General features: G+C 35.4%; 1 long non-coding RNA gene across 2 annotated transcripts; it reads right to left on the bottom strand.

The window, feature by feature from the left end:
- Positions 1-19,878: 19,878 nt before the first annotated feature.
- On the bottom strand, positions 19,879-42,643 carry LOC105373285 (uncharacterized). 2 transcript variants are annotated; one of them, XR_007068281.1, is made up of 4 exons: positions 42,586-42,643; positions 40,597-40,757; positions 39,400-39,571; positions 19,879-20,255 (listed from the first exon to the last, which is right to left on the bottom strand). It is a non-coding gene; the product is annotated as an uncharacterized LOC105373285 (long non-coding RNA). The 2 variants fall into 2 exon arrangements; XR_001755907.1 differs by lacking the exon at positions 42,586-42,643 and adding an exon at positions 41,189-41,505 and having other exon boundaries at positions 39,400-40,757.
- Between the last annotated feature and the right edge of the window lie 29,446 nt (positions 42,644-72,089).

Genomic DNA, 72,089 nt, shown 5'->3' with positions numbered 1-72,089 from the left:
TCCTTGATATACTAATTTCCCTACTTCTGAGTATATCCCCAGTAGTGTGATTGCTGTATCATATGGTAGCTCTATTTTTAGTATTTTTGAGGAACTTCCAAACTGTTCTCCATAGTGGCTATACTAACTTACATTCCCACCAGCAGTGCATGATGGTTCCCTTTTCTTCACATCCTCCTCAGCTTTTGTTATTTCCTGACTTTCTGATACAAGCCTTTTTAACTGGTGTGAGATGATAGCTCATTGTAGTTTTGATTTGCATTTCTCTGATAATCAATAATGTTAACCTCCTTGTTATATGCCTGTTTGCCATTTGTATGTCTTCTTTTGAAAAATATCTATTCAAATATTTTGCCCATTTTTGATTGGATTATTAAATAGTTTCTGTAGAGTTGTTTGAGCTCCTTATATATTGTGGTAATTAATCCCTTGGTAGATGGTTAGTTTGAAGACGTTTTTTCCCATTATGTGGGTTGCATCTTCACTTTGTTGGTTATTTCCTTCACTGTGCAGAAACTTTTTAACTTGATGTAATCTTATTTGTACATTTTTGCGTTGGTTGCCTGTGCTTGTGGGGTATTACTTAAAAAATGTTTGCCCAGACTTATGTCCTGGAGATTTTCCCAGATGTTTTCTTGTGGTAGTTTATTAACCAGGGTCTTAGAGTTAAATTTTGGATTCATTTTGATTTGATTTTTATATGCTGAGCGATAGGGGTCTAGTTTCATTCTTCTGCATATGGATATCCAGTTTTTCCAGGAACATTTATTGAAGAGACTGTCTTTTCCCCAATGCATGTTCTTGGCACCTTTGTCATAAATGAATTTGCTGTAAATGTGTGAACTTGTTTCTGGGTTCTCTATTCTTTTCCATTGGTCGTGTGTCTGTTTTTATGTCAGTACCTTCCAGCTTTGGTTACTATAGCTTTGTAGTATAATTTGAAGTCAGGTAATATGATTTTTCCAGTTTTAGCCTTTTTGTTCAGGATGGCTTTGGCTATTCTGGGTCTTTATGGTTCAATATAAATTGTAGAGTTGTTTTTTTCTATTTCTGTGAAGAATGTTATTTCTATTTTGATAGGGATTTCATTTAATCTGTAGATTGAGTAGTATGGGCATTTTTAAAATATTGATTCTTTCAATCCATAAATGTGGAATATTTTTTTCATTTTTTTCCTCTTCAATTTCTTTCACCAGTGCTTTAAAATTTTAATTATAGAGAACTTTCACTTCTTGTGTTTAGTTAATTGCTAGGTATTTAATTTTATGTGTGGCTACTGTAAATGGAATTACTTTTTTGATTTCCATTTCAGATTGTTCACTGTTGGCATATAGAAATCCCACTTTTTATGTTGATTTTGTATCCTGCAACTTTACTGAATTTATCAATTCTAGTAGTTTTTTTGTGGAGTCTTTTGTTTATTCCAAATAAAAGATTATATAATCTGCAAACAAGGTGTATTAGTCCATTTACACACTGCTGATAAAGACATACCTGAGACTGAGAATGGACAATTTACAAAAAAAAAAAAAAGAGATTTAATTGGACTTCAGTTCCACATGGCTAGGGAGGCCTCATAATCATGGCAGAAGGCAAGGAGGAGCAAGTCACATCTTACATGGATGGTGGCAGGCAAAAAAAAAAAAGAGCTTGTACAGCAAAGTTCCCGTTTTTAAAACCATCAGATCTTGTGAGGCCCACTCACTATCCTGAGAACAGCATGGGAAAGACCCACCCCTATGATTCAATCATCTCCCACCGGGTCCCTCCCACAACGTGTAGGAATTATGGGAGCTACAAGGTGAGATTTGGGTGGAGACACAGAGCCAAACCTTATCATTCCACCCATGGCACCTCCCAAATCTCGTATCTTCACATTTCAAAACCAATCATGCCTTCCCAACAATCCCCCAAAATCTCAACTCATTTCAGCATTAACTCAAAAGTCCAAAGTCCAAAGTCTCATCCAAGACAAGGCAAGTTACTTCTGCCTATGAGCCTGTAAAATTAAAAGCGATTTAGTTACTTCCTAGATACAATGGAGGTACAGGCATTGGGTAAATACAAGCATTCCAAATGGAAGAAATTGGCCAAAACAAAAGGACTACAGGCCCCATGCAAGTCTGAAATCCAGTGTGGCAGTCAAATTTTAAAGCACCAAAATAATCTCCTTTGACTCCATGTCTCCCATCCAGGCCATGCTGATGCAAGAGGTAGATTCCCATAGTATTGGGCAGCTCTGTCCCTGTGGCTTTGCAGGGTACAGCCTCCCTCCTGGCTTCCTTCACAGGCTGGTGTTGATTGTCTGTGGCTTTTCCAGGAATACAGCGCAAGCTGTAAGTGGATCTATCTTTCTGGGGTCTGGAGGACGCAGTACCACAGTAAGGCAGTACCCCAGTACCTCTGTATGGGGTTCCCACCCCATATTTCCCTTCTGCACTGCCCTAGCAGAAGTTCTCCATAAGGACCCTGCCCTACAGCAAATTTCTGCCTGGACATCCAAGCATTTTCATACGTCTTCTGAAATCTAGGTGGAGGTTCCCAAACCTCAGTTCTTGACTTCTGCGCATTCACAGGCTCAACACCACGTGGAAGCTGCCAAAGCCTGAGGCTTCCACCCTCTGAAGTCATGGCCCAAGCTCTACTTTGGCCACTTTCAGCCAAGGCTGGAGCAGCTGGGACACAGGGTATCAAGTCCCTAGGCTGCACACAGCACAGGGACCCTGGGCCTGGCCCACAAAACTACTTTTTTCTCGTAGGCCTCTGGGCCTGTGATGGGAGGGGCTGCCATGAATATTTTTGACATGCCCTGGAGATATTTTCCACATTGTCTTGAGAATTAACTTTCACCTCTTTGTTACTTATGCAAATTTCTGCAGCCAGCTTGAATTTATCCTCGAAAATTGAATTTTCTTTTCTATTGCATTGTCAGGCTGCAAATTTTTCAAACTTTTATGCTGTTTCCCTTTTAAAACTGAATGACTTTAACAGCACCCAAGTCACTTCTTGAATGCTGTGCTGCTTAGAAATTTCTTCTGCCAGATACCCTAAATCATCTCTCTCACTATCAAAGTTCCTCAAATCTCTAGGGCAGGAACAAAATGCTAGGAGTCTCTTTGCTAAAACATAACAAAAATCACCTTTGCTCCAGTTCCCAACAAGTTTCTCACTTCCATCTGAGACCACCTCAGCCTGGACTTTATTGTCCGTGTCGCTATCAGCATTTTGGGCAAAGCCATTCAACAAGTCTCTTATAATTCATTAATTTAAGCTGATAAAAACTTTATACTTTTTGAATAAGCAAACAAGCAAAAAGAAAACTAATGAAGACTGTAACCCTTAACTTCTCCCTGCTTTTTAACTTTTTGTCCTTTCTCTATATATCTTATTGTACTATGTATTGAAAAGTTACTGTAGTTACAATTTTTAGATGATTTATTGTCTTTCTGCTTAAGATAGGAGTAGTTTACACACCACAGTTACAGTGTTATATATTCTGTTTCTCTGTGTACTTACTATTACCGGTGAGTTTTGTACATTCAGGTGATTTCTCATTGTTCATTTATATCTTTTGCTTTGTTATCAAAGTACTCCCTTCAGCATTTCTTGTAGAACAGGTCTGATGTTGATGAAATCCCTCAGTTTTTGGTTGTATAGGAAAATCTTTATTTTTTCTTCATGTTTGAAGATTTTTGCCAGATATATTATCCTATGGTAGAAGTTTTTTTTTTCTTTTTTTTCTTTCAGCAAATAAACATGTTGTGCCACTTTCCCCTGGCTTGTAAGATTTCCAGTGAAAAATCTACTGCCAGACATATTGGAGCTCCATTGTTTGTTATTTTGTTTCTGTTCTCTCACTGCTTTTAGGATCCTTTCTTTATCCTTGTTCTTTATGAGTTTAATCATTAAAGGCATTTAGGTACTCTTCTTTGAGAAAAGTCTGCTTGGTGTTGTATAACCTTCTTGTACTTAGATATTGATATCTTTCTCTAGGTTTGGGAATTTCTCTTTTATTGTCCCCTTTAATAAACTTTCTTCCCCTATCTCTTTCTCTACTTCCTCTTTAAGCTAAAAAACTCTCTGGTTTGTCCTTTTGAGGCTATTTTCTACATTCAGTAGATGTACTTCATTGTTCTTTATTATTTTTTATTTTGTCTCTTCTGACCATGTATATTCAAATAGCCTGTCTTCAAGCTCACTAACTCTATTCTGCTTCTCAGTTCTGCTATTAAGAGACTGATGCATTCTTCAGTATGCCAATTGTATTTTTCAACTCCAGGATTTCTGCTTAGTTCTTTATGGTTATTTCTATCTCTTTGTTAAATTTATCTGATATCCCTTCTCTGTGTCATCTTGAATTTCTTTGAGTTTCCTCAATACAACTATTCTGAATTCTCTGTCTGAAAGGTCACACATTTCTGTTTCTCCAGTATTGGTCCCTGCTGCTTATTTACTTTATTTGATAAGATCATGTTTTTCTGAATGATTTTGATACTGTAGATGTTCATCTGTGTCTGGGCACGGAAGAGTTAGGTATATATTTTAGTCTTCTCAGCCTAGACTTCTTTGTACTGTTCTTCTTTGGAAGGCTTTCCAGATATTTGAAAGGACTTCAGTGCTGTAGTCTAAGCTCTATTTGCTTATAAGGCACCCCAATCCGAGTAACACTGTGGTTCTTGCAGACTCACTGAGGTGCCACCTTGATGGTCTTGGACAAGATCTGGAAGAATTCTCTGGATTACCAGGCAGAGATACTTTTTCTCTTCCCTTACTTTCTATGAAATGAACAGTCTGTCTCTGTTCTCAGCCACCTGGAGCTTGGGGTGGTATTTCACTATCACCTCTGTGGCTACCACCACTATGACAGTGCTCAGTCAGACCTGAAACATACAAAGTAGTGGGTCTCACCCAAGTTCTGCTAAATCACCCCCAGACTATGGCATATGTTCACTCAAGGCCTTAGGGCTCTACAATCTGCAGGTGGCTAAGCCAACAAGGTCTCTGTCCTTTCCTTCAAGATGGTGAGTTCTATTGCAGCTGAGCTGGCACGTAAGCCATAAGATGCAGTTCTTCCTACTTTTCCCTCCCCTTTCTAAAGGCAGAGAATCCTTGTCCCACAGCCACAGCCACCACAGGCCCATAGGAAGTACTACCAGTCTACCACCAATATTTCCTTAAGTCCCAAGGGCTCTTCATTCAGCTTATGGTGAATGCTGTCTGACTTGGAACTCACCTTTCAGGACTGTGGGCTCCCTTCTGGCCTAGAGCAGGTTCAGAAATGTCATCTAAGAGCCAACTCCTGCAGTCAGGGATGCCAAGAACACTCTTGGTGCTATATCCCCCTGTGGCTGAGCTAGTACCTAAGATGCAAGATGAAGATACCTTTGCTTTTCCCTAGGTTTTTCTTAAACGGAAGGACTCTTGCCCCATTGTCACCACAGCTGGGAATGTGTTGAGTGTTACCTAAAGCTAGCAAGTCTCAAGATCTCACCCAAGCCCCTCAGTGTAGTGCCTGGATATTGCTGCTCAAAAGGCTCTTCAGTTAGAAGGTAATGGACGCTTTCAAGACTGGGTTCTTCCCTTCAAGGAAACAGGTTCCTTTCTGGCCCAGGGTATGTCTAGAGATGTAGTTCAGGAGCTAGTGCCTGAAGAGTGGGCCTCAAGCCTCTGACCAGTGCCCAATTCTGCTCTGGCTAAACTGGTATCCAAGATGCAAGACAAAGTCCTTCCCACTCTTTCCTCTTCTCTTCTGGAGTGTAGAGTCGGGGTCTATTTTGGAGTCAAGAGTTGTACATCCTGGAGTTATGGGAGAGGTGAGGCCAGTACTCCTTTAGCTCCACGTGGCCCCTCCCAATCCACTGTCTCTAGGCTCAGTTCAGCACTAGGACATGGCTAGGATTTGCAATCCTTGTAGACTAGACTGCCTTTCAGGTTTATTTAAAGCCCCAGAGGACTTCAGCCAGTTGTGGCTAGGCTAGTGGGAACTCAAGTTCAGAACACTGGGATCTGTAATTCTCTTCTTGCTAGGGCTGGATTCAGTACTCCCTCCATGTATGGGCATCAGCTAAGTTTGGTCCAGTTTTTTTCCTGCTACAATAAGGCAGCACTGGGTTCAATGCCTCACAAATGCTGTGACCTCTCTCTTTCCCACAAACTTGCAGATGATGAGGTGTGAGGGATGATGGGAAGAGGCCACGTGTGTGATTCAAGACTGCTTTTTCTTCCTGTTCAGTGCCTTTCAGTTATATGAAGTTAAAATCACTTGCTGTGAGTGCTCACCTGATTTTTTGTTATTATGAAGGTGATTTTTGTGTGTGTGTAGATAGTTGTTAAAGTGGTGTCCTTCTGGTGGGGGGCAATCAGTGGAGCCTTCTCTTATGCCATCTTGTTTCACTGGAAAATCAGGACACAATTTTCAAGAAATGATGAGAGTGAAACTAAAAGATTCACGTGGCACTAAGCCTATGATTTTGATTCTGTTAATTTTACTGATTGAGCTAACCCAATAAGTAGATAAATTAGTTGAATATGGTATATTTCTCAACTACATTATAATGGACTGACACACACATGACAAAAACGATTAAGTTAAACATAAAAGAAAGAAAAGTAAAACCACTGATAGCAAGTCCAGTGCTCATTTATCATCACTAAAGCTGTAGAAAGTTAATGAATTTAATTGTCTTAGTCAAATCACTGTTGGGGGAAGCAACTTGCAGTTAACATTTTTATTATATAAATATGATGAAGTCCTGCTAAGTATCAGTAGAATTACTAAAACAAACAAAAACCAAAAACCACTGCTTCCATCTTACCTACAATACTGATATATGCATATATAAATTTACAAATGTGCCAAGAGAGATCTCTGAAAATTGACTTTTAATTTTTACATAAACCACCTTGAATCATTCCATTGTAAAAAAAAATGGCAATGAGACTTCATCAACTAATTTGGCATAGTACTTGTGAGGATTACATTATTAACAAAATGTTTAACTATTGAAGTAGCTTCCAGGAAGTATAAACATGCCCTAAAACATACCACATATAATATGTGATAAAAATAAGTAGTCATTGTTGTCGTGGTAAAAACACTGGAGAAAAACAGTATCTGTAGTTATAGTATTACAAACTTACCAGTTAATGATAGGTACTACTTAGCCTTTATTTCAGAATGACCATGTGCTGTTGATAATTTACTAAGACAAATATGTATTTCACTGACATTTGTCATTTCGTATTTATGAATTGCCAAGAAAGTACAAAACAAAAAAATATTACTTTTTCAAGAGTAGAAGATTTCTTCTAATTTTATTTTTCTTCGATTACCCCATTATTTTCTTTGGGGAATAGATGCTATCAAAAAAAGTAAAGCAAGCCATAGAAACATCTGTCTGGTGAATTTTATGTAGCCTTCACTGAGAAAAAATAATGATGCACCTGATATCCGACCACTTAAAATATTTGGAAAAAAGTAACTAGAGTCCCAGGGTAATAACCTATTGACATTTAATTAATTATGAAAATATTCTGTAGAATGGTATTTCACTTTTACATGAAAGTGATATATACAATGAGCACCTTTTTTTTCTTTCTTTTTTTCTTTTTGTTTCTTGAGACAGGGTCTCATATGTCAACCAGGCTAAAGTTCAGTGGTGTGATCATGGCTCACTCTTGAAATTTAGAACTCCTTATGAGTTAAAATTTGCCTTTATTTTGTTGGAATTAACTCTTAGAAAGATTATAAAAAGTTCTGGGTCAAATTTTACTAACCTGATATTTTGTCTCACAAAATTCAGAAAGACATGAATTCAGAATTTAAAAATTCACAACACTCCAATGTAAGCCTACAGGTAAACTTGCCTACAGTAGATTCAGAATTCACACCATTTTATTTATTCTTCATTTTTTTTTATTATACTTCCAGTTCTGGGATACATATGCAGAATGTGCAGATTTGTTACGTAGGTGTACACATGCCATGGTGGTTTGCTGCACCCATCAACCCGTGATCTACATTAGGTATTTCTCCTAATGCTGAACCTCCCCTAGTCCCCCACCCCCAATAGACCCCGGTGTGTGATGTTCCCCTCCCTGTGTCCATGTGTTCTCATTGTTCAACTCTCACTTATGAGTGAGAACATGAGGTGTTTGGTTTTCTGTTCCTGTGTTAGTTTGCTGAGAATGATGGTTTCCAGCTTCATCTATGTTCCTGCAAAGAACATGAACTCATCCTTTTTTATGGCTGCATAGTATTCCATGGTACATATGTGCCACATTTTCTTTATCCAGTCTATCACTGATGGACATTTGGGTTGGTTCCAAGTCTTTGCTATTGTGAATAATGCTGCAACATACATACGTGTGCATGTGTCTTTACAGTAGAATGATTTATAATCCTTTGGGTATATACCCAGTAATGGGATTGCTGGGTCAAATGGTAAAACGGTATTTCTAGTTTTAGATCTTTGAGGAATTGCCACACTGTCTTCCACAGTGGTTGAACTAATTTACACTCCCACCAACAGTGTAAAAGCATTCCTATTTCTCCACATCCTCTCCAGCGTCTGTTGTTTCCTGACTTTAATAATCACCATTCATTCTAACAGGTGTGAGATGGTATCTCAGTGTGCTTTTTTTTTTTTTTTTTTTTTTTGATGGAGTCTTGCTCTGTCGCCCAGGCTGGAGTGCAGTGGAATGATCTCGGCTCATTGCAAGCTCCGCCTCCCAGATTCAGGCCATTCTCCTGCCTCAGCCTCCCAAGTAGCTGGGACTACAGGTGCCCGCCACCATGCCCAGCTAATTTTTTTGTATTTTTAGTAGAGATGGGGTTTCATCGTGTTAGTCAGGATGGTCTCGATCTCCTGACCTTGTGATCCACCCACCTCGGCCTCCCAAAGTGCTGGGATTACAGGCGTGAGCCACTGCGCCCAGCCCTCATTGTGCTTTTGATTTGCATTTCTCTAATGACCAGTGATGAGCTTTTTTTCATGTTTGTTGACCACATAAATGTCTTCTTTTGAGAAGTGTCTATTCATAACCTTCACCCACATTTTGATGACGCTGTTTGTTTTTATCTTGTAAATTTGTTTAAGTTCTTTGTAAATTCTAGATATCAGCCCTTTGTCAGATGGGTAGATCGCAAATATTTTCTCCCATTCTGTAGGTTGCCTGTTCACTCTGATGGTAGTTTCTTTTGCTGTGCGAAGCTCTTTAGTTTAATTAGATCCCATTTGTCAATTTTGGCTTTTGTTGCCATTGCTTTTGGTGTTTAGTCATGAAGTCTTTGCTCATGCCTATGTCATGAATGGTATTTCCTAGGTTTTCTTCTACTGTTTTTATGGTTTTAGGTCTAACGTTTAAGTCTTTAATCCATCTTGAGTTAATTTTTGTATAAGGAGTAAGGAAGGGGTCCAGTTTCACCTTGAAACCAGAAAAATGTCTAGCCAGTTTTCCCAGCACCATTTATTAAATAGGGTATCCTTCCCCCAAACCCCATCGTCTCAGCCCAAAACCTCCTTAAGCTGATAAGCAACTTCAGCAAAGTCTCAGGATACAAAATCAATGTGTGAAAATCACAAGCATTCCTATACAGCAATAATAGACAAACTGAGAGCCAAATCATGAGTGAACTCCCATTCACAATTGCTTCAAAGAGAATAAAATACCTAGAAATACAACTTACAAGGGATGTGAAGGACCTCTTCAAGGAGAACTACAAACCACTGCTCAAGGAAATAAGAGAGAACACAAACAAATGGAGAAAGATTCCATGCCCATGGATAGGAAGAATCAATATCGTGAAAATGGCCATACTGCCCAAAGTAATTTATAAACTCAATGCTACCTCCATCAAACTACCATCGACTTTCTTCACAGAATTAGAAAAAATTACTTTGAATTTCATATGGAACAAAAAACAGACCGTATAGCCAAGACAATTGTAAGCAAAAAGAACAAAGCTGGAGCCATCACACTACCTGACTTCAAACTATACTACAAGGCTACAGTAACCAAAACAGCATGGTACTGGTACCAAAACAGATGTATATACCAATGGAACAGAACAGAGGCCTCAGAAATAACGCCACACATCTACAACCATCTGATCTTTGACTAACTTGATAGTTTTATTTTTAAATACCATGTGTGACTAACAAAACCATATTAATATGCTTGTCATTTATAACAGTCATGCTATAAAGAGTGCATAGAATAAAGTTTACCATCTTTAACATTTTTAATTGTTAGGTATACAGTTCATTCATGTTAACTATATTCATATCACTGTGCAGCCAATCTCTGGAAGTTTTTCATCTTGCAAAATTGAAACTTTATAATCATTTAACAAAAACTCCCAATTTTCCCCTATTTCCAACCCCTGGAAACCACCATTCTACTTTCTGTTTCTATGAAAATGATACTCTAGATACCTTATATAAGTTAAATAATACAGCATTTGTCTTTTTGTTACTGACTTATTTTACTTAGCTTAATGTCTTCAAGGTTCATCCATGTTGTAGTGTGTGTCTGAATTTGTATTATATTTAGGCAGAATGATATTACATTGCTTGTATATATATTACATTTTATTTATCCATTTATCCATTGATCACTTGGATTTCTTTTACTTTTGTCTATTTTGAATAATGCTTAGACATGAGTGTGCGATTATCTCTTCAATACCCTGCTTTGAATTATTTGCAAATATACCTAGAAATTAGATTGCTAGATGATATGGTAATACTATTTTTAACTTTTTGAAAAGCCACCAAACTATGTATGTACAAGAGTTCTGATTTCTTTACATTCTCTCACAACACTTTTTATTTTATCTTTCTTATACTAGACATTGTAATTGGTATGAGATGACACTCATTGTGGTTTTTATTTGCATTTCCCTAATGATTAGAGATTTTGAGCATCTTTTTATATGCTTGTTGGCTATTTGTATATCTTCTTTAGAGGAATGTTTATTCAAGTCTTTGTCCATTTTTTTAATTGAGTCATGTGGGTTTTCTTTTGTTGTTGAGTTGTAAGAGTTCTTTGTGTATTCTGGATATTGACCCCCATCAGACACATAATTTGCAAATATTTTCACCCATTTTTTGGTTTCCTTTTTATTATGTTGAGTGTGTTTTTCAATGCAGTCCATCTTGTTTGGTTTTGATTTTGTTTCCTGTGCTTTTAGTATCATATCAAAAATATCATTGCCAAACCCAATGTATAAACCTTTCCCTCTATGCTTTATTCTAAGAATTTTATAGTTTTTTTCTCTTATGTTTAAGTCTTTAATCCAATTTGAGTTAATATTTGCATATGGTATAAGTTAAAGGTCCAACTTTATTCTTTCACATGTGGATATCAAGTTTACACATGGTTATTTGTTGAAGAAACCATACTTTCCACATTCAGTAGACTTGGTTGACCCTATATGCAAGGGTTTAATATTGGGCTCTTTATTCTATTTCTAATTGCTTTTATTTCATTTTTTTCTTCTCCACCTCCTTTTTCCTTCTACTTGACAAAAATTTTATACATTTAAGTGTATAATATGTTTTGATATGTGTATACATGATGAAATGGCTAAACCAAGCTAATTAATATCATATGTATTGCCCAACAAAGTCACCATTTTGTGGGATGAGAATGCTTATACTCTCTTAGCAATGTTCAATTGTATAATTTATTGTTATTAACTATAGTCACTATGATGTAAAATAAGTCTCTTGAAATTATTATCTAACTGAAATTATATATTCTTTGACCAATAGCTCCCCAATCCCCCTCACTCCCAGGCTCTGATAACTGACATTCTACTCTCTGCTTCTATGAGTTCAATTGTTTTAGATTCTATATACATATGAGATCATGCAGTACTTGTGTTTCCATGCCTGGCATATTTCACTTATCATAATGTCTTCTAGGTTCATACATATCATCACAAATTACAGAATTTCCTCCTTTATAAAGACAGAATAGTATTCTGTTGTGTATAAAAACCACATTTCTTTATCTGTTCATTCATTGATGCCCAATTAGGTTGATTCCTTATGTTTGCTATTGTAAAAAATAATGTTGAAATGAACATGGGAGTATAAATATCTCATCAACATACTGATTTAATTTTCTTTGGATATATACCCACTAGTGAGATTGCTGGATCATATGGCAGTGTATTTTTTTTTTTAATTTTTTGAAAAACCTCCACAGTGGTTTTCATAATGACTCTAATAATTTGCACTCCCACCCATAGTACACACATGTTCCCTTTTCTTCATATTTTCACCAACGCTTATCTTTTGTCTTTTTGATAATAGCCAGTTGAACGGATGTGAAGTGATATTTTATTGTAGTCTTAATTTGCATTTTTCTGATGATTAGTAACATTTAGTATTTTAAAATATAAATGTTACGAATTTGTTTGACTGTTTTTGAAAAATGTTTGTTCAGATCCTATACCCATTGAAATGCATTATATATTTTCTTAATATTGAGTTGCTTGAGTTCCTTTTGTATCTTGGATATTAACCCATTATCAGATGTATGTCCTGGAAATACTCTCTCCCATTTCATAGGTTATCAATTCATTCTGTTTATTGTTTTCTTTTTTGTGTATATGCTTTTTAGTGTGATGTAATTCCATTTGTCTATTTTTGCTTCTAATGCTTGTGCTTTTGGTGTCATATATAAAAATTATTGCCCAGACCAATGTTGTGGAGGTTTTCCTTTATGTTTCTTCTAGTAGTTTCACAGTTGTAGGTTTTACACTTAACTCTTTAATTTATTTCGAGTTGATTTTTCATCTGATGTGAGATGAGGGTCTAATTTCTTTTTCTTCTGCATGTGGATATGCAGTTTTATCAACATCTTATTGAAAAGACTGTGTTTCCCCCATTGTGTGTTCTTGACATCTTTGTCAAAAATCAATTGACCATAGATATTTGGATTTATTTCTGGACTTTCTATTCTGTTCCCTTGGTCAATGTGTCAGTTTTTTATGCCAGTAATAGGCTGTTTTTACTGCTATCATCTGTAGGAGATTTTCAAATCACATAGTGTAACACCTTCAGCTTTGTTCTTTTTTGCTCAAGATTGCTTTAGCTATTTGGGTTCTTTTCTGGTTCCACATAAATGTCAAAATTATTTTTCTATTTCTGTAAAAAAATCCTTGAAATTTTGATAGGGATTGCACTGAATCTGTAGATTGCTTTGAGTATTATGGACATTTTAACAATATTAATCATTCAAATCCATGAACATAGAACATATTTCCATTTATTTGTGTCTTCTACAATTTCTTTTATCAGTATTGTGTGATTTTCAGTTTACAAATTTTTCATCTCCTTGGATAAATTTTTCCAAGTATTTTGGGTTTTTTTTGTAGCTTTTGTAAATGGTATTTTTGACTTATTTTTATATAGTTTTTCATTAGTGTACAGAAAAGTTACAGATTTTATATGTTCATTTTGTATCTTCCAACTTTACTGACATTTACTATTATTTTCAACAGTTATTTTGTGTAAGTCTTTTGAGGTTTTTCTCTTTTTTTACATGTAAGATCATACAATTTGCAAACAGAGACAATTTAGCTTTACCCTTTCCAATTCAGAAACATTTTATTTCTTCTTTTTGCCTAACTGCTCTGCTTAGGACTTCCAATATTATGATAAATACAAGTGGAGAAAATGAGCACCTTTTCTTGTTCCTAACATAGAGGGAAAAAAAATATTTCAACATTTCACTGTTGAGTATAACATTAGCTGTGGACCTCTCATATATGGCCTTTATGGTGTAGCAGTACATTCCTGAAAAACTCATTAGTAGAGAGTTTTTATAATGAAAGGATGTTGAATTATGTCAAATGTTTTTACTACAACTGTTGTGATAATCATATGGTTCTTGTCCTTCATTCTGTTAATGTGGTGTACCACATTTATTAATTTGCATATGTTTAACCATCCTTTCTTCTCAAGAATAAATTCTGCTTGATAGTCGTGAATGATAATTTTAATGTGCTGCTGATTTGGGCTTACTAATATTATTATTATTTTTTTAATGTTTTCATATGGAGTCTCCCTCTGTCGCCCAGGCTGGAGTGCAGTGGCGTGATCTCAGCTCACTGCAACATCTGGCTTCCAGGTTCAAGCAATTCTCCTGCCTCAGCCCCCCAAGTTGCTGAAATTAACAGGTGCACACCACCATGCCTGGCTAATTTTTGTATTTTTAGAGACAGGGTTTCACCATGTTGGCCAGGCTCATCTGAAACTCCTGACCTCAAATGATCTGCCTGCCTCAGCCTCCCAAGGTGCTGGAATTACAGGTGTGAGCCACCGCACATGGCCAGGGCTTACAATATTTTATTGAGTATTCTTGCATCTATGTTCCTCAGGGATATTGGCTTGTAATTTTCTTTTCTTGAAAAGTCCTTATCTGGCTTTAGTACCTGAGTAATGATAGACTTACAAAATTCATTTGGAAGTATTCTTTTATCTTCAGTTTTTTGGAATAATTTGGGAAAGAATGGCATCTTTAAATGTTTGATAAAATTCAGCAGTTAAGCCATTAGGTTCTGGGCTTTTCTTTTTTGGGATACATTTAGCTACTGATTTAATCTCCTGACTTGTTATTGGTCTGTTCAGATCTTCTGTTTCTTTATAATTTAGTCTGCATAGGTTGCATGTTTCCAGGAATTTATCCATTATTTTAGATTATCCAAAAGTTGACATGTAATTGTTCATAGTAGGCTCATGATTCTATGCATTTCTATGGCAACTGTCATAATGTCTCTTTTATTTCTGACTTTATTTATTTGAGTCTTCTCTTTTTTTCTTTGTTAGTCTAACTAAAGGTTTGTTGATGTTACCTTTTCAAAAAAACAGTTTTTACTTTGTTGATTTTTTCTATCATTTTTCTATTCTGTATTTCATTTATGCCTTCCCTTATCTTTATTATTTCCTCCCTTCAGTTAATTTTGGGATTAGTTTGTTCTGTTTCTAGTTTCTTGATGTATAACATTAGACTGTTTATTTTAAATCTTTCCTCTTTTTTGATGTAGGTGTGTATTGCTGTAAATTTTCCTCTTAGGAATGTTTTGGCTGCATTTCATAAGTTTTAGTATGTTTTGTTTTCCAATTTCTGTTGTCTCAAGATTTTTTAAATGTTTATTTTAATTTCTTCTTTCATGCATTGGTAGTTCAGTAGCATGTTGTTTAATTTTTACATATTTGTGAATTTTTCAAATTTTCTTCTTTTATTGATTTATGGTTTCATACAATTATGATTGGAAAAGACACTTAATATTATTTCAATTTCTTAAGAACAATCATGACAGCTCAACTTCCAGGAAGCCACATCAATAGGAAAAAGGGGAGAGTACTACATCAAGGGAATACCCCATGGGACAAAAGAATCTGAACAAAAGCCTTCAGCCCTAGTCTTTACCTCTGACAGAGGCTACCCAAATGAGAAGGAACCAGAAAACCAACTATGGTAATATGACAAAACAAGGCTCTTTGACACTCCCAAAAAATCACACTAGCTCACCAGCAATGGATCCAAACTAAGAAGAAATCCCTGATTTACTTGAAAAAGAATTCAGGAGGTTAGTTATTAAGTTAATCAGTGAGGCACCAGAGAAATGCAAAGCCCAGTGAAAGGAAATAAAAAAAAAAAAGATACAAGCAGTGAAGGGAGAAATATTCAAGGAAATAGATAGCATAAACAAAAAACAATCAAAACTTCAGCAAACATTGGACACACTTATAGAAATGCAAACTGTTCTGGAAAGTCTCAGCAATACAATTGAACAAACAGAAGAAAGAAATTCAGAGCTCAAAGACAAGGTCTTCGAATTAACCCAATCAAACAAAGACAAAGAAAAAAGATAAGAAAATATGAACAAAGCCTCCAAGAAGTCTCAGATTACATTAAATGACCAAACCTAAAAATAGTCAGTGATCCTTAGTAATAAGAGAAATCTAAAAGTTTGGAAAACATATTTGGGGAAATAACTGAGGAAAATTTTCTCAGTCTTGCTAGAGACCTAGACATCCAAATACAAGAATCACAAAGAACACCTGGAAAATTTATTGCAAAAAGATCATCTCCAAAGCACATTGTCATCAGGTTATCTAAAGTAAAGACAAAGGAAAGAATCTTGACTAGTGCTATGAGACAAAAGCACTAGTTAACCTATAAAAAAAAACCTCTCAGATTAACAGCAGGTTTCTCAGCAAAAACCCTACAAGCTAGAAGGAATTAGGGCCCTATCTTCAGCCTCCTTAAACAAAACAATTATGAGCCAAGAATTTTGTATCCAGTGAAATTAAGTATCATATGTGAAGGAAAGATATAGTCTTTCTCAGACAAACAAATACTGAGAGAATTTGCCACTACCAAGCCACCACTACAAAAACTGCTAAAAGAATCTCTAAATCTTGAAACAAATCTTAGAAACATATCAAAACAGAACCTCTATTTATGCTTTATAGCATAAATCACACAGGACTTATAAAACAAAAATACAATTTAAAAGGCAAAAAACAAAAACCAAAATACGTAGGAAATGAATAGCATGATGAATGGAAGGGTATCTCACATCTCAATACTAACATTGAATGTAAATGACCTAAATGCTCCACTTAAAAGATACTGCACTGCAGAATAGATTAGAACTCACCAACCAACTACCTGCTGCCTTCAAGAGACTCACTTAACACATAAGGATTCACATAAAGTGGTGGAAGAAGGCATTTCATGCAAATGGACACCAAAACTAGCAGAGGTAGCTCTTCTTACATCAGACAAAACAAACTTTAAAGCAACAGTCGTCAAAAAAGACAAAGAGGGACATTTTATAATGACAAAAGGCCTTGTCCAACAGGAGAATATCACAATCCTAAACATATATGCAGCTAACACTGGAGCTCCCAAATTTATAAAGCAATTACTAATAGACCTAAGAAATGAGATAGATAGCAACACAATAAAAGTGGGGGACTTCAATACTCCACTGAGAACACTAGAAATGGGTCATCAAGACAGAAAGTCAACTCCAAAAGGAACCTTCAAAACCATACAAATACATAGAAACTAAATAACCTTCCCCTGAATGATTATTGGGTCAAAAAGGAAATCAAAATGAAAATTAAAAAATTCTTCAAACTGAACAACAATGACGCAACCTATCAAAACCTCTGGGATACAGTAAAGATGACGCTAAGAATAAAGTTCATAGCCCTAAACACCTACATCGAAAAGACTGAAAGAGCACAAGCTGGCATTCTATGGTCACACCTCAAGGAACTAGAGAAAGAAGAACAAACCCAACCCACGCCCAGCAGAAGAAAGGAAATAACCAAGACCCACAAGTAATGGAGATACAAAAACGCCCTGACAAAAAGTTTAAAATAATTGTTATAAGGAAGCTCCATGAACTAGAAAATATGGGAATACAATTTAATGAAATTAGAAAAACAATAAACAAAATAAAAATATAACGGAGATATACTGAAATCATTAAAAAGGAATTCTGCAGCTGAAGAACACAATGAATAAAATGAAAAAGCAATAGAGAGCAAAAACAGAAGAATTGATGAAGCAGAAGAATGAATATGTGAATTTGAAGATAGATTACTTGAAAATTAATTAGAGAGAAACAAGATCTTTGCCACGCAGGAAATCAGTATAATAACTGATAGGTAGTTTTTTAATCCTCACCCTCCTCCCAACCTCTATCCTCAAGTGGGCCCCAGTGTCTATTGTTCTCTTCTTTGTGTCCATGTGTACTCAATGATTAGCTATGACTTACAAGTGGGAACATGCGGTGTTTTTTGTTCTGTTGCTGCATTAATTTGCTTAGGATAATATCATAGGAGTAGTATCAGATAAGTTAAAAAAAGACTATTTCAAGAAAGACATTTGTCAAACATTTTTACAAGTAAAATATTAATTTGACCTTTTATTTCTCATTTTACTTTCCTCTTACAAAGACACATAAAACTTGCTTCTCATACCCAGTACCAATAAATAAAACACTTTTTACCAGTCCAAACAATACATAAAGATATTAAATAAAAAGCATCTATAACCTTCTTTTCATCTGCCTCTTCCTCATTCTATCACTCAAAGGCAAACATTGTCAAGAGTTCCTTGTGTTTCTGTAAAAAAAAAAAAATGTGTACTTTAGGAGTAACTATTCTCCTTGATTACAATTTTTTGCTTCCCTACAGTCCTCCAAAGAGTGAGGTATTAATCTTTTAAAGCTGGGATATGATCATGTCATCACCCTGCTTGAAGCCCTCATTATTTACCATTGCATTGGAAATAGAATTTACATCTACAAATTCCTACATGATCTTGCCTAGAACTACCTCTCTGCCTCATTGCACACATTAATGTCTGAATTCAGATACGGTGGCCTTTATTTAAATTCTCTAAGAGAAGTTCTTTCCCAACTCAGAATTTTGAATATGTTCTTTCATCTACTGAATGCCTTTTCCCTCCACCTTTTGCATAGCCAGCCCCTTCTCATCCTTCAGGTCTCAGTTTACTGCTAGTTACTCAGAAAATGTATCCCTGACCACCAGATTTAAAGTAAGTCCTGGCATCCCACAGTATTATCTATTCTTCATTTTTTTATTTTCTTTCACAGTAGTATACCACAATTTGTAATTTTTTGCTTACTTTTGCTTATTTGTTTATTTTCTGCCTCTTCCACTGCTTAGTGCACTAAGTTCCAGGATTGTATGGAGCTCATTTGTACTGTTCACTGATGGACATGTAGAACCTAGAACTGAGTTAGTACATCTCAGACACATAACATCCATTTTGTGTAAGACAAGTACTAATGTGTTTTCTCTCATTAGAGATTAGTTTGCATTTTCTATAATTTAGTATGAATCAAATCTTTTAATATTTATTCATATTGTCATGTATGTCAATATTTTTTTTCTTTTTGAGTAGTATTTCATTGTGAGAATACCACAATTTGTTTATGCATTCACCTGTTAATGGACATTTAGATAGTTGCCAGTTTTTTGCTATTACAGATTAAGTTGCTATTAATATTCATATACAAGTATGAAAATATGCTTTCTTCTTTAGTAAATACTGTCCAATGGTATCACTAGATCATATGGTAAATGTATTTTTAACAACATGTGGACATGCCAAACTGTTTTCCAAAGTCACTGTACCAGTTTACATTTTTATAAACGGTGTATCAGTGTTCCTTTTCATCCTTGACAGAATTTGGAATGATCTTTAAAAGAAAAATTTGGACATTCTAATGGACAGGTAATGGTATCTTATTGTGATTTTGGTTTACATTTCCCTAATGACTAATGATTTTAAGCATCTTTTCTTGTGTTTATTGGCTATTTATATATATTTTTATGTATAAATCATGTGTCATTAAACAATAGGGATACATTGTGAAAAATGTATCCTTAGGCTATTTTTTCATTGTGTGAACATCATACAGTGTACTTAAACAAACTTTGATAGTTTAGCCTACTACACACCCAGGCTACATAATATAGCCTATTGCTCCTAGAATACAAACATATATGGCACGTTGCTGTACTAAATACTGTAGGCAATTTTAACACAATGGTAAATATTTATGTATCTATACATAGAAGAAATACAATAAAAATATGGTATAAAAGGTGAAAAAACGATACACCTGCATGAAGCACTTACCATCGTGAATAGAGCTTATAGGACTGGGAGTAGCTATGAGTCAATTGGTAAGTGGTAAGTGAATGTGAAGGCCTAGGACATTACTGTACACTATTGTAGAGTTTATAAACACTGTACACTTAGACCAGACTAAATTTTAAAAGTTTCTGTCTTCAATAATAACTTAACCTTAACTTACTGCAACTTTTTTACTTTATAAACTTTTTATTTTTTTTAACTTTTGACTCTTTTGTAATAACACTTAGCTGAAAACACAAACACATTGTACAGTTGCACAAAAATATCTTTACTTATACCCTTATTCTATAAGATTTGTTTGCTATTTTTAATTTTTATTTTTTTAAACTTTTTAACTTTTATTATTAGAAACAAGGCACAAGCACACATAGTAGTTTAGGCCTACACAGGTTCAAGATATTCAATATAACTGCCTTCCCTCTTCACATCTTGTCCCACAAGAAGATCTTCAGGGGTAATCACATTTGTGGAGCTTTCTTCTTGTATAATAACAATGCCTTCTTCTGGAATATCACTGAAGAATCTGTCTGAGAAGGTTCACAGTTAATTTATTTTATAAGTATTAATAGAAGGAGTACACTTTAAAATACAATAAAAATATAGTATAATAAATGCATAAACCAGTAACAGTCATTTGTTATCATTATCAGGTGTTATATATATACATAACTTTTATATTATTCTTTTATATCAATGGCAGTGCAGTAGATTTGTTTACACTAGCATCACCACAAACACATGAGTAATACATTGTGCTGTGATGTTACAATGGTTAGGATGTCACTAGGTAATAAGAACATTTTCAGCTCTATTATAGTCTTATGGAACCACTGTCATGTATGTGGTCTATTTTTGGCTGAAATTTATTACTTGGCTCATGATTGCATCGTGTATTCAAATATTTTGCCCATTTCCTTTTTGGATGGTTTGTATTCTTATTGAGTAGAAAGATATATTTACATATTGCAGACACAAGTCTTGTGTCTAATATCTGTTATGCAAATATTCTATCTTAGTGTGCTCTGTTTTCAGCATGCACATACACATTTATAATTGTATGGCTTCCTAATACATCATCATATTTATCATTATGAAGTGTCTCTCTTTATCTCTGGTAACCTGCTTTGTCTTGAAATATATTTTGTCTGATACTAAAATATCACTCAAGCTTTCTTATGCTTAATATTTGTAAGACATCATTTCTCTATATTTACCTTTAATCTATTTATATACTTATATTGAAAGTGTGTTTCTTAGAGACAGATATAGTAGAGTACTGCTTTTTTCCACTCTGTCAATGGCAACCTTTTAATTAAGTGTTTGCACGGGTGTCCAACCCTTTGAATGCAAGATTTTTTTTTGCTTACCTATGGTGATAGATACAACTAAACTTATGCAAGATTTTTTTTAAGCTCATCTGCTATTGTTAGCGTTAGTGTATTTTATGTGTGGCCCAAGACAATTCTTCCAATGTGGCCCAGGGAAAAAATGTTGAACACACGTGGTTTAGACCGTTAAAATGTAATCTAAATAGTAATATTTTTACTTTAGGTTAACCATCATGTTGTTGTTATTATTATTATTATTATTATTATTATTATTGGAGTAACAAAAATGTCATTTAGTCAACATTTATTTAACATTGAATATATCATATTCCCGTAGGCTCTGGGAATACAGGAATAAACCAGATAGACAAAACAGTCTGTCCTTTTGACTGCTGGGATTATCAGCCTTGCTTAACTACAAGGCTTAACAGAGGTTTCAACTATAAATCTTTTTTAAAAATTTGTATTTTACTTTAAGTTCAGGGATACATGTGGAAGACGTGCAGGTTTGTTACATAGGGAAACGTGTGCCATGGTGGTTTGCTGCACCTCTCAAGCCATCACTCAGGTATTAAGCCCCACATGCATTAGCTACTTTCCCTGATGCTCTCCCTCCCCCTGCCCCCAACAAAGGCCAGTAGGTGTTGTTCACCTCCCTGTGTCCATGTGTTCTTATTGTTCAGCTCCCACTTATAAGTGAGAACATGCTAACCATTGTATTATTTATTTTCTCTGTGTCTCTTATGTTTATTTATTCCTCTATTTTTCCTTCTCTATTTTCTTTTTAAATATTTAAAATATTTGGATACTTTTATTTTTATTTTTATATGAACCTGTTTACTATAACCCTGTGTGTGGTTTTTCAGTGGTTGATTGATGATTTGCAATAAACATACTTAACAATTCACAGTCTACTTAAAGTTAATATTGTGCCATTTAACCCCAAATGTAGAAATCTTGCAACTAGTTTCTCTTTATTGATGTTATTGCTACAATTGTCAAAAAATTATGTTTTCATACACAGAAAACCACACCAGACTATGTTATATTTACTTTACAAAGTTGTGTATATTTTAAGAACTTAAGAGAAAATAGTCTTTTATAGTTTGGTAGATAAATACCATTTCAGTTGTTCTTCTTTCCTTCCAGAAGATTCAAGCTTCTCTTTGATATTCACAAATAACTTTAGTATTTCTTGTAGAGTAGCTCTATTCGTGATGAAATCTCTTAGTTTTCCTTCATCTGAAAATGCCATTGTTCATTCCTGATGTGCTAGGAAAATAGAATGCACAGTTGACATTTTTTTTCTTTTTAACTTCAAAGATTTTGTTCCATTGTTTTCTGGACTTCATAGTTTCTGATGAGACTTCTACAATGTTTGAACTCTTGTTCCACTGTGTGTAATTTATTATTTTGGGGGGAAGATTTAAAGGTTTTATTCTTTAGCTTTGGTTTTCAGCAGTTTAATTGTGATGTGTATAGACATAGCCTCTTCTGAATTTATTCTATTTGAAGACTGTTGAACTTCTTAAATCTGTGAATGTATGCTTTTCCCTACATTTGAGAGGTTTTTGGTCATTATGTCTTCAGATAAATTTTCCACTTCAATCTCCTTCTCTTCTTCTAGAATTCTAATTACTTTTGGATAGTGTTCCACAAGTCCCATTGCTCATTTTTTCAATTTTTATTATTCTCTCTTTTACAATTTGGATAATTTCTGGTGATCTAGTAATTTTCTTTTTAGTTTCCCTGATTCTTTCCTATGTCAATTTTTAAAATTGCTGATATTGAACTTTTTGTTCTAAATATTCCATTTTGTTCTTGTATTATATTTTATATTTTCTCCGATAACGTCTATCTTTCTATTTATGGCAAGTATGTTTACCTCTACCTCATGGAACACAGAATAGCTGTTATGTTACAGGGTATTAAGTTTTGGTTACACAAGATAAATAAATTACAGAGATTAACTGTACAGTATAGTGCCTATAGTTAGCAATATTGTATTGTTTACTTAAAAATTTGCAAAGAGTTTAGATCTTATGTGAAGTGTTCTTATATTATCAATAATAATACTAATGATAATAATAATAAGTAAAGACAGCAGGAGGAGGTTTTTGGAGGTGATAAGTTTATGACATAGATTGTGGTGATGACTTCACAAGTGTATCCTTATCTCCAAACTTATCAAGTTGTATATACATTAAATATGTATGGCATTTGTGTGTCAATCACATTTCAACAAATGCAAATCAAAATCACAATGAGATAGAATATCACACTAGTAAGATGGCTATTACTAAAAAGTCAAAAAACAACATATGCTGGCGAGGTTGGAGAGAAAAAGGAGCACTTATATCCTGCTGGTGAAAATGTAAACTAGGTCATCCACTGTGGAAGGCAGTTTCGAGATTTCTCAGAGAACTTAAAACAAAACTACCATTCCAAGCAGCTATCCCTCTGGCGGATATATGCCCAAAAGAAAATACATAATTATATCAAAAAGACATATGCACTAATATGTTCATCACAGCCCTATTCACAACAGCAATAGAATCAACCAAGATGCCCATCAACAGTGGACTGGTTAAAGAAAATGTGGCACATATACACCATGGAATACTACACAATCACAAAAAATGAAATCATGTCCTTTGCGTAAACAAAAATGCAACTGAAGGCCATTATCTTAAGTGAACTAATGCAGGAAGAGAAAACCGAATACCACAATACACGTGGACACAAATATGGGAACAATAAACACTGGAGACTACTTGAGAGGGGAGAGTGGGAGAAGAGTGTGGGCTGGAAGGCAACGTATTATATACTACGCTTACTATCTAGGTAACAGGATCATTCATACACTAAGCCTCAGCAACGCAAAATTTACCCATGTAACAAACCTGCACATGTACCCCCAAGAACCCAAAATAAAAGTAGAAGAAAATAAAAGTAGAAATAAATAAAAGTTTCATAAAGAAAATATACTCAAAATCATGATAATAATTTACATATTATAAGAGTTCCATCACAAAATAAAATCAACAGTGTTAGGAGAAACTGAAACTAATTTATAATGAATTCAATGAACTATAAGTTCTATGCTGCATGGAAATTAGGGACTAGAATTAATTCTTGATTCATGCCTATTCCAACCTCAACAATGCTTATCCTCTGAGGTGTATCATCAACAATTTGACATTCCAGTTAGTTAAATTCAATGCAATTTTTAAGAACAATAAACATAGAGAAAAAAATTTTAAGTATATAAAGTTATTTCAGCCAACAAATGTAGGGTAATTGCTACAAGTAAATGAATATCTTGTCACTACCCTATACATTCTCAGATAATTGCTAGAAATAAATGTCTACCTCGTCAATCTGCAAAAAAATAAATAAATAAATAAGTAAAAGTTTTGGTCTGATAGTTCCAACATTTTAAAATTATTTGGAATCTAGGAAATTATTATTTGTTTTATCAGGCAATCAACCTGATTCAGACTACATATTTTACTTGAAGTTTCTCTGAGACTATCCAAGCAGGTTATTAAGCAGGGACTTTGAAATGACAGCATGAAACTCAAGAGAAGAGCTGCGTATAGATATGGAGTCACATACCTAAAGACAATAATTGAAACAAATGAGTGTATTAATAAGACAATATGTGTAAAAATGAAAGGTTAAAAAATGAATAAAATACAAATCTAGGTATCAGATAAGAAAAACAAGAAAAGAGATAAAGATATCAAGCTTAGTTTTTGTCACCGTGCCTAGATTATAGTTGATGATCAATAATATCTGTTGAATCTGTGAATAAAAAGACAACATAAGGATGAAGTGAAATAATTCTAAAGTTAGAATAGAGTTAAACATATTTTGAGTTAAAGAGAAAGAATACAGTATATAGTTAAATAGAATAAATTGAGATTAGAGACATTGATAAAAATATAAGGACTCTGTATTAGAAGCAATGCATCATGGTGGCATTATTACAAATTTCCTGATATGATAGAAAAAGTCATAGGATTCAACATGTACCTTTAGTGGTAAAAAAAAAAAAAACCTTTACTTTGCAATTAATTGAATTACATAAAAGTAAGGGAAAAGAAGGTATCACATCAGATCTTCATAAGTGAGTGGTTAGATAAATAATGGTAACCCATTCTTTAAGATAAAGTAAATAGAAGAGTTTATCTTTAACATCTCCTTTTACTCCACCCTCTACATTCCAAACAAGGCACTATAAAAAGGGGCATAGCACTGACATCATCAAGTGGTATAAACATCAAGATAAGAGATGTTTCTTACATAAAAGGGAAAGAATAATTATTGAAACGTGAAGAGAATCCCATCTCCACATCACAGTCCAATTCCATATGAATGGTGAAATTAAAGATAGCATCCACTAGGGAATATTTTTATTTATCCTGTGAAAGAACAATGTTTTTTAAAGCAAAGGAAGAGAAATTATTCTGTGATAAGAATTTAGAATGTAAAGAGATTTGTTCACAAAGGAACAGTAGAATGGTAGGGATGAAGGCCAGTGGTAGTGTTGAAAAGAGCTGAGGTAAGGGTGTGTGCAGTGTCATAGGGAGTTAATAATACAGAGGAAATAGTTTTAGAGAGGCATTATCTTTTAGCTGGCCATTAAGGGTACCAGAAGTTCAATCATGGGTAGAACTTACTGATCTTAAGAAGTCTATTATTGATGAGAGAACTAACAAAGGATTGCGGGTTTAACCTGTTCTGACTTTGATATGTGTTTCTGTTCTTGCCTGTGCCACCCCTTAGGTTGGTGAGAGCTGCCTTTAGGTTACATGGGAGCAGCAAGGAGGATACTTGTATGGATGGGATCTACCACAATTTGAGCAGCCTCTAGTTTTGGTGAGATCTGCCGCACTATCTGTAAAATGGACAAAAAAGAGAAAAGGACAATTGAACACAGAGGTGCACAAGAAAGAAGCAATATGAGCTCATACCTAGTTTTCTTTTGCTGTTGGTCAGAGATGATTTCTTTATTGTATTTAAATATACATTACATAAACTTTGTCAATTTAACCATATTTAATTGTACAGTTTTTGGCATTAATTACTTTCACAACATTTTGCAACCATAACTACTATCTGTTTCCAAAACATTTATTCCACCCAAAACAGAAACTCATAACCATTAAGTAATAACTCCTCACTACCATCATCTACCCGCAGCCCCTGGTGACCTCTAATCTACTGTCTGTCTCTATGAATTTGCCTATTTTAGATATCTCACCTTCATTTCCTAAAAAAGATATTGGTCATTGGTTAAGAGTGCTGAGTTATCATCTTGAGAGGACTGGCCACTGATGGTATACTGAGACAACATATAAACTAGAGAACAGTAAACAGCTTACAATGGCCAGAATAGTCATAAAAATGAGCTAAGTGACTCAAGTATCATCCAGTAGATATTTCTTGGAACTGAAATATTAGAAAGACAATGTTCTATCTAAAGGTTACAATGACTTTTCAACTCCTGCCAACTGTTGTCATTAATTAATTAGAAACTCAGTGCTGCCAGAATTTTCTTTTTTAGGAAAACTAGAACATTCGGACTGTTAGGCAAAAAATCCAAAATTTGAAAGTCTGTAGGTCAAATCTGGCCCTCATGTCATCAGCTTATGGACTTTATTATTAAAAAGTCTTATTTCTTTGCAAAAAATGCTATTATATTTTAAATGGCATGCGTTTGTAATGGAACAAAGATATAAGCTTTGTGACATTTTTGAGCAACTTTGAGAGGTCCAGGTATATATGCACAAAATGAGTATTTCCCAAAGATGAGGAATGGCAAAGCAGAACTAGCAGAAGGTCAGGAATCCAAGGAATTCTAGAATGGTAAGTTATTTCTTTGTGCCTTTATATTATTTAATTCATTTTTTTCCTTTTGATAAAACTGTATATATTTATCATGTACAACATGATGTTTTGAAGCTTACATAAGTTGACTAATGGTTAAATCTAGCTAGTAATGTATTACCTCACATTGCTCTCATTTTTGTGATGAGAACACTTAACATGTACTCCCTTAGCGTTTGTCAAGAATACAGTATATTATGGTTAAATATAGTCGCCTTGTTGTACAATAGATCTCTTGAATATATTCTTCCTATCTTCCGACCAACATCTCCCCTACCTCCCCTTCCTCCTAACCACCCTAGCCTCTGTAACCACCATTCTACCGTACTTCCCTGAGATTAACTTTTTAAGATTACATATATGAGTGAGATCATCTGGTATTTATCTTTCTGTGTCTTTTAAAAGTAGTGCCTTGCAATTGATAAGCATTCAATAATTACTTGTTCAATGGTTAAAAAAAGGAAAGAAATAAATATCAGTTGATATGATCTGATTGGACCATTCAAATTAATAATGCCTTCATTAAAGTTATAAAAAGGCATTTCACTTTCTAAACATTTGGAAGAGGCAGCTTTTTAGCTTTTCTGGATTTTCCTAAACTAAGAAAATTGGTGATAATTCATAGGGTCCCATTTTGTGAGAAAGTTTTAAGGATTTTCTGTTTTAGATGTCAGAATAATAAAAAAAAGTTTAAAAACAGTAACTATGAAGATCCTTCTGGTGAGACTGACAATAAGTGTGTTTTACTTTTTGAAACACTCAATATTTACTTTAAACATTTTATATAAAACTATATTGATCTGTCCTACAAAATATCCCCTGAAAAACAAACATGGTGTTAATTTAAAACAGGAGATACAGGCCTAGAACACCGAAAGTTCAAGTCCCTTTTTCTGTTCCAAGAAATACATAATAAATTTTTATTCAGTATTTATTTACTTGAGTACTATTGAAAATTGTCTCAATTCTCACAGCCTTGGCTTCAATTTTTTTTTTTTTTTTTTTTTGTCCTCTGTGATATAAATTCTGATGGTTCCCTCTTGTGGTGAAAATCAGAAAATCAGAAGAGGTTCTAAGTATTTCATTTTATTTTCTTGTTTATAAAAAGTCTAAAATAAAACCCACTGTGAAAAAAATCAAAATGTATAAACTTAGTTATTTATGAAATGTTTGAATTTATTTTCCCTGTCCTCAAGAACTTAATAGCTAATAGGGAATAAAGGCACAGGAGCAGATATTTCAAGATAGTGTTATTGATACAAAAAGGAATGATTTTCATAACAAGCAGTAGTGGCACAAAGTAAGTGTCTGATTCCTTCTACCTCTTGGGAATGTTAGGTAGGAAATAGTACTGTTTGTTTGATTCTTCAGGGCTTTGGTTAGAATGCTAAGCTACAATTATGTGAGAAGAAAGCCAAGTGTCATAATTACCCTGGAGGCAGAATGGCGAGGGCTCAACACTGGGATCAGAAAAAAAGGGAACTAAGGCAAATATTAAGAGTCAAACTTGAGAGCTAAACAGAGATTAATTATCCAGGGATGATATTAGAGATGAGCAATAGGTAGACTTTGGCCAAAAACAAAACAAAACAAAACAAAACAAAAAGGTGTAGAAAATTTCACAGGTGATTTCTTTCTTGTAGTAAAATATATATTACATAAACTTTGCCACTTTACATTTTTTCCTTTGCACATCTTAAAATTTTTTAAAAAAATTTTTAAATAATTTTAAATTTATTTAAAATTTATTTAAAATAATTTTAAATTTATTTAAAATTTATTTAAAATAATTTTAAATTTATTTAAAATTTATTTAAATATTTTTAGGGGTACAAGTGATTTTTCATTACATGGGTGGATTGTTTAGTGGTGAAGTCTGGGCTTTTGGTGTACCCATCACCAGAATAGTATATATTGTAACCAACAGGTAATTTTTCATCCCTCACCCCGCTCCCAAACTCCCCACTTCTCAGTCTCCAGTGTCCATTGTACCACTCTGTATACCTTCATGTACCCATAGCTTAGCTCCCATTTTTAAGTGAGAACCTGTGGTATTCGGTTTTCTATTCCTGAGTTACTTCATTTAGGTTAATGGCCTCGAGTTCCATCTACGTTGCTGCAAAACATATTATTTCTTCATTCTGTTTTATGACTACGTAATATTTCATCATATATATGTATATATATATGTGTGCATAGGTATATATATATGTGTGTATATATGTATATATATGTGTGTGTGTGTGTGTGTGTGTATCGCACACTTTATCCACTCATAGGTTATTGGGCATTTAAGTTTGTTCCAACTCTTTGCATCTGTAAATGGTGCTGCAATAAACATACATGTGCAGTTGTCTTTTGTATATAACGACTTATTTTCCTTTGGGTAGACACCGAGCAGTGGGACTGCTGGGTTGAGTGGTAGATCTACTTTTAGTTCTTTGAGAAATCTCCATGCTGTTTTCCATAGAGGTTGTACTGATTTACACTCCACTAACAGTGTATAAGCGTTTCCCTTTCAGCAAATCCACACCAACATCTATTGTTGACTTTTTAATAATAGTCACTCTGGCTGGGGTAAGGTCTTATCTCACTGTGGTTTAATTTGCATTTCCCTGATCATTAGTGATGTTGAACATTTTTTCATGTGTTTGTTCATCATTGGTATATCTTCTTTTGAGAAATTTCTATTCATGACATTTGCCTATTATTTAATAACATTATTCATTTATTTCTTGCTGATTTGAGTTCCTTATAGATTTTAGATATTAGTTATTTGTTGGATATATGGACTGCAAATATTTCCTCCCATTTTGTAGGTTGTCTATTTATTTTCTTGTTATTTCTTTTGCTGTGCAGAAGCTTTTTAGTTTAGTTAATTCCCGCTTCTTTATTCTTTATTTTTATTGCATTTGCTTTTGGGGTCTTAGTCATAAATTATTTGCCTAATCCAATATCCAGAAAAGCTTTTCCTGTTACCTGCTGGGTTTGTTATAGCTTCAGGTCTTAGATTTAAGTTTTTAATCCATCTTGAGTTAGTTTTTGTATATGGTAAGAGATAGGGAACCAGTTACATTCTTCTGCCACTGACTATTCAATTTTCTGAGCACCATTTATTGAATAGTTATTTTCCCAGTGTACGTTTCTGTCTGTTTTGTCAAAGATCAGTTGCTATACATGTTGGGCTTTATTTCTAGGTTCTCTATTAGTTTCCATGGGTCTATGTATCTACTTTTATACTAGTACCATGCATATTTGGTTACTATAAACTTATAATATAATTTTGATTTGGGTCATGGAATACCTCCAGCTTTGTTCTTTTTACTTAGAATTGCTTTAGCTACTTGGGCTCTTTTGTGGTTCCATACGAATCTTAGAACTTATTTTTTCCTAATTCTCTGAAAAATGACATTGATGTTTCAATAGAAATCTCATAAAATGTGTGTATTTCTTTGAGCGGTATGGTCATTTTAACAATGTTGATTATCCCAATCCATGAATATGGAATGTTTTTTCATTTGTTTGTAACATCTCTGATTTCTTTCAGCAGTGTTTTTGTAGTTCTCCTTGTAGAGAGCTTTCACTTCCTTGGTTACGTATATTAGGTTTTTTTTTTTTTTTCGCAGCTAGTGTAAATGGAATTGAGTTCTTGAATTGATTTTCATCTTAGTCATTATTGGTCTATAGCAGTGCTACAGATTTGTATACATATATTTTTAACCTGAGACCTTAGTGAATTCATTTATCACATCTAAGAGTTTTTGGAGGAGTCTTTAGGGTTTTCCAGGTATAAGATCATATCATCAACAAGCAGAGATAGGTTAGCTTTCTCTTTTCCAATTTGGATGCCCTTTATTTTTTTCTCTTGTTTGATTGCTCTGCCTAGGACTTCTATTACTATGCTAAACAGAAGTGGTGAAAGTGAGCATCTTTGCCTTATTCCAGATCATAGGAAGAATACTTTCAACTTTTCCCCATTCAGTATGATGTTGGCTGATGGTTTGTCATATATGGCTTTTATTAATTTGAAATATGTTCCTTCTATGCCTAGTCTGTTGAAGGTTTTTATCATGAAGGAACTTTGGATTTTGTCAAATGCTTTTTCTGCATCTATTAAATTGATCATATAGCTTTTGTGTGTAAGTTCTTTAAATGTCTGGTAGAATTCAATTATGCATGTGTCTGGTACTGGGCTTTTATTTGTTGGGAGATTTTTTATTACAGAGTTAATCACTATGCTTTCTGTTAGTCTTTTCAGGATTTCTATCTATTCCTGATTCAAGCTTGTGAGGATGTTTATTTCAAGGAATGTATTCATTCCCTCTAGATTTTATAGTTTCTTTATATAGAAGTGTTCATAGTAGTTTCAGATGATCTTTCATATTTCTGTGATATCCATTGTAATGTCTCCATTTGCATTTCTGATTGATCTTATTTGAATCTTCTCTCCTCTTGCTTAATCTACATAGTAGTCTGGTAATTTTACCTTTTCAAAAAAAACAACTTTTTATTTCATTGATCCTTTGTAATTTTCTCTTCAATTTCATTTATTTCTGTTCTGATCTTTGCTATTTCTTTTCTGCTAGCTTTGGGTTTGGTTTGTCGTAGTTTCTCTAGTTCCTTGTGGTGCAACATTACCTTGTCAATTTGTGATCTTTCTGTTTCTTTGATGTAGGAATTTAGCAGTATAAATGTTCCTCTTAGCACTGTTATTGCTCTATCCCAGGGATTTTTATAACCTGTGTTACTGTTATCATAAATTATGGAAATTGTGTAAATTTTCATCTTGATTTTATTATTGACCAAAAGAGTATTCAGGAGCAGATTAATTTCCATGTATTTGCGTAGTTTTGACAGTTCCTTCTGGAATTGATTTCTAGTTTTATTTCACTGTGGTCTGATAAGATACTTTACATAATTTTGATTTTCTTAAAATGTATTGAGACTTGTTTTGTGGCCTATCATATGGCCTATCTTGGAGAATATTCCATGTGCTGATAAGAAAAATGTATCTTTTTCAGGTTTTGGGTAGAATATTATGTAAATTCCTGATAGGTCCATTTGTTCTAGAGTCCAGTTTAAGTCCAGTATTTATTTGTTAACTTTCTGCCTCAATGATCTCTCTAGTGCAGTTAATGGAATGCTGAACTCCTTCATTATTATTGTATTGCTGCCTATATCTTTTTTACGGTCTAATAGTATTTGTTTTATGAATCTGTGAGCTCTGGTATTAGGTGCATATATATTTAGGATTGTTATATCTTCTTCTGAAATAGATCCCTTTGTCATCATATAATGACCTTATTTGACTTTATATTATTTTATAATTGCCTTCTTTGTCTTCTTTGTCTGCTGTTGATTTACAGTTTGTTTTGCCTCATACGAGAACAGCTACTCCTACTCACTTTTATTTTCCATTTGCACAGAATTTTTTTTTCCCACTTCTTTACCTTTAATCTAAAAGAAACTTTACGTGTTAGGTGGGTTGCTTGATGGCAACAGATGTTTGGTTTGTGTGTGTGTGTGAGTATGTTTAATCCATTCTGCCAATCTATATCTTCTAAGTGGGGCACTTAAATCATTTACATTCATAGAAAATATTGAGAAGGTGAGGTACTGTTCCAGTCATCATGTTGATTGTTACCTAGTTGCTTTATTTTCTTCATTGTGCTGCTGTCACATAAGCCCTGAGAGTTTCATACTTGCAGGCATTTTTATTTTTGGTTGATTTATTCCTTTTACTCTTTACTTTCAGTTGACATGTAATAATTGTACATATTTATGGCATACAGAGTAGTATTTTATTCATGCATTTTGATACATGAATACAATGTATAATGATCATATCAGGGTAATTAGCACATCCATCACCTCTAACATTTATTATTTCTTTGTAATGGGAAATCTCCGAATCCTCTCTTAGCTTTTTGAAAATATGGAGTAATTTATAACTAACCACATTTGCCCTACAGTTTGGCAGAATATCAGAGTGCATTTCTCCCATCTAGCTGTAATTTTGTATTCAATAACCAACATCTCCCCAAGCTCCCTTCTTCCTTACTCTTCCCAGCCTCTATACCCACAGTTCTATTCTCTACTTCTGTGAACTCAAAAATAATGTTTTCAGTTCCCATGTGAGTGAGAACATGTGGTATTTATCTTTCTGTAACTGACTTATTTTGCTTAACATAATGTCCTTCAGGCTGAGACTCAGGCCTTGATCCAGAGAAATGATGAATCTGCAGGTATCATGGAAATGGCTAGATGAAGTGATTAATTTGTACTTAATTCATAAAAGAACAGCTTTGTTTTCAAATTTGAAATTCATGTATTTATATACAGGTGTGTATCAACCTTTGAGGTTGATGTTTAGAACACCTTTGAGCATTTCTTACAGGGCTGGCCTAGCAGTGACATATTGCTTAAGCATTTGCTTTACTGGGAAATATTTTATTTCTCTTTCATTTACAAAACTTAATACGACTGAATATGGAATTATTGGCTGACAGTTATTCTATTGGAGGAGACTAAATATAGGATCCCAAGCCCTTCTGGCTTGTAAGATTTCTGCCGAGAAGTCTGATGTTAGTCTGATAGATTTTCTTTTGTAAATTATTTGATTATTCTGTCTCATTGCTGTTAGAATTATTTCCTTCATGTTGTCTTTAGATAATCTGATGACAATATGCCTTGATGATGTCCTTTTTGCTATGAATCTCCCAGGAGTTATTTCAGCTTCTTGTATTTGCATATCAAGTCTCTAGCAAGGCCATGAACATTTTCCTTAATTATTCATTCAAATATGTTTTCCAAGCTTTTTTCCCCCTCCGAAGCACCTATGATTCTTAGGTTTGGATGTTTTACATAATCCCATATTTCTTGGAGACTGTTCACTTCTTTTCATTCTTTTTTCTTTATTTTTGTCTGATTCAAAAGCCTTGTCTTCATGCTCTGAAATTCTTTCTTCTACTTGGTCTAGTGTATTGTTAAAACTTTCCATTATATTTTGTAGTTCTATAACCGAGTCTTTCATTTCCAGAGTTCTGTTTGTTTTTCTTAAAATGTCTATGTCAAGAACATTTTTCATTCATATTACAAATTACTTTTTTATTTTTTATGCAGAAATCTACATTTGTATGTGAAATCTTTATATATTTAAATCTTTTTTATTTAACTTTTAAGTTCAGGGGTACTTGTGCAAGTTTGTTTATAGGTAAACTTATGTCATGGAGGTTTGTTGTACAGATTATTTCATCACCCAGCTATTAAGCCTAGTACTCAGTTCTTTACATGACCCTCTCCGTCCTCTAACCCTCCAACAGGCCTCGGTGTCAGCTATTTCCCTCTATGTGTCCATGTATTCTCATTATTTAGCTCCTACTTATAAGTGAGTGCATGTGGTATTTGGTTTTCTAGTCCTGCATTAGTTTGCTAAGAATAATGACCTCCAGCTCCATCCATGTTTCTGCAAATAATATAATCTCTTCTTATGACTGTATAGTATTCCATTGTGTATGTACCACATTTTCTTTATCTACTCTACCTTTGATGGACATTGAGACTGATTTCATGTCTTTGTTATTTTGAATAGTTCTGCAATGAAAATATGCATGCATGTGTCTTCATGATAGAACAATTTATATTCCCTTGGGTATATACCCAGTAACGGGACTGCTGGGTTGAATGGTATTTCTGTTTTTAGGTCTTTGAGGAATTCCCACACTCTTTTCCACAATTATTAAACTAATTTACATTCCCACCAACAGTGTATAAGTATTTATTTTATTTCACAACCTTGTCAGCATGTTATTTTTTGACTTTTTAATAATAGCCATTCTAACTGGTGAGAGATGGTATCTCATTGCACTTTTGATTTGCGTTTCTCCAATGATCAGAGATGTTGAGCTTTGTTTTTGTATGCATGTTGGCCACATGTGTGTCTTGTTTAAAAAATTGTCTGTTCATATCCTTTGCCCATTTTAATAGGGTTTTTTCTTTTTTATTGTAGTAAATCTGCTTACATTCCTTATAGATGCTGGATAATAGACCTTTGTCAGATGCATAATTGGCAAATATTTTCTCATATTACGTAGGTTGTCTGTTTATTCTATTGATTGTTTCTCTTGCTGTCCAGAAGCTCTTTAATTTAATTAGATCCCATTTGTCAATTTTTGTTATTGTTGCAATTGCTTTTGTTGTCTTTGTCATAAAATCTTTGCTCTTTCTTATGTCCAGAATGGTATTGTCTAGGTTTTTATAGTGTTAAGTTTTACATTTAAGTATTTACTCCATCTTAAGTTAATTTTTTTATATGGTGTGAGGAAGTGGCACCATTTCAATCTTCTGTATATGGCTAGCCAGTTATCCCAGCACCATTTATAGTTTAGGGAGTCCTTTCCCCATTGCTGGTTTCTGTCAGCTTTGTGAAAGAGCAGATAGTTGCAGGTTTACAGCCTTGTTTTTCAGCTCTCTATTATTTTCCACTGGTCTGTGTGCCTTTTTTTTTTTTTTCCAGTACCATGCTGTTTGGGTTACCATAGGACAGCATGAAGCGGAGTAGCATAATAGTAGCATAATATCTTCAACTTTGCTCTTTTTGCTTAAAATTTTCTTCACTATTCAGACTCTTTTTTTGGTCCTATGTGAATGTTAATATAGCTCTTTTTTTTTTCTAGTTCTGTGAGGAATGTCATTAGTGGTTTAATAGCAATTGCATTGAATGTGGAAGTTGCTTTGGGCACTATGGTAATTTTTTTTTTTTTCAGACAGAGTCTCCCTCTGTCGCCCAGGCTGGAGGGCAGTGGTACAATCTCGGCTCACTGCAACCTCCGTCTCTCAGGTTCAAGTGATTTTTTTGCCTCAGCCTCCCCAGTACCTGGGACTAGAGACACATGCCATCACGCGAAGCTAATTTTTTTTGTTTTGTTTTGTATTTTTAGTAGAGATGGGGTTTCACCATATTGGTCAGGCTGGTCTCAAACTCCTGATCTCATGATCCGCCCACCTTGGCCTCCCAAAGTTCTGGGATTACAGGCATGAGCCACCATTCCCAGGCACTACGGCCATTTTAATAGTACTGATTCTTCCTATCCATAAGCATGCAATATTTTTCCATTTTTTGTCATCTCTGATTTCTTTGAGCAGTGTTTGTTTGTTTGCTTGTTTGTTTGAGATGCAGTCTCACCTTGTTGCCCAGGCTGGAGTGCAGTGGCGGGATCTCAGCTCACTACAACCTCCACCTCCTGCATTCAAGCAATTCTTCTGCCTCAGTCTCTTGAGTAGCTGGGACTACAAGCACGCAACACCATGCCCAGCTAATTTTTGTATTTTTAGTAGAGATGGGGTTTCATCATGTTGGCCAGGCTGGTCACGACCTCCTGACCTCAAGTGCTTTGCCCACCTTGGCCTCACAAAGTGCTGGGATTACAGGCATAAGCCACTGTGCCCGGTCCTGATCAGTGCTTTGTAGTTCTCTTTGTAGAGATCCTTCACCTCCATCGTTAGCTGTACTCCTAGGTATTTTATTATTTTTGTGGCAATTGTGAATGGAATTGCTTCCCTGATTTGGCTCTTGGCTTGACTGTTGTTAGTGTATAGAAATGCTAGTGACTTTTGCACATTAATTTTGTATCCTGAGACTTTGCTGAAGTTGTTTATCAGCTTAAGGAGCTTTTGGGCTGAGATTATGGGGTTTTGTAGATATTGGATTATGTCATCTGAAAACAAGAATAGTTTGACTTCCTCTCATCCTATTTGAATGTCCTTTATTTCTTTCTCTTGCCTAATTTGCCTGGCCAGGACATCCAGTACAATGTTTAATAAGAGTGGTGAGGGAGGGCATCCTTGTCTTATGCCAGTTTTCAAGGGGAATGCTTCTGGCTTTTGCTCATTCAGTATGACGTTGGTTGTGGGTTTATCATAGATGGCTCTTATTATTTTGAGGTGTGTTTCTTTAATACCTAGTTTATTGAGAGTTTTGAACCTGAAGAGCTCTTGAATTTTATTGAAAGCCCTTTCTGTGTCAATTGAGATAATCATGTACTTTTGTATTTAGTTCTGTTTATGTGATGACTTACATTTATTGATTTGAATATGTTGAACCAACCTCTCATCTCAGGAACAAAGACTACCTGATTGTGTTGGACTAACTTTTTGATGTGCTGCTGGTTTCAGTTTGCCACTATTTTCTTGAGGATTTTTGCGTCAATAGTCATCAAAAATATTGGCCTGAAGTTCTTTTTTTCTTTAATTTGTTGTGTCTCTGCCAGGTTTTGGTATCAGAATTATGCTGGCCTCATAGAAGGAGTTAGGGAGGAGTCCTTCCTTTTCAATTTTTTGGAATTGTTTCAGTAGAAAATGGTGCCAGATTTTCTTTGTACATTTGGTAGAATTTGGCTGTGGATGTTGATTTGTAATTCATCTTGTCATGGGCTTTTCTTTGTTTGGTTGGGTTTTGGTTGGTATAGTATTACTGATTCAATTTTGGAGCTCATTACTGGTCTTTTCCACAATTCAATTTCTTCCTATCTCAGTCATGGGAGGTTGTATTTGTCCAGGAATTCATCCATTTCTTTTAGATTTTCTATTTTTACGTGCATAGAGCTTTTCATAATATTCTCTAATGGTTATTGGTATTTCTGTGAAGTCAGTGGTAACATCCCCTTTGTCATTTCTAATTATGTTTATTTGGTCTCTCTTTTCTTCTTTGTTGGTCTAGCTAGTGGTCTATTTTATTAATATTGTCAAAAAACTCTTGTATTTCTTGATCTTTTGAATGGTTTTTCTTGTCTCAATTTCTTTCAGTTCAGCTCTAATTTTGGTTATATGAATTATTTTTAACTTTTTTATGTTGGTTTTCAGTTTTCTCTTGGATACCATTGAATAGCTTTATGATTCACATTTTGAATTATTTGTCTGGTATTTCAATTATTTCATTTTAGTTTGAATCTATTGGTAGAGAGTTAGTGTGATCTTTTCAGGGTGTTATAAAATTCTTGGTTTTTTTTTTCATATTGCCAGAATTATTTTTTCTCATTCCTTCTCATCTGGGTAGATTATTTATTCTTATTATTATTGAACTTATTTTTTATTTCACTAGATCTTTCCTTTTTGAGAATGTGACTTCAATATGTTTAGTTCACGGTCACCTATCTTTGGTTCTGTTTGCCTTCAGTAGAAAAGACTGTGTGAATCCTTAATTACAGAGAACCTTTGTGTGATGACGTTCTCAGATGATGATAGTAGTAGTTATGTACTTGTTGTGAGCAGGTTCACTCTCTCCTGTGAGGCCAGAATTGCAGAGGTGTCATGAAGCTTACAATGTTTCCCAATGGTGCGCACTTTCTTTTCCCAGTGCTTTTTTGCACTAGGTTGAACAGTTTAGTCTTCCGCCCATTAGGAGGTATCTATGGATGAAAACCAGCTGCAGCTGAGGCACGTGGGTACATGCAATAACACAATGGTGGACAAAAGCCCCATTTTTGACAGAAGTGGCTGTGGGGGCTTCCAGTGGAATACACTGTGGTCTTCGCAGGGTGGAGTGAGGGAGCCACCTCAGCTCTGCTACCAGGCAAGCAGGAAAGCAATCTGCCTCCCTATCATGTTTCTATCCCAGTGATCTGGATATTCCAATCAGACAGGCACCTTTGTCCATCTGCAGAAATGCTAACATTCTGTGTAAAGAGGCAGTAAGACTCTCTACCCTTCATGCAAGCCTGAGCCCAGAGGACACTTCTCCCATGAAGATGCAGTTACCTCAAAGTGCCCCCAGAAAGGCAGTCAACAGGTGCAACAATGCTGATCTCCCATGGGGAAGCCCCAGCTGTGACTGCAGTGGTAAGTGAGAGGGAGGAGAAGTCTCCTGCTCCAAGTCCCTTCCTGAGCACTGGAGCTGCTTGACTACTGGGGCAGAACTGATGCTTTTACCCACTGAGCTCAACACTGTGGCTGTGCCTCTGCTGAAAAAAAAACTTCCCACAAGCAGGAAGTTCTGGAACACAGAAAAGCCTGCCCTCTTGTTTCTTTTGTTCCATGGGGTGCTTCCTTGTTGTGGTATACTCCCTCTTCCCCTAAGAGTACCAATCTCCCAAGGGCCAGACTACTGTGAATTCTGCTGCTCCTCTGGGTCTAGCTGCCCTCTGGGGATGCTGCAATCTAAGCTGGTGCTGGTGAATGTCTGCAAGGGATCCAGTAATGAGAAGACACAAGGGCTGGAGGTCTCTGAGCAGAACAAAGTCCCATGATGCATGCACACCCAGTATAGTGCACACTAATACAGCTTGGGTCCAGGAGGAAAGGGAAAGAAACTTGCACGTGCAAGGTAATCCCCTCGAGAAGTCCCCAAATCACAGCCCACTCCTGTACTTGGTCTTGTGGGGGCAAAGAAGCTCTTTTTGAGTTTGGATACCAGCAATCAAGGGCTAGAGAGGCTGACATCTTTCCCACTTACCTTTTCCACAGAATACGAAGTCTCTCAGGGTTTGATCTTTGCCAGCTTCTTCTTACTTTCTTTCTGTGTGTATCATAGATCCTTCCAATTAACTTTCTTATAGGTTCCAGCACTCTCCCCTTAGCACTCTGCTTGGGCTATTATTATTCACTTCTAGTATAGGTTCTTCCTTCTGAGGATAATTAGTCACCAATGTCTCTAGTTAGTCACCTGGATAAGCTATCCAATGCCTCAGGCTATGGACAAGTCTGGCGGACTTGTAGTGGCTTGAGCTCTGTTCTTAGCTCCAGAAGAGGATAATATAGTGTGGAGCTACACTGGGATGACCTGTCCTCTGGTCTCCCAGTAGCAGGTGCATGCATCTCCTCAGATGGGTGGTGCAGGAGAGTGGCATAAACTCTATAAGATGCCATTAGTTGTAAATACCCTTAATGCGGTGGCTTTCTCAGTTACTAGCTGTAGTAGTAATGTACTGGATGCATAAATAGGCTTAAGGCCCTGAGTAGCCACGGTGGTGTGGGCAATGGTGTTAGCTGAGGTTGCACAAAGTATTTTTCATTCCTGAGTGCTGTGTTACTGTGTCAGCAGATGTTGTAATGGGCTGTGTGAGGTGACCTCTGGCCAAGAGATGGTGCTTGCCGAAGAGGGCCAGGCAGTGGCGGCTGTGGAATTTATGCTTGGCTTATGCTACCCAGGCCAAGTACTCAGATCTTCCAGGTGATGAGTGGGGCCATGAGCCTCCCAATAGTCATTTTTATTGTGTTATGCTACAAAGGCCAGTTGAGGGGCAATGTTAGATGAGTGAGGAAAGTCCACATTCTGGCTACCCACATGTGGACACAAGCCAATGGGGATTGGAAGGCAGTTTCCTGTGTACTGAAGTAGTGCTCCAGGGAGGAGTTAAACTGCCTCTGCTGCTCAAAAGAATTGGCATGAGAGAGGGGTGTAACAAGCAGCAGTGAGGCGTGCCCTGCTCCCCTGTCCTTGATATGGTGGATCTCACGCCCCTAGACTTCTCCTGGCAACAGCTAGCTGGGTCTTGGGCAGTTCTGGGCTTACAGTGTAAAACTTCCCTAGGCCACAAGCCTTCCCACCTGGGAAAAAGGCCACAGCTTTCAGGACACGCCCCTCCCATTTACCCACAAAACAGGGGCACCCAGCACCCACACCCATGGCAAGAGCATGCTTCCTGCTCACCTTCAATTCTGTTTAAAGGAATCCTTCCCACTCTAGATTAGATTGCACATCTCAGTCGGAAGATGCTGCCAACCTGTGACCACCACTTGAGTTAGTTGGCAGAATTCTATGAGGTCCCCTATGAGTCAGATCAGGAATATCTTCTCTCTGTCTTTGCTGGGCTATGAGAGTGCACACAAAACACTTATTGATGCCTCTCCTTCTCATGTAGTCCTCACTACTCACCAAATAACCTTCAACACTGGGTAGAGTTAAGGCACTCACTCCCTCATTGCCTGGATTTCCCAGCTCCCCAGTGAGAATAAGTATCATGCAGACAGTTTCTCCCCCTTTCAAGCTCTAGAAACACAGTTTTCTGCCTCTCTCAAGGTAGAGATTGCTGCGCACCTCTCCATGCAATGTGTCTGAAGTTTCTTTCATTTTTTGTGTTAGGCACCTGTGTTTCTTCTCCGATGAAAGTTTACAGTGTGAATCTTCACACTCTATTTTACTCTAAGTGGATGAGGCACATTAATAAAACCCCCAATAAACCATCTTGAAGATAAAACCATTTTAACCATATTTCAATGTACAGTTCAGTGGCACTAATTACCTTCATAACACTGTGAAACCATCATTACCATTTATTCCAAAACTTTTCACCCCAAACAGGAACTCATAATTGGTAGAATTGGATTTAGAAGGCAGAACGGAAGGTTTAGACCTCCAATTGAGAAGGCATTTAAAGTTTATCCTTGGGGCAGACTCTGCATCAAATGCATAATAATGTTAGATAAAAATAGAAATTATGAGAATAAAAGGCACATTAAAGCCAAAAAAAACAAGAAAATATTCTCTATGGATCATCAATAAAGAGAAAGAAACACCAATAAGTAAAGCTAAAGCTAAAGCAATGACCTGCTGCTCTCTGAACTCAAAATCAGGAAGTGGATTTAGAAATTAGTCTCCCACAGGGAAGCTACACTTTATATATATATATATATATATATATATATATATATATATATATACTCATGTGTATATACTATATATATACACACATATATATACTATATGTACACATACATACATATATATATATACACACATATATATGTGCGTGTGTGTATATATATATAGTTTACCTGCCTGCAGGTTTTCTCTGGCATTTTAAACCCTATTTGTCACCCATGCAGTAAGCCAGAAATGTGAAGGAATTAACTTTTTTCAGGGTAGCCCTCAATGAATGTATGACAGAAACTGGTGAATAAATACTTCAGCTCCCTTAATTCTTCAGGGGCTTAAATCTGAGGTCCATATTTTACACTAGGTTTTAGTATTCCTCAGAAGAATTATGTTTTATTAACCTGCAGTGAAGTGATAATTTGCTTAATAATAAACCCTTTTGGCTACTTTCCCTTATCCACCTCACTTTTTCCTTCCCATTGCAATATTTTTAAAATATTACTTCCAAAATAAACAATTTAAACTGGAATCTTTGCTTTAAAGTTTGGTTCTGGAAAAGCACAAACTAAGACGTACTGTTATAGACTGAAGATACCAGGGAGCCAAGTAAAGGTAAGTAACTCTATACCTCTCTCTAACTGCTAGAAAGGGAGAGGTATAGAGAGGAAAAAAAGAGAAAAATATCTCCAATTCAAAAAGCTAAAAAATAATAATAATAATTGAGTAGTCTTAAAAGACTTTAAAATATGTGTGTTTAGGAGACTCCTAGAGATAAATGAATAATTAAAATTTATAGTAAGAATAACAAAACAAGGAGGCAGAAACAAAACAAGGAGGACATGAATATTAATCTATTATAAATATTAGAAAGAAAAATTTTAGTAATTATAAACGAGTATTAATGTACAGGTAAACATTTGACTAGACCTTAAAGAGAGAATTATAAAACTGGAAGATAGTATTGAGGAATTCACCCATTATGCAGGACAGAAGAAAATCCTTAAAGAATATAAAAAGGGGATTAAAAAGATGATACACAAATACCTTCCAAGATGGCCGAATACGAACAGCTCCGGTCTGCAGCTCCCAGTGTGATCGACACAGAAGATGGGTGATTTCTGCATTTCCAACTGAGGCACCTGGTTCGTCTCACTGGGACTGGTTGGACAGTGGGTGCAGCCCACGGAGGGCTAGCTGAAGCAGGGCGGGGCATCTTTTCACCCTGGAAGCACAAGGGGCCGGGGCATTTCCCTTTCCTAGCCAAGGGAAGCCTTGGCAGACCACCTGGAAAAACGGGACACTCCCCACCCAAATACTGTGCTTTTCTGAAGGTATTAGCAATCTGCAGACAAGGTGATTCTCTCCCCGTGCCTGGATCAGCAGGTCCCACACCCATGGAGCATTGCTCACTGATAGTGCAGCAGTCTGAGATCCATCTGTGAGTCGGCAGCCTGGCTGGGGGAGGGGCATGTGCCATTGCTGAGGCTTGAGTAGGCCAGGAAGCTCAAAATGGGCGAAGCCCACCACAGCTCAACAAGGCCTACTGCCTCTAGCCTCCACCTCTATGGTCAGGGAATAGCTGAACAAAAGGCAGCAGACAACTTCTGCAGACTTAAACGTCCCTGTCTGACAGCTGTGAAGAGAGCAGTGGTTCTCCCAGCACAGCATTTGAGCTCTGAGAAAGGACAGACTGCCCCCTCAAGTGAGTCCCTGGCCCCATGTAGCCTAACTGGGAGACACCTCCAAGAAGGGGCTGACAGACACCTCATATAGGCGGCTTCCCCTCTGGGAAGAAGCTTCCAGAGGAAGGATCAGGGAGCAATATTTGCTGTTCTGCAGCCTCCACTGGTAATACCCAGGCGAACAGGGTCTGGAGTAGAACTCCAGCAAACTCCAACAGACCTGCAGCTGAGGGACCTGTTAGAAGGAAAACTAACAAACAGAAAGGAATAGCATCAACATCAACAAAAAGGTCATCTTCACCAAAACGCCATCTGTAGGTCACCAACATCAAAGACCAAAGGTAGATAAAACCACAAAGATGGGGAGAAACCAGAGCAGAAAAGCTGAAAATTTTAAAAATCCGAGCATCTCTTCTCCTCCAAAGGATTGCAGCTCCTAGCCAGCAATGGTACAAAGCTGGACGGAGAATGACTTTGATGAGCTGACAGAAGTAGGCTTCGGAAGATAGGTAATAACAAACTTCTCTGAGCTAAAGGAGGATGTTTGAACCCATCGCAAGGAAGCTAAAAACCTTGAAAAAAAGATTAGACGAATGGCTAACTAGAATAAACACTGTAGAGAAGACCTTAAATGACCTGATGGAGCTGAAAACCATGGCACAAGAACTACGTGACACATGCACAAGCTTCAATAGCTGATTCGATCAAGTGGAAGAAAGGGTATCAGTGATTGAAGATCAGATTAATGAAATAAAGTGAGAAAACAAGGTTAGAGAAAAAAGAGTAAAATGAAACGAACATAGCCTCCAAGAAATATGGGACTATGTGAAAAGACCAAATCTACATTTGATTGGTGTACCTGAAAGTGATGGGGAGAATGGAGCCAAGTTGGAAAACACTCTGCAGTATATTATGCAGGAGAACTTCCACAACCTCGCAAGGCAGGCCAACATTCAACTTCAGGAAATACAGAGAACAACACAAAGATACTCCCTGAGAAGAGCAACCCCAAGACACATAATTGTCAGACTCACCAAGGTTGAAATGAAGGAAAAAGTGTTAAGGGCAGCCACAGAGAAAGGTCGAGTTACCCACAAAGGGAAGCCCATCAGACTAACAGTGGATGTCTTGACAGAAACCCTACAAGCCAGAAGAGATTGGCGGCCAATATTCAACATTCTTAAAGAAGAGAATTTTCAACCCAGAATTTCATATCTAGCCAAATTAAGCTTCATAAGAGAAAGATAAATGAAATACTTTACAGACAAGCAAATGTTGAGAGATTTTGTCACCACAAGGCCTGCCTTAGAAGAGCTCCTGAAGGAAGCACTTAACATGGAAAGGAAAAACTGGTATTAGCCACTGCAAAAACATACCAAATTGTAAAGACCATCAATACTATGAAGAAACTGTATCAACTTATGGGCAAAACAACCAGCTAGCATCATAATGACAGGAAAAAATTCACACATAACAATATTAACCTTAAATGTAAATGGGCTAAATGTCCCAATTAAAAGACACAGACTGGCAAACTGGATAAAGAGTCAAGACCCCTTTGTGTGCTCTATTCAGGAGACCCTTCTCACGTGCAAAGATGCACCTAGGCTCAAAATAAAGGGATGGAGGAAGATCTACCAAGCAAATGGAAAGCAAAAAAAAAGCAGGGGTTGCAATCCTACTCTATGATAAAACAGACTTTAAACCTACAAAGATCAAAAGAGACAAAGAAGGCCGTTACATAATGGTAAAGGAATAAATTCAACAAGAAGAGCTAACTGTCCTAAATATATATGCACCCAATACAGGAAGACCCAGATTCACAAAGCAAGTCCTTAGAGACCTACAAAGAGACGTAGACTCCCACACATTAATGGGAGATTTTAACACCCCACTGTCAATATTAGACAGATCAATGAGACAGAAGTTTAACAAGGATATCCAGGACTTGAACTCAGCTCTGCATCAAGTGGACCTAATAGAACTCTCCATCCCAAATCAACAGTATATACACTCTTCTCAGCACCACATCACACTTATTCCAAAATTGAACACATAATTGGAAGTAAAACACTCCTCAGCAAATGTAAAAGAACAGGAATCACAACAAAACTGTCTCTCAAACCACAGTGCAATCAAGTTAGAACTCAAGACTAAGAAACTCCCTCAAAAATGCACAACTACATGGATACTGAGTAACTTGCTCCTGAATGACTACTGGGAAAATAACGAAATGAAGGCAGAAATAAAGACGTTCTTTGAAACCAATGAGAACAAAGACACAACGTACCAGAATATCTGGGACACATTTAAAGTAGTGTGTAGGGGGAAGATTATAGCACTAAATGTCCACAAGAGAAATCAGGAAACATCTAAAATCAACACTCTAATATCACAATTAAAAGAAGTAGAGAAGCAAGAGCAAACATATTCAGAAGGCAAGAGATAACTAAGATCACGGCAGAACTGAAAAACATAGAGACACAAAAAACCCTTCAAAACATCAATGAATCCAGGAGCTGGCTTTTTGAAAAGATCAACAAAATTGGTAGACCACTAACAAGGCTAATAACGAAGAAAAGACAGAAGAATCAAATAGACGCAATAAAAAATGATAAAGGGGATATCATCACCGATCCCACGGAAACACAAACTATCATCGGAAAATACTATAAACACCTCTACACAAATAAACTAGAAAAACTAGAAAAAATGGATAAATTCCTGGACACATACACTCTCCCAAGTCTAAACCAGAAAGACTTGAATCTCTGAATAGATCAATAACAGGCTCTGAAATTGAGGCAATAATTAGTAGCCTACCAGCCAAAAAAAAATGCAGGACCAGACAGATTCACAGCCGAATTCTACCAGAGGTACAAAGAGGAGCTGGTACCATTCCTTCTGAAACTACTCCAACCAATAGAAAAAGAGGGAATCCTCCCTAATTCATTTCATGAGGCCAACATCATCCTGATAGCAAAGCATGGCAGAGACACAACAAGAAAAGAGAATTTTAGACCAATATCCCTGATGAACATCGATGCAAAAATCCTCAATAAAATACTGGCAAACCGAATCCAGCAGCACACCAAAAAGCTTATCCACCACGATCAAGTGGGCTTTATCCCTGGGATGCAAGGCTGGTTGAATGCATGCAAATCAATAAATGTAATCCATCACATAAACAGAACCAAAGACAAAAACCACATGATTGTCTCAATAGATGCAGAAAAGGCCTTTGACAAAATTCAACAGTCCTTCATGCTAAATATCTCAATAAACTAGACATTGGTGGAACATATCTCAAAATAATAAGAGCTATTTATGACAAACCCACAGCCAATATCATACTGAATGGGCACACACTGGAAGCATCCCTTTGAAAACCAGCACAAGACAAGGCTGCCCTCACTCACCACTCCTATTCAACATAGTGTTGGAAGTTCTGGCTAGGGAAATCAGGAAAGAGAAAGAAATAAAGGGTATTCAATTAGGAAAAGAGGAAGTAAAGTTGTCCCTGTTTGCAGATGACATGATTGTATATTTAGAAAACCCCATCGTCTCACCCCAAAATCTCCTTAAGCTGATAAACAACTTCAGCAGAGTCTCAAGATACAAAATCAATGTGCAAAAATCACAAGCATTCCTACACGTAATTAACAGATATACAGAGAGCCAAATCATGAGTGAAATCCCATCCACAATTGCTACAAAGAGAATAAAATATGTAGGAATCCAACTCACAAGAGATGTGAAGGACCTCTTCAAGGAGAACTACAAACCACTGCTCAATGAAATAAAAGAGGACACAAACATATGGAAGAATATTCCATGCTCCTGGATAGGAAGAATCAATATCGTGAAAATGGCCATACTGCCCAAAGTAATTTATAGATTCAGTGCCATCCCCATCAAGCTACCAATGACTTTCTTCACAGAATTGGAAAAAAACTACTTTAAATTTCATATGGAACCATAAAAGAGCCTGCATTGCCAAGGCAATCCTAAGCCAAAAGAACAAAGCTGGAGGCATCATGCTACCTGACTTCAAACTATACTACAAGGCTATAGTAACCAAAAATAACCAAAACAGCATAGTACTGGTACCAAAACAGAGATATAGAACAATGGAACAGAACAGAGCCCTCAGAAATAGTGCCACATATCTACAACCATCTGATCTTTGACAAACCTGAAAAACAAGCAATGGGGAAAGAATTCCCTATTTAATAAATGGTGTTGGGAAAACTGACTAGCCATATGCAGAAAACCGAAACTGGATCCCTTTCTTACAACTTATACAAAAATTAATTCAAGATGGATTAAAGACTTAAATGTTAGACCTAAAACCATAAAAACCCTAGAAGAAAACCTAGGCAATACCATTCAGGACATAGGCATGGGCAAGGACTTCATGACTAAAACACCAAAAGCAATGGCAACAAAAGCCAAAATAGACAAATGGCAACTAATTAAACTAAAGAGCTTCTGCATGGCAAAAGAAACTACCATCAGAGTGAACAGGCAACCTACAGAGTGGGAGAAAGTTTTCCAATCTACCCATCTGACAAAGGGCTAATATCCAGAATCTACAAAGAACTCAAACAAATTTATAAGAAAAAGACAACCCCATCAAAAAGTGGCCAAAAGATATGAACAGACACTTCTTAAAAGAAGACATTTATGCAACCAAAAGACACATGAAAAAATGCTCATCATTACCAGTCATCAGAGAAATGCAAAGCAAAACCATAATGAGATACCATCTCACACCAGTTAGAATGGCAATCATTTAATGGATTTAATCATTTAATCATTAAGTCAGGAAACAACAGATGCTGGAGAGAATGTGGAGAAATAGGAACACTTTTACACTGTTGGTGGGAGTGTAAATTGGTTCAACCATTGTGGAAGACAGTGTGGTGATTCCTCAAGGATCTACAACTAGAATTACCATTTGACCCAGCAATCCCATTACTGGGTATATACCCAAAGGATTATAAATCATGCTGCTATAAAGACACATGCAGATGTATGCTTATTGCGGCACTATTCACAATACCAAAGACTTGGAACCAACCCAAATGCCCATCAATGATAGACTGGATTAAGAAAATGTGGCACATATACACCATGGAATACTATGCAGCCATAAAAAAGGATGAGTTCATGTCTTTTGCAGGGACATGGATGAAGCTGAAAACCATCATTTTCTGAAGAACAGAAAACCAAACATGGCATGTTCTCACTCATAATTGGGAGTTGAACAATGAGAACACATCACACACTCGGGCCAGTCAGGGGGTGGGTGGCTAGGGGAGGGATAGCATTAGGAGAAATACCTAATGTAGATGACGGGTTGGTGGGTGCAGCAAACAACCATGCCACGTGTTTACCTATGTAAAAATCCTGCACGTTCTGCACATGTATCCCAGAACGTAAAGTATAATAAAAAAAATTTTTAAAGAGTACTTCAAAAATAATAATATTGAGTCTTCTGAACAATAAACATAGCATATCTTTCCACTTATTTAGATCTTTAACTTTTCTTAGCAGTGTTTCATAGTTTTCAGTCTCGCACAGGTTATGTCAGATTTATTTCTAAATATTTCATATTTTTGATGCTATTATAAATGGAATTATATGTTTTATTTTAATTTCTGATTGTTCACTGCTAGTACATAGAAATACAATTGAGTTTACATTTTGTTCTTGTAAAAAAAGAAAGAAAGAAAGAAAGAAATGGCATCTGGTCATCTACTTTAAGTGGAAAAAAAAATGGCCTGAAGTAAGAATGTATACATATTTCTAAACAGTGGTCAAAGGCCTACCTACATAATTAGAAGTCTGAAAGGAAAACAACTGGAAGATGGAAGACAAAGGAGTTTTGTGTAGAGGTATGTTGACATATACATGTGAATGAGCATTAAGTGGAAGGATTTTTGCATTATGTATTAATACCCATTAGAAATCATCTTCATGAAGATGCACTGAACAAACATACAGACAAAATGACTAATCCAGCTGGCATTAGCTAAATTTTGTATTTTGACCACCACAGAGCTGGCATCATGGGCACATGCATAGAATGAGCAAGGTGGCAGAGATAGAGGTTAGGCATAGGCTCAACAGCACTGACTCTATCTTATCAAGATCTACCTAGCTATTGCTGCCTCTCTAGGTCCAACCTGCAGGCAGCAAAATTATTACTAAATCCTAATAATATACTATTCTTCAAGGAGAGCAGTCAGCCACTTGGTGGTTAGTTGAATGCACTGGGCTCTTTTTCTCCTGGAAGAGTCAATGGTTCAACCTTTTAGAGAGAAATGTCTACGCTAGATATGGGTTTACCTTTCCTGTCCATGAAGACTCAACCGCATCACTATAGGGGAGCTTACATAATACTTGTGAGGTTTGAGAGTGGGTCTATGAGTATGAGATCTACTGGTCATATCACACACCACATAATCTAGAATCAGCCAGTACGACAGAACTGTGGAATGATCGGCTTAAGACACAGGTGAAATGACAGCTTGCCAGCAACACTCTACAAGGATAGGATTCTATTTTTAAGGATGCAATATATGAATTATAGCAGAGACTTCTATATGGTACAATGTCCCCAATAGAAATGAAACATTGTTCTGGGAACCAAGGAGTAGAAGCAGGATGGCCCCACTTATCGACACTCCAAAGGACCCACTAGAGTACTTTGTGTGCCTGTTTCCACAACTCTCAGCTCTTCAGGATTGTATGTCTGGATCCCCAATGAATTTACTTTTCTTTGGGATTACAAACATGGTCATGTTGAACTGCAAGCTACAGCTTCCACCTGGATTCTTTAGACTCCTTGTATACAGGGACTAGAAGATGAGGAGTCAACACTGTCAGTGGGTTATTGACCCTGATCAGCAGGAGGAGAATAGGCTCCTTTTACACAATGATGTCAGAGATAAAATGTGCGACACTTAGGTAATGCTTTTTATCACTTTTTAGTACTTCCATACCTATTGTGACATATTCAACAACTCTGAGAAAGGAATGGTTATCAAGGACTCAGTCATTTTAGGAAAAAATTGTTGGGTCCAATGACCAGGCAATCCATCAAGAACTGCTGAGTTTATAATAGAAGTGGGAGATAAATAGCAGTTGTGGCCTAAGACTAAATACAGAGATCACAGCAGCAGATTGTCCCATTTAGCTCTCCCTTCTGTGTTTCTCTGCAGTAATAAAGGCTGACAGGAAACATGGATGAGATGCTCCATAAACATATACGGAGAAATAGAAATGTGCAGCTCAAGAGATTATATACAGTAGCATGGAGATGCACCACTCAGATCTCTTTCAATAGAATTTGAAGCAAAGATCATAGTTTACACTGCTACTCCAATGAATTCTGAAACTACACTTACCTAGTGCTGCTCTAAGTCAGTGAAGAAATACAGTGGGCTAGTAATGCTGGCTCATTCTTGCCCTTAGGGGCTCTATATAAGCCTGCTGAAACTTCACCAGAACTGTGCTGTGGCATGAGATTTTCTCATGCAATCCTTTCTTCCCTCTCTTCTTTTGAAGGTATCATACTTGAATCACAATCTTAAAGCTCTTTTTGCCTACTCATGCTTCCTCTTCCATTATTTTTATATTTAACATTCATTTTTCAAGGATGTTTCACCAATAAATTTCATTCACATCTAGTCCTATCCTGCCATGTGCTCCTCAGAAGATGAAAAATGGCATACAGGACATGGCAATTACTCCTCTACATATGGAGATTAAATGTCTATCAAACTCACCCATCTACCAAGTAATAAAAGACTAATAATTTTTAAAATTTTATATGAAGGAATCAAAGAATTATCAGGAACATGATCCTGGACAAAAAGAAAACACTTATAGGTAAGCCTCACATTCACACTGCTTCACATTACAAGGCATTTTTCAATTCGTAAATCCTAGCCAAGTGGTCAGGAAGCTAAACAGAGACTTTGGATATCTCAATTAACAGGTGAAGCAAAAGTTATAGCTCAGGGCCCACCAAGGTGGAGGATAACCCCCTGGCTTTAAGTTGAGATTGTCAAGTAGATACACTCAAAGAGTAAAATTAAAAATAAGCTCTCAAGAAGATTAAAAGCAACCTTCGTTCAGTTTAATCATTGACTGTATTAAGATAGTCTGACTCTACCGTAACTACCTCCCAGAAACAAAAGTTAATCATCTCCAGAAGAAGATATCACAATTAAGAGCCTGAAATTATATTTGCAACTTTTTATACAATGTCCAAGATTCATGAAAAAAATTGTAAGATATACAGATTTTTTAAATGACCAAAATATCAGAGAAAAATACTCAAAAGAACATATTCACACCAGTTTCAGATATTGAAGTTATCAGAAAGAGACTTTAAAATAACTGTGAAAAATGCACTCAAAAAATAGTGAACAAAATAAAGAATTTTATCAGAGAACTAGAGTCAATAAAAAAGAATCAAATGTAAATTCTATAACTGAAAAATTAAAATTAAGAATTTAGGAGACGTACGTACCAATGGAGAGTGAAAAACATGATTATTGAAATGGAAGCTAAGTCATAGAAAAATATTCAGACCGAAGGATAAGAGAAAGAGATGAAAAACATAAAGAGAGAGAGAGGAACAGAGACAAAGTAAACAGAGAGAGATCAAGAAAGAGGAAATAAGCTATAAACAGGATATCATGGAAAGATATAATGTATTTTCAATTGGTGTCCCATGCAGAAAGAAGAGATTGGGGCAGAAGTATTACTTTAAAAGAAAATATAATAGATAATTGCCAAGAATTTTTCTAAACTAAAGAAAGATGTCATCAAGCCACAGATTCAAGAAGTACTAAAAATCTCAAGAATATGCCTACAAATAAGATCACACCCAGGCATGTTCATAGCAAAAGTGCTTTAAATAAAATTCAAAGAGAAAAACTTAAAAATCACAGAGAGAAAAACACACTACCTCTAAGTGGAATCAAGGAAAGCCACACAACAATAACATAACATTCTTAAAATATTAAAAGGAAATAATTTCCAACCAAAAACTTAACAGCCAATCAATTTATGTTTTTAGGTAGAGGCAACATAAGACATTTCAGGCAAAGAAAATTTGAGGGAATTTATGACCAGCCAAAGTAAAACCCTAACTAATAGAAATATATTTTTTTCAAGTAGAAGGAAAATGATCTCAGATGGTGAGAAAAATGAAATGCAGAAATAAAGAGCAATAAAAAGTAAAATTATTTAAATAACTTTGAGTAAATATTGATTTTATGAACAATGACAATAATGCTTTTTGAGATTTAAGAGATTTGAAGTAATGCTTAACAGAATGTAATAAAACAAAAGGCTAGAGTGTGCCATTCTGAAGACCCTAAATTATCTGACTATTGAAAATATATTAATTTATATGATATTTTAATAAGTCGATAATTCACATTGTCACCTCTGGGATGAAAAATATATTAGAAAAAGTATTTAGTTAGCAAGCTAATGGGGGGGAAACTGTTAACGACAAAACACACACACAAACAAACAATTCAAATGTAATGCAAAAGAAGTTGAGAAAAAAGATAAACTACAACAGATGTGACAAAGAAAACATATAACAATATAACTAGTTTAAACCCAAACAGATGATTAAATATGTTAAAATATAATAGATTAAATGGTCAAATTAAAAGACAAAGATTATCATGTTGGAAAAAAGTACATGTAGCTTACATGAGATATAATTTAAATATAGAGATTAGAAAGTTTGAAAATACTTATTCCTTCTACATAACTATAATTATGAACCTATTAACCAACCTCTGCCAATAGCACAGTAGGGTGACCATAGTTATCAATAATTTATTGTATGTTTCAAAATAGCTAAAAGAGCATTTCAAATGTCCTCAACACAAAGAAATAAATGATGGAAGTGAAGGGTATCCCAGTTACCCCGATGACACAATGTATGCATGTATCAAATATTACCTGCATCCCATAAATACATACAATTATTATGTGTCAATTAAAAATGATTTTCTTTATTTTTGGAAGTAAAAACATGGAAAAGATGACCCATAAAAATGTGAACAAAAGAATAGCTGTATAGCTATACTGATAACATGAGATTGAATTTAAGAAAATAAATATTACTGTAAGTAAAATAGGATGCTCCAAAATAATAAAAGTATCAGTTCACAACAAATATATCGTTCTAAATTGATGTGTATCTAATCATAATGTCAATATATGTGAGGCAAAAGCTGACAGAACTAAAAAAAGTAGATATTCACAATTAGAGTAATTTTAATGAGTCTCAGTAATTGATTAAACAAATCATAAAGATATAGATGATTCCATTAACAAGATAAATCTAGTGAAATATGTAGAAAACATCAGTCAGAAATGCAGGATACATTTCTAAATATGAATAAATTAAACAAGACACTCTTTAACAAACATTGGGTCAAAATGGAATTCAAAAGGGAAATTAGAAAATATCTCAAGACAAACAAAAACAAAAACACAACATACCAAAATGTAAAGGATACAGCTAAAGCAGTACTAAGAATATAGCTTATAGTAATAAGTGTCCACATTGAAACACAAGAATTATCTCAAATTAAAACCCTAACTTTACATTTCAAGTAAATAAATAAATGAATAAACTAAGGCCAACGTTAGCAGGAAGAAGAAAATAATAAAGAATAGAAATAATAAATAGAGAATAACACAATAGAAAACCAACAAAACGAAGAATAATTTGAATAGATTTTAAAAATCAGAAAACTTTTAACTAGACCAATAAAAAAAGACAGAAGACTTAAATAAGTAAAATCAAAAGTAAGAGTCATTACAACAGATGCCACAGGAATAAAAAATAATACTTCTAATTTTACAAAGCCAGCATTACCTTGACACCAAAGCTGAAAGGTCACTGCCGATGAAAATAGATGCAAAAATCCTCAACAAAGTATTTGGAAATTGAATTTAGCAACACATTAAAAGAATCATTCACCGTGTTCAAGTGGAATTTATCCCTGGCATGCAAGGATGATTCAACCATCACAAATCAATATATGTGATACATCACATTAACAAAATGAAAACTAAAAATTGTATTATCATATCAATAGATGCAAAAAAAGAATATAACAAAATTCAGCCAACTTTTATGATAAAAACTCTCAACATATTAGGTATAGAAGACATATACCTCAACAGAGTAAAGACCATAGATAACAAACACATAGCTAATATCACTCTTGATGTTGAAAAGTAGAGAGCTTTTTGTCTGAGATCATGGACAGGACAATAAAGCCCACTGTGACCACGTCTTTTCAATGTAGTATTGAAAGTACTACCCAGAGTAATTAGGCAAGAAAAAGCGATAAAAGACTTTCTAATAGAAAAGGAAGAAGTGAAAATTTCTCTATTTGCTGATGACACGATCTTATGTATGGAAACTCTAAAGACTTCACACACAAAAAACTGTTAGAACTGAAAAACTAATTCTGGAAAGTTGCAGAATACAAAATCAACATACAAAAATCAGTAGCATTTCTATACACTAGTAGCAAATAATTGGAATGATAACAAAAAAATATTTTAACAACAACAAAAAATACACCCTAATGTGTAAATTTAATCAAAGAGGTAAAAGACCTGTATAATGAAAACAATAAAACATAGAAAACATTGAAAAAATAGAAAATAAAAATGGAATGATATTTCATATTCAGGGATTAGAAAATTAACATTGTAAAAATGTTCACACTACCCAAGGCAATCTACAGATTCAATGGAAATCTTGGCAGGATTCCAATGTCGTTTTTTACAGAATTTAAAAAAAAAAAAACTTAAATTTGTATGGAACTACAAAAACTCTGAATAGCCAAAACAATCTTTAGCAAAAATAACAAAGCTGGAGGCATCACACTCACTAATTTCAAAACATATAATGAAGCGATTTTAATCAAGACAGCATGATTAATTACAAAGAAAAGGACATATCAACTTTTGAAACAGAATTAGAAAGCAGGAAATAAACCCACAAATTTATGTTCAATTGATTTTTGACAAATGTGTCAAGAACACACAATTAGGAAAAAGTATTTTCAATGAATGGTGCTGAGGAAAACTGGGTATCCACATGAAGAATAATGAAACTGATCCCTCTATCTCTCAACATAAACAAAAATAAACTCAAAATGGATTAAAACTTAAATCTAAGACCTGAACCTATGACACGACTAAAAGAAAACTTAGGAGGAATGCTTTATAAAAGTATACTGGGCAACAACTTTTTTTGATATGACCCCCAAAACACAGGCAATAAAAGCAAAAATTGGCAAATGGGATGCCATCAAACTAAAATAACTTCTGCACACCAAAAGAAACAATAAACAAAGTAAAGAGGCAACCTACAGTGTGTGAAATAATTTCTGCAAACTATACATTTGATAAGGGAATAATATTCAAGATATATAAGGATCTCAAACAACGCAATAGCAAGAAAACAAATAAATCAAATAAAAAATAGACTAAGGGCCTGAAAAGACAATTTGCAAAAGAAGACATATAAATGACCAATAAATATATGAAAAAAATGCTCAGCATCACTAATCATTAGGAAAATGCAAATGAAAACCAATATGAGATATCACCTAACACCTGCTAATATGTCATTGATCAAAAAGATGGAAGGAAACAAGTGTTGGTGAGGATGTGGAGAAACTTGTACATTGTTGGTGGGAAAGTACATTAGTACAGCCATTATGGAAAACAGTATGGTGATTCCTCAAAAACTAAAAATACAATAGCCATATGATTCAGTAATCGCCCTAGTGGCTATATTTCCAATGGAACTGAAATCAGTACAACTAAGGGATATCTGCACTGCCATGTTCATTTCAGAATTATTTCCAATAGTCAATGCCATGGTTTGGATATTTGTTTTATGAGAGTTTTTTTCAACTTTTATATTAGGTTCAGAGGATACTGTGCAGGTTTGTTACATGAGTAAATAGTGTGTCATTGGGGTTTGGTGGACAGTTTACTTCATCACACAGGTAGTGAGCCTAATACCAATAGGTAGTATTTTGGTCCTTACCCTTCCCCAACTCTCCACCCTCAAGTAGGCACTGGTGTCTATCATTCCCTTCTTTGTGTCCATGTGTACTCAATGTTTAGCCCCAATTATAAGTGAGAACAAGTTATATTTGGTTTTCAGTTCATGCATTAGTTTGCTTAGGCAATGGCCTCCAGCTCCATTCACGTTCCTGCAAAATACATGATTTCATTCTTTTTATGGCTGCATAGTATTCCGTGGCATGTATGTACCATATTTTCCTTATCCAGTTCACCATTGATGGGCATCTAGGTTGATTCTATGTCTTTGCTATTGTGAACAGTGCTGTGATGAACATATGTGTGCATGTGTCTTTATGGTAGAACAATTTATATTCCTTTGGTGGTATATCAAGTAATGGGATTGCTGGATAAAATGGTAGTTCTGTATTAAGTTATTTGAGTAATCTCCAAACTGCTTTCCACAGTGGCTAAACTAATTTACATTTACACCAACAGTGTATAACCATTCCCTTTTTTCTGAAACCTTGCTACCATTTGTAATTTTTTGACTTTTTAATAATAGCTGTTCTAACTGCTGTGACTTGGTATCTCATTAAGGTTTTGATTTGCATTTCTCTAATGATTAGTGATGTTGAGGTTTTTTTATATGCTTGACGGATGCATGTATGTCTTCTTTTGAAAAGTGTCTGTTCTTGTCCTTTGCCTATTTTTTTTAAACAGAGTAGTTTGTTTTTTTGCTTGTCGATTTAAGTTCCTTATAGATTGTGTATATTAGACCTCCATCAGATGCATAGTTTGCAAACATATTCTTTCATTCCCTAGGTTGTGTGTTTACTCTGTTGATAGTTTCCTTTGCTGTGTAGAAGCATGTTCGTTTAATTTCTGGTGGGTTTCTTGTGGTATTTTATTGTGGTTTAATTTGCATCACCCTGATGACTAATAAGGTTGGCTACTTATTTGTAGGTTTAATGGCTATATTATTACTGTCTTTTGTGAAGTATCCGTTCAAATATCTTGTCTATTTTTCCCCAGAGTGTCTATTTTTTTATCAAAGGGTACAAAGTTTCAGACAGACTGAAGAAATAAGCTTTAAGATATATTGCACAGCAGGGTGACTATACTCAATAATAATGTATATCTCAAAATAACTAAAGGAGTTTAAATGCCTCACCAAAAAAAAAAAAATGATGAGTGAAGTGATGGCTATGTTAATTAGATTAATTTTTTATATTATATATACACATATATGTATTAGTATCACATTATACCATTTAAATGTATATAATTATAATTTATCAATCAAAAATATTAATAATAAAAATTAAAAATAAGACCTTTTTTAAATAATATGAGTTTATTAAAGTATCAAAAGGAAAGGCACAGGGAAACAATATATTTACAATATAATAAAGATATCATATTGAGAATATGTAAATAATTTGCACAAGTAAATAGGAAAAAGATAGACACTGTAGAAAATATAGGCAAGATATTTGAACAGACACTTTACAAAAGACAATAATAATATAGCCATTAAGCCTATAAATAAGTAGTCAACCTTATTAGGAAGCTTACAGTCATGGTGGAAGGCAAAGGAGAGTAGGCACCTTCTTCACAAGGAGGCAGGAGAGAGAGCACGCACAGAGGAAAAATTGCCACTTTTAAAACCATGAGATCTCATGAAAACTCCCTCACTATCATGAGAACATGAAAGCATGGGGGAAACTGCCCCCATGATACAATCACCTCCCACCAGATCCCTTCCTCTACATGTGGAGATTACAATTCAAAATGAGATTTGGGTGGGGACAAAGAGCGGAATCATATTAACATACAAATAGTAAAACATCCAATGCTCATGAATAAAAGAATCAATATTGTTAGAATGACTATATTGTCCAAAGCACTCTACAGATTCAATGCAATTCCTATCAAATTACCAACATCAATTTCCACAGAATTAGAAAACACAGTTCTAAAATTCATATTGGGATGGGCATGGTGGCTCACACTCGTAATCTCAGCACTTTTGGAGAGCAAGGCAGGCAGATAGATTGAGCCCAGGAGTTCAAGACCAGCCTTGACAACATGGCAAAACCCCATTTCTACAAAAAAATAGAAAAAATAGCTGGGCGTACTAGCATTCACCTGTAGGCCCAGCTACTCAGCAAGCTGAGGTGGGAAGATTTCTTGAGCCCTGGAGGCAGAGGTCCCAGTGAGCCAAGATTGTACCACTGCATTCCAGCCTGGGTGACAGAGCAGGACTCTGTCTCAAAAATAAAAATAAATATCTTGTAGCACCAGGAAAGAGCCTGAATAGCTAAAGCGGTTCTAAGCAAAAATAACAAAGCTGGAGGCATCACATTACCTGACTTCAAACTATGCTACAAGACTATAGTAACCCAAACAGCATGACCGGTACAAAAATGGACACACAGGTCAATGAAACAGAGAACCCAGTAATAAGGTCACATCAGTACAACCAAGTGATCTTTGACAAAGTCCACAAAAATAGACAGTAAGGAAAGGACACCCTATTCAATAAATGATGCAGGGAAAACTGGCTAGCCATATTCAGAAGAATGAAACTGGACTCCTGTCTTCCACCACATACCCAAACTAACTCAAGATGGATTAAAGACATAAATGGAAGAACTGAAACTATAAAAATCCTAGGAAAAAAAAAACCTAAGAAAAATCTTCTGAACATTGGCCTAGGAAAATAATTATGATTAAGACCCCAAAAGCAAATGCAATGAAAACAAAAATAGAAGAATAGGACTTAATTAAGCTAAAGAGCTTCTGCACAGCAAAAGAAACAATTGACAGAGTAAACAGACAACCTACAGAATGGAAAAAAATATTTGCAACTTATGCATCAAACAAAGGAATAATATTTAGACTTTATAAGGAAATTATATCAACAAGAAAAGAACAATATTCTCATTAAAAAGTGGGCAAAGGACAGGAACAGATATTTCTCAACAGAAGACATATAAGCAATCAGCATATATAAAAAAAATGGTCAACATCACTTAGCATCAGGGAAATGCAAATTAGAACCACAGTGAGATACCACCTCGCACCAGTCAGAAGGGCTATTACTACAAAGTCAAATGCAGAGAAAAGGAAATGCTTATGCACTGTTGTTGGGAATGTAAACTAGTTTAAACCCTATATAAAACAATATGGAGATTTCTCAAAGAATAAAAAACAAAACTACCTTTTCACCCAGCAATTCCACTACTGTTGAAAACATAAACTAGTTCGACACCTATGGAAAACAGTATAGAGATTTCTCAAAAAATAAACTACCTTTTGACCCAGCAATTCCACTACTGGATATCTATCAAAAGGAAAAGATATATCAAAAAGACATCTGCACTTATATGTTTATTGCAGCACTATTCACAATAGCAAAGTAATGGAATCAAACTAAGTGTCCATCAATAGATGACTGGAAAAAGAAAATGTCGTACATATACACCATGTACATGCACTACAAAGCCATTAGAAAAAGAAGTCATGCATTTTGCAGCAAAATAGATGCAGCTGAAGGCCATTATCGTAAGTGAAATAACTTCAAAACAGAAAATGAAACATCGCACGTCCTTACTTTATAAGTGCGACCTAATCAATGAGTACACATAGACATAAAGATGAAAATAATAGACAGAGAGAACTCCAAAAGAAAGGTGGGAGGGGAAAAAAATTTGAAAAACTACTTATTGGGCACTATGTTCACTACTTTGGTGATGCATTCACTAGAAGCCCAAACCCCACCATTACATAATCTACCCATGTAACAAACCTGCACATACACCCCCGAATGTCTGAGAAAAAATAAAATAAAATAAAAACAAAAATTTGAAAATACACATGATGTTAGGTTAGTAGTTATTAAGGTAAAGAGAACAAACTGTGCTTCTGGGTGCTTGGTAGTGTTCTGTTTCACAGTAGTCTACTTTATGAAAATTTATTCTGTGTTAAATATTAAAAGCAGTTATTATAAATATACTATATCATACAAACTACCTTCTCTGCTACGTAATTGTGGTTTAAGATAATATCATAATGGTAATTATCAAACACATAGAACTGAAAAAAATTTCCACTAACAATTCGTAAGTATAGCCATCCCTCAAGTGTGTTTCATTGTAGTCAGAAAAAATCTCAGGTCTAGAAATTAATTTAAAGTTGTCTCAGATTTGTAGTGTCCTCTTTCAATAGTCATGAAAGTGAAAATCTTTCAGGAATAACTTATTTTCCATTTAGGCCACACAGAATTTCCAAAAATAAAATTCCAATGAAAATGAGAAACATATATTTTAAAATATTAAAACAAACAAGTAAATAAGACACTATGAGAGACAGCAGAAAAAAATAGATAACAGACTTAGAACAATAAAGATTTCAGATACTGAATTGATTAGACAAGAATATTAAAAAAAAAACATGTTTGGTTGGACTCAGTGACTCATGCCTGTAATCTCAGCCCTTTGGGAGGCTGTGGCAGGCAGATCACCTGAGGCCAGGAATTTGAGACTAGCCTGTCCAATATTGGGAGACTCCCCATACTAATACAAAAATTAGTTGTCCATGGTGCTGCACTGTGGTCCCTGCTACTCGGGAGGCTGAGAATCTCCTGAATCCAGGAGGCGGAGGTTGCAGTGAGTTGGGACTGCACCACTGCACTCCAGCCTGCACAACAGAGCAAGACCCTGTCTAAAACAAAGAAAAAAAAGTTTGCTAAGTTTAAATAGATAAAAATAAAAACTTGAAAATATGAGTAAGAAATAACCATACCGAGTTGAAAAGAAACAAACACAATATCGAAAAATAAAAACTATAGACATTGAACGTTAAAATTTAGTGAATGGATTAAACAACAAATAGTTGCACACATCAAAAAGCATTAAAGAACTACACAATACATCCAAATAAATCATCTAAAATATATTTGACAAATATAAAGAAGGGGAAAATATGAAAGAAATACAAAGACATGGAGGATAAAGTGAGACAGTGTAACATATATCTAATCCAAATGCTTAAAGGACATCAGAGAGCTAATGAGGAAATAAAATACACAGAAAGATAATAACTGAGAATATTTCAATATTTTCTTTTTTGAGACAAATTCTGGCTCTATCACCCAGGCTGAAGTGCAGTGGCCCTATCTTAGCTCACTGCAACCTCTGCCTCCTGGGTTCAAGCCATCCTCCCACTTCAGCCTCTCAAGTAGCTGTAACTACAGGCACACACCACCGTGCCTACCTAATCTTTGTATTTTTTGTAGAGACAGAGTTTCGCAACGTTGTCCAAGCTGGTCTCGAACTCATGAGCTTAAGTTACCTGCCTGCCTCAGTGTTACAAAGTGCTCGGATTACTGGCAGAAGCCACCATGTCAAGTCAAATATTTCAAACTTGTTGAAGAATAAAAATCCTCAGATCTAGGAAGCCCAAGAAATCTCACTGAAACTAAACAAATATTATAATCTACTTTATTCTTAGTTTTAGATACATAAATGGTAGGAAAATAAAATTTTCCCAAACTGAGTCAAGGAAATACAAATGTATACATGAATCAAAACATTACATTGTGCCTCAAAAATATATACAATTACTATTTGTCAAAAAAGCCTAAATAGTCCACTAACCTTGAAAATAACAAATCAGGAATTTAAAATTTGCCTACTAGAAAAATAGCACATCCAGTTGGATTTACAGGTGTGCTACTTACATATTCATTCAATGGAATATTACTCTTCTATAAAATGAAATAATTTGAGTTATATGTAACAATATAGATGAATTTTTACCAACATCATGTTGAATAAATAAAATGGGAAAATATTTATAATTCCATTTACCTGAATTTCAAAAGCAGAAAAAATTAAATAACATATTTTTAAATGAAAACTACATAGGAGCTATAAATGTATGGAAAAACAAGAGGGAAATATTATTACAAAATTCAGAGAGCTTTCTTCACCTGGGAGGGAAGGGGATTCAATTAGATGGAGGGAAGGGTATTCAATTAGATAGAGGCATATGACAGACTGTTAAATACTGTTCATATTCCATTTCTTTTTTTATTATTATACTTTAAGTTCTGGGATACATGGGCAGAACGTGCAGGTTTGTTACATAGGAATACATGTGGCATGGTGGTTTGCTGCACCCATCAACCTGTCATCTACATTAGGTATTTCTCCTAATGCTATCCCTCACCTAGCTCCCCAACCCCCAACAGGCCCTGGTGTGTGATGTTCCCTTCCCTGTGTCCACGTGTTCTCATTGTTCAAATCCCACTTACGAGTGAGAACATGTGGTGTTTGGTTTTCTGTTCTTGTGTTAGTTTGCTGAAAATGATGGTTTCCAGCTTCATCCATGTCCTTGCAAAGGACATGAACTCATCCTTTTTTATGGCTGCATAGTATTCCGTGGTGTATATGTGCCACATTTTCTTTATCCAATCTATCATTGATGGACATTTGGGTTGGTTCAAGTCTTTACTATTGTGAACAGTGCCACAATAAACATACTTGTGCATGTGTCTTTACAGTAGAATGATCTATAATCCTTTTGGTATACACCCAGTAATGGAATTGCTGGGTCAAATGGTATTTCTAGTTCTAGATACTTGAGGAATTGGCACACTGTCTTCCACAATGGTTGAAGTAATTTACACTCCCACCAACAGAGAAAAGTTCACAGTAGTCTACTTTATGAAAATTTATTCCGTATTAAATATTAAAAGGAGTTATTATAAATATACTATATCACACAAACTACCTTCTCTGCTACATAACTGTGATTTAAGATAATGTCATAATGGTAATTATCAAATACATAGAACTGAAAAAAATTTCCAATGATAATTCATAAGTATAGCGATCCCCCATGTGTGTTTCTGTGTAGTCAGAAAGATCTCAGATCTAGAATTTAATTTAAAGTTGTCTCAGATTTGTAGTGTCCCCATTCAATAGTCTAAGGAAAGTGAAAATCCTTCAGGAATAATTCATTTTCTATTGAGGCCACACAGAATTTCCAAAAATAAAATTCCAATGAACAGTACAAAAGCGTTACTATTTCTCCACATCCTCTCCAGCATCTGTTGTTTCCTGACTTCTTAATGATCACCAAGCTGGTGTGATATGGTATCTCATTAGGGTTTTGATTTGCATTTTTCTAATGACTAGTGATTATGAGCTTTTTTCATATTTGTTGGCTACATTAATGTCTTCTTTTGATAAGTGTCTGTTCATATCCTTTGCCCACTTTTTGATGGGGTTGTTTTATTCTTATAAATTTGTTTAAGTTCTTTGTAGATTCTGGATATTAGCCATTTGTCAGATAGACAGATTATAAAAAATTTCTCTCATTCTGTAGGTTGCGTGTTCACTCTGATGATAGTTTATTTTGCTGTGCAGAAGCTCTTTAGTTTAATTAGATACGATTTGTCTATTTTGGCTTTTGTTGCCATTGCTTTTGGTGTTTTAGTCATGAAGTCTTTGCCCATGCCTATGTCCTGAATGGTATTGCCCAGGTTTTCTTCTAGGGTTTTTACGGTTTTAGGTCTTACATTTAAGTCTTTAATCAATCTTGAGTTAATTTTTTATAAGGTGTAAGGAAGGGATCCAGTTTCAGTTTTCTGCATATGGCTAGTCAGTTTTCCCAACACCATTTATTAAATAGGGAATTCTTTCCCCATTGCTTCTTTTTGTCAGGTTTGTCAAAGATCAGATGGTTGTATATGTGTGGTGTTATTTCTGAGGACTCTGTTATGTTCCATTGGTATATACATCTGTTTTGGTACCAATACCATGCTGTTTTGGTTACTGTAGCCTTGTAGGACAGTTTGAAATCAGGTAGCAAGATGCCTCCAGCTTTGTTCTTTTTGCTTAGAATTGTTGTGGCTATGTGGGCTCTTGGTTCCATATGAAATTTAAAGTAGTATTTTCCAATTCTGCAAAGAAAGTCAATGGTAGCTTGATGGGGATAGCATTAAATCTATAAATTACTTTGGCTGGTATGGCCATTTTCATGATATTGATTCTCCCTATCCACGAGCATGGAATGTTTTTCCATTTGTTTCTGTCCTCTCTTATTTCCTTGAGCAGTGGTTTGTAGTTCTCCCTGAAGACGTCCTTCACTTCCCTTGTAAGTTGTATTTCTATGCATTTTATTCTCTTTGTAGCAATTGCGAATGGGAATTCATTCATGATTTGGCTCTCTGTTTGTCCGTTATTGGTGTATGGCAATGCTTGTGATTTTTGCACATTGATTTTGTATTCTGAGACTTTGCTGAAGTTGCTTATCAGATTAAGGAGATTTTGGACTGAGAGATTGGGTTTTCTAAATATACAAACATGTCATCTGCAAACAGACAATTTTACTTCTTCTTTTCCTAGTTGAATACCCTTTATTTCTTTCTCTTGCCTGATTTTCCTTGCCAGAACTTCCAATACTATGTTGAATAGGAGTAGTGAGAGAGGGGATCCTTATCTTGTGCCAGTTTTCAAAGGGAATGCTTCCAGTTTGTGCCCATTCAGTATGATATTGGCTGTGGGTTTGTCATAAGTAGCTCTTATTATTTTGAGATATGTCCATCAATACCTAGTTTACTGAGAGTTTTTAGCATGAAGGGCTGTTGAATGTTGTCGAAGGCCTTTTCTGCATCTATTGAGATAATCATGCGTTTTTTGTCATTGGTTCTGTTTATATAATGGATTATGTTTATTGATTTGTGTATGGTAAACCAGCCTTGCATCTTAGGGATGAAGTAGGTTTGATCATGGTGGATAACCTTTTTGATGTGCTGCTGGATTCAGTTTGCCAGTAATTTATTGAGGATGTTCACATCGATGTTCATCAGGGATATTGGCCTGAAATTTTCTTTTTTGCTTGTGTTTCTGCCAGATTTTAGTATCAGAATGATTCTGCCCTCATAAAATGAGTTAGGGAATATTCCCTCTTTTTCTTTTGTTCAGAATAGTTTCAGAAGCAATGGTACCAGCTCCTCTTTTTACCTCTGGTAGAATTCAGATGTGAATCCGTCTGGTCCTGGGCTTTTTATGGTATTAATTACTGCCTCAATTTCAGAACTTGTTACTGATCTATTCAGGGATTCAACTTCTTCCTGGCTTAGAGTTGGGCTGGTGTATGTGTCCAAGAATTTATCCATTTCTTCTAGATTTTCTAGTTCATTTGTGTAGAGGTGTTTATAGTATTCTCTGGTGGTCATTTGTATTTCTGTGAGATCAGTGGTGATATCCCTTTTATCATTTTTTATTGCATCTATTTGATTCTTCTCTCTTTTCTTCTTTATTAGTCTGGCTATCAGTCTATCCATTTTGTTGACCTTTTCAAAAAAACCAGCTCCTGGATTCATTGATTTTTTTGAAGGGTTTTTCATGTCTCTATCTCCTTCAGTTCTGCTCTGTTTTTAGTTATTTCTTGTCTTCTGCTAGCTTTTGAATTTATTTACTCTTGCTTCTCTAGTACTTTTAATTGTGATGTTGGGGCGCCAATTTTAGATCTTTCCTGCTTTCTCTTGTGGGCATTTAGTGCTATAAATTTCCCTCTAACCATTGATTTAAATGTGCCCCAGAGATTCTGATACAGTTGTGTCTTTGTTCTCATTGGTTTCAAAGAACATCTTTATTTGTGCCTTCATTTCATTATTTACCCAGTAGTCATTTAGGAGCAGGTTGCTCAGTTTCCATGTAGTTGTGCAGTTTTGAGTGAGTTTCTTAATCTAATTTGATTGCACTGTAGTCTCAAAGACTGTTTGTTACTATTTTCATTCTTTTGCATTTGCTGAGGAGTGTTTTACTTCCAATTATGTGGTCAATTTTAGATAAGTGTGATGTGGTGCTGAGAAGAATGTATATACTGTTGATTTGGGGTTGAGAGTTCTGTAGATGTCTATTAGGTCTGCTTAGTCCAGAGCTGAATTCAAGTCCTAAATATCCTTGTTAATTTTCTGTCTCATTGATCTGTCTAATATTGATAGTGGGGTGTTAAAATCTCCCACTATTATTATGTGGGGTCTAAATCTCTTTGTGGGTCTCTAAGAAGTTGCTTTATTAATCTGAGTGCTCCTATATTTGGTGCATATCTATTTAGGATAGTTAGCTCTTCTGGTTGCATTGATCCCTTTACCGTTACATAATGCCCTTCTTTGTCTCTTTTGTTCTTTGTTGGTTTAAAGTCTGTTTTATCAGAGACTAAGATTGCTATCACTGTTTTCTTCTGCTTTCCATTTGCTTGGTAAATATTCCTCCGTCCCTTTATTTTGAGCCTATGTGTGTCTTTGCACATGAGATGGGTCTCCTGAATACAGCACACCAATGGGTCTTGACTCTCTATTCAATTTGCCAGTCTGTGTCTTTTAATTGGGGCATTTAGCCCGTTTACATTTAAGGTTAATATTGTTATGTGTGAATTTGATCCTGTCATTATGATGTTAGCTGGTTGTTTTGCCCATTAGTTGATACAGTTTCTTCATAGTGTTGATGGTCTTTACAATTTGGTATGTTTTTGCAGTGGCTGGTACCAGTTTTACCTTTCCATGCTTAGTGCTTCCTTCAGGAGCTCTTTTAAGGCAGGCCTGGTGGTGACAAAATCTCTCAGCATTTGCTTGTCTATGAAAGATTTTATTTCTCTTTCACTTATGAAGCTTAATTTGGGTAGATATGAAATTCTGGGTTGAAAATTCTCTTCTTTAAGAATGTTGAATATTGGCCACCACTCTCTTCTGGCTTGTAGGGTTTCTGCAGAGATATACGCTGTTAGTCTAATGAGCTTCCCTTTGTGGGTAACTTAACCTTTCTCTGGCTGCCCTTAACATTTTTTCCTTCATTTTCAACCTTTGTGAATCTGATAATTGTGTCTTGGGGTTGCTATTTTTGAGGAATATCTCTGTGGTGTTCTCTGTATTTCCTGAATTTGAATGTTCACCTGTCTTTCTAGGTTGGGGAAGTTCTCCTGGATAATATCCTGAAGAGTGTTTTGCCACTTGGTTTCATTCTCCTCGTCACTTTCAGGTACACCAATCAAACGTAGATTTGGTCTTTGCACATAGTCCCATATTTCTTGGAGGCTTTGTTCATTCCTTTTCATTCTTTTCCTCTAATCTTCTCTTCTCACTTTATTTCATTAAGTTGATCTTCAATCTCTGATATCCTTTCTTCTGTTTGATCAATTTGGCTTGATACTTGTGCATGCTTCACAAAGTTCTCATGCTGTGTTTTTCAGCTCCATCAGGTTATTTATGTTCTTCTCTAAACTGGTTATTCTAGTTAGCAATTTGTCTAACCTTTTTTCATGGTTTTTAGCATTGGGTTAGAACATGGTCCTTTAACTCAGAGTAGTTTGTTATTATCCACCTTCTGAAACCTACTTCTGTCAATTCATCAAGCTCATTCTCTGTCTAGTTTTGTTCCCTTGCTGGTGAGGAGTTGTGATCCTTTGGAGGAGAAGAGGTGTTCTGGTTTTTTGAATTTTCAGCCTTTTTGCACTGGTTTCTTACTGTCTTCGTGGACTTATCTACCTTTGGTCTTTGATGTTGATGACCTTCGGATGGGGGTCTCTGAGGAACGCCCTTTTTGTTGATGTTGAAGCTGTTCCTTTCTGTTTGTTAGTTTTCCTTCTAACAATCAGGCCCCTCTAGTGCAGGTCTGCTGGAGTTTGCTGGAGGTACACTCCAGTCCCTGTTTGCCTGGGTATCACCAGTGGATGCTGCAGGACAGCAAAGATTGCTGCCTGTTCCTTACTCTGGAAACTTCGTCCCAGAGGGCCTCCTGCTTGATGTCCACCAGAGCTCTCCTGTATGAGGTGCCTGTTGACCCCTACTGGGAGGTGTCCCCAGTCAGGATACGTGGGTGTCAGGGACCCACTTGCCAAACTTTAAATGTAGCAAGAAAATCAGTAAAGAATACTGATAATATAAATTATCCATACTGCAATTTTTAAGTGTATTAAAAACTGTTCTTTTTACATTTCCAGGTAAGCAGGTATTATATTCCCCAGAAGAGTAATTGTAATGTACATACTATTAGACGTATCTTCTAAAGAGATCTGATAAGGCGTTATGTCATGGAATAAAAAACTATTATGCAACGATTACTTTCAGACTTCTTAAAGATGACTTTGTATATCTGTAAATCTCATTCATTTAAGGTACAGATAAAATTTCCCTTACATCTGTATTTTTGTGTTAAATTCTAAAAATGTGATTAAGGTTTTCAGCATTTATTTCCAAAGAAACTTCTTGATTTGAAGAGAATAAAACACAAAAATTGTAATATATTGCCAGTTGTCTGTTGACATCGATTTTGCAAATATAAAATGTATATGTCAATTCTGAAGAGATTACATCTATTAATGATAAATACTACCATTTTTATATGATTTTATTTTTAAAACCATTAATTTGACATGAACAATGCATGTCTTGCATCTGTTCTTTAGGTACTGACAATCTTAAAAATGGAAATATCTAAACAATAGGGATTATTCTCTTTAATATTTACTATTCTATTTTAATTGTTCATGTTAGAAGGAATCCTAATCAGAATTATATCACATCCTGAAAGCCAAAGGGCATTACTTTCTCCACGACTAAATGGCTTTAAACTATACTCCCATTACTCCAACTTTTTCTTTCCTAACTTTGATTAAACTCTTCAAAATGGTATTACTCTATATCTCAATATCTCCTGAAAAATGAAAGCAAAGTCTCAAAAATGGCACTACTCTGTATCCAAATATCTCCTGAAGAATGAAAGCAATACTTCAACCAACTTAAACTTTAATACTTATATACGGAAAAGAAAATTGGCAATTCTCAATATTTGAAGGCAATAAAAGGATCACTACAACAGTGTAACCATCCAGTGGGTTTACCTTTCCTGCTACCTAGACAGAACCAATTTATCAAGACAGGGGAATTGCAATAAAGAAAGAGTAATTCACTCACAGCTGGCTGTGCAGGAGATGGGAGTTTTATTATTACTCAAATCAGTCTCCCAGATCATGAGCATTAAGGGATCAGAGTTTTTAGGGATAATTTGGCGGGTGGGGGAAGGCCAGTAAGTTGAGAGTACTGATAGGTCAGGTCAGAGATGAAATCATTAGAAGTTGAAGCTGTCTTCTTGCACTGAATCAGTTCTTCAGTGGGGGCCACAAGATCACATGAGCCAGTTAATTGATCTGGGTGGTGCCACATGGTTCATCAAGTGCAGGGTTTGCAAAATATCTCAAGCACTGATCTTTGGAGCAGTTTAGGAAGGGTTAGAATCATGTAGCCTCCAGCTGCATGACTCCTAAACCATAATTTTTAGTCTGGTGGGTAATTTGTTAGTCCTACAAAGTCAGTCTAGTCCCCAGGTAAGAGGGAGGTTTGCTTTGGGAAAGAGCTGTTATCATCTTTGTTTTAAACTATAAGCTATAAACCAAGTTCCTCCCAAAGTTAGTTCACAGCCTATACCCATGAATAAATGAGGATGACTTAAAGGTTAGAAGCAAGATGATGTCAGTTAGGATAGATCTCGTTCACTGTCTCGGTCGTAATTTTGCAAAGGCAGTTTCAATAGCATCTAAATTGATTTTTCTGCCACCTGAATATTCCCCTACTCTATCCATCTTGCACATTTAGACTGGATTAATCTTTCAAAACATTACATCCATCATGGCCAATGCCACTCTTTATTCTTGGATTAAGAATTTAGAGGGATCCTTAATTTTTTGTTGACAAAAAAGAGTCAAACTTTAGTATGGTTGACGAGAATTATTGTGAGCCAAATATGAGTGACCAACGGCTGGTAATAGAGTCTTCAAAATATGCTGAAAACATGTGTCCAAGGTGGTCAGACTACAACTTGGTTTTATATATTTTAGGGAGACATAAAACATCAATCAATACATGTAAGCTATACATCATTGTTTTGGTCTGGAAAGGTGAGACAACTGGAAGAAGGGGCTTTCAGGACACAGGCGTATTCAAAGATTTTCTGATTGGCAATTCATTGAAATAATTATTATCTAAAATCCACCTAAACATAAGTAAAATTGATATAAACTGTTAACAGATGAAAGGTATTAAGAATACTTCAAATGTTCAAAAATGTATAGATATGTTATCTTTTATATGTCTCTACTTGGGTAAAGAATAATGCGTATTTCTCAAGCCAAGAGTATTTAATATTCTACAGTTTAAAGAATTTATTAAAATGTAACAGAAAAAATAGCTACATTTAAAATATATCATTTTTATTTTATAAGCACATAGTATCTTTAATGTCTTGGTTGATACTTTCAAAACTATGTATACAAACACATTTTGTTGGCCAATTATATCCCTGCTAAAAAAAATCGTTTTGATTATCTTTTCAGAAAGAAAAAAATGAAAATATGAACCACACACTAAAAGTTTACTACCTTTAGGTGGAAGAAAGAAACAGGGTGGGAGAACATAGGAACGCATTTAGACTTATTTTAATTATTTTGTACTATGCTTTTAACTATGGAACCAAATAAATGTTTTTCATAATAAAAAAAGACTTAAAAATAAGAAAAAAAATGAAAGCAAGCTGAGTTCCAGCAAAGATGCGGTAATAAAACAGATTTAATATCCCTCCTGAAACAACCAAAATATGAACAAAATGTACAAAACAATGGTTTGTAGAAATCTGAAAAGCAAGATAGGAGAGTGAACTCAGAAAAATGAGAAACAAAGGAGGTAAGACCTTCAATTGTCCCAGCTTACTGACTTGAGAGAGTTCCCATATGGAGGTGCAAAGAGTAGAAGCCAGAGGAAGAATGGGTCATTTTAGAATTAAAAAAGGTACATTAATTAAGATAACATGAGAATAGTTTAGTAGATTTATGGATCTAAAAACAAAGCCTCAAAGTGTATGAAGTAAAAAACTGAAAGATCTATAAGGAATAATAGACAAATCCAAAATACTGTCAGAGATTGCAATAACCTCTCTCAATATCTAATAGAATGAGTAAAGAGAAACTCATAAAAAATAGAGACGACCAGGCCGGGTGCGGTGCTCACGCCTGTAGTAATCCCAGGACTTTGGGAGGCCGAGACGAGTGGATCACGAGGTCAGGAGATGGAGACCATTCTGTCTAACACGGTGAAAACCCGTCTTTACTAATAATACAAAAAAATATTAGCCGGGCATGGTGGCGGGCTCCTGTAGTCCCAGCTACTAGGGAAACTGAAGCAAGAGAATGGCGTGAACTCGGGAGGTGGAGCTTGCAGTGAGCCGAGATCGCGCCACTGCACTGCAGCCTGGGCGACAGAGCGAGAATCCGTCTCTAAATAAATAAATAAATAAATAAATAAAAATAGAGAAGACTGGAGTAGCACTATGAGTGAACTTGATCGAATTGACATATATAAGCTACTTCATCCAACAAAAGCAAAATACACTTTCTTTAAGAGGGCACAGGGAACAATTATCAAGATACATTATATTATAAGCTATAAGCTATAAACAAACTATTAATAAATTAAATGTATTCAAGTCACGCAGTGTGTTTTCTGAAGGTAACAGAATTAAACTCAAAATAAGAAACAGAAAGATATGAAATATTACCAAATATTTAGAAAATTTAATAACAAATTCTGAATAATACATGGATCAAAGAATATATTCAAAGGAAAATTAGAAATTATATTGAACTGAATGAAAATTAAATCATAGCATATCAAAATTCTAGGGATGCTAACAAATC

This window comes from Homo sapiens, chromosome X (assembly GCF_000001405.40).
Source record: "Homo sapiens chromosome X, GRCh38.p14 Primary Assembly".
NCBI classification, from domain to species: domain Eukaryota; kingdom Metazoa; phylum Chordata; class Mammalia; order Primates; family Hominidae; genus Homo; species Homo sapiens.
The sequence above is the reverse complement of the archived record's forward strand: the minus strand, read 5'-3'. Positions and strand labels throughout refer to the sequence as shown.